The sequence below is a fragment of the Prinia subflava genome, chromosome 3 (assembly GCF_021018805.1).
Source record: "Prinia subflava isolate CZ2003 ecotype Zambia chromosome 3, Cam_Psub_1.2, whole genome shotgun sequence".
Taxonomy (NCBI): domain Eukaryota; kingdom Metazoa; phylum Chordata; class Aves; order Passeriformes; family Cisticolidae; genus Prinia; species Prinia subflava.
Window position 1 is genome coordinate 50,183,811 of NC_086249.1, and position 72,089 is coordinate 50,255,899.

Sequence of the window (72,089 nt, forward strand, 5' to 3'; positions counted from 1 at the left end):
CCAGGAAAAAACCCCAAAAATAATATTGTGGGAGAACAGACAGCAGTCACTCACAGAGAAAGAAATTCCTTTGTAATAGTTTATGCACAGTTCGTTATTACCAGTGTATTTTGCTAGAAGTATATGAACTAATGGCAGACTCTGACTGCAAAATCCATCAGACATTTTCTGTAAGTGCTTCAATATGACTCTGCAAGCAGCAGAAAATAGGAAAAGACCTTTGCATTTTGAAAACTTTGCTCAGAATAAGGTGTATTATTTTATATTCCCACTTGAAAGAGCCACAGGACCATCACAGTGACTTTTCCAAATTGTCTTCTTTCCCTTCAAAGTATTGCTCACTTAGATGTCTGAAGAAAGGTGAGACCTTTCTATTGATTTTTCAAGTGTTTTTTTGCTGGTGTGCATTCCTCAAGACCAATGTTAGCACCCTCTCACAGCTTTGCACCATTACCTTTATTTATTACATTTACCAGAAACATTTCCTCTTTGATTTCCAGTACCCAAAATCATGAATAGCTGCAACAGCTGGAAAAAGATCAACACTCTAGTGCTACCAACTAAAGCCTGCAAAAGGTGACATGAGATTATTCTCTAAGTCAATGCTAAGAAATATTTGATAGTATTTATTTTTAGATAACAAGAGATGAATACTCAAAATGTAGAGTGATTTTCATGCACTTTCATATTTTCAAAGGGCAAAACCACACCCCTGTGATGTCAACAAGGACTTTTGTTATTGACTCAGGTGAGGATAGGATACTTTTGCTGCATAAGGAGAGAGAGAGAAAAAAGGATGAGGATGTAGACTTTCAGTTACATTTTATTTGAACTCTCTGCTGTTGTAGAATCCACAAAACTTGTCTCCACATGCAAAAGATGGAGAATGATTCCTAACTAAACAGGAAATGACATCCAGTCTATGAGAGAAGATGAGTAGGATAGCAAATTTTAGCAAACTGAAAATCTTCTGCTTATGAAAAATCCCCTTGTTTGTCCAGTGTTCATGAAGAGAAGCCATGAGCTGTTGGTTGGGGTTTCATGTCAGAGTTCTGTAGCCTTATGCTACGTGAAACTCAGCTGTACTTGAGAGGGATAACAGATGAATTCACACTGCAAGTACTTGAGCAATTATGTTGAAGGAATCTGAGTATTTTAAACTCTCATTTTTTGCATCATAGACTATATTTGAGTATACTTAGAGTAAGTATTTTTTGCATCATAGACTATATTTGAGTATACTTAGAGTAAATATTTACCTTTCATCTTCTATTTGAAGGCAATTCAACAAAACCACTTTTTAAAAAGAATTATTTTGGAGGTAAATGCTAGCAACAGCATGGAAATTGTACTTTCAGGGTTCTATGGAGATGTACTTCTTGGCTGTACTACCCCTCCTATCAATATGGATATCCTGTTTCTGAGCTTTTTGTAGTGTTTTATTGTGACAGCTTAGAGTTAAATCCTTCCTTTATCTGTATTTTTGAAAAAAGGTATTGAAGAAAAACAATAGCTTCCTCTATATATCTGTTCCCTTTCCCTTCTAGTTGAGAATCTGCTACAGAATGTTTTAAAGACACAAAAGGAAGAGGAGAACTTTCACAAAAGTAAAAACTACAGATTTGTTTTTTTAAATTTCTGAAACAACAGAGAATGGAAGTATCGGATTTTACAAAAAATATGACTGTGTTTTTTGTTGTTTGTCTCGGAAGTTTTTTCTCTTTCCTTTGGCGGCACATCAGGTAAAATTTATTTTGCATATTCTATTTTGTATGTGAAAAATACATGCACAATCTGCAGTTGTCTCCATGCTTGTGGTGTGCTGCACTCAAGCTGCTCCTCTGAGACAAGGAAAGCCTGCCTTGTCTCCCTAACCTACTGTCAAAGAGGACATAATTATGCAGATTCCGTGGTACATTGATCTTTGTTTGGGGCACACACAGAAGTGATGCAGTGTGAGCTATGGAGCATGGAAATCCTTTTCCACTCACTTCCATACAGAAGATGAACAATGGAGAACCTTTTAATGGAGTGACTGAAGTGAAAAGCCATCAGGGTGAATACACAGCTCAGAAAACATGAAAAAGGAAACTGCAGGAGAGGCAGCAAAAAAAGAGACTCTGGCTGCTGACTCCCACGGCTTTGTCTTCACTCTCCCAACTTTGTCCACTATAATCTGGATTTCACCTTTGTTCTTGTCATTGAATATGCCCTTTGGAGTGACCCAATAACAGTGACCCTTCTGGAGTTCGCCAGCACAGCAGATGCCAGCTTGTGCTGCATAATAAAAGGGGATGTTCTCTTTGTTGCATTCCAAAGACACTGCCCAACCTGGTTCAAATAAAATGAGAACCAAGCATAGTCGGCACCAATGCCTCTATCCAAATGAAATGGTATACTCACTGTTTGTTTAAGTGTAATTTTCCATAATGTATCCTGTAGTCTGATTTTTCTGGCTATCTGTACACACGAGTTCAGGGATCTTTGTAGACATTGAAGGTAAATCAATTGTGAATTGTTCCAAAAAACTGCTAGAGGGAGGAGACCCAACTCATGCCAGAGAATGTTCTAAAATTTAGTACCATAGATGATAATGATCAGCACCCAAACATGTTACCAGATAGGAACAAAATGGCTGAAATAGACATTGTCACTGATTCCTCTTCTAACGGTTATGATTTGTGATGAGAAGTTGCTTCCCTGGAATAATATTTTCTTACATACTGGTATCATTTTTAAGTATGACATTTATGATTTTTTACAGCCTAGATAGAATAGGGTGAGGAACCACATCAGCAAGATCTAAGAATAGAGGAATAGCTTTTGGCTGAATTATCATTTGCCCATGAAACACTTTATATCTTCAAAATTTTTGCAGCAGGAATTATCTTACCCACCTTCTGACATCTGTAATGTGAATATGTACGTGTGAGCTACTATTTGGAAATTTATTCAGTGACAAATGAGAGAACTACACACACTCCTCAGGTGTGCTCCAACTGGCCGGTTTTAGCTGTCTGCTCCAGGCTGAGCCCTAGAAGTGCCTGCTTTTTTTTCACTATCAGATAGACTGTTTCAGACACAGCGGCTACCTAAGATGCAATTTACTGATTGAAGAGACAGATACAGCTAAAGCACAGTCTGATTAACACTCTCTGCCTTCATGTTTGAACAAAAGATTTACTGAGAAGTAAGAAACTAGTGGAAGTGAAGAAATTTCCCTTTGGTCAGTTGAATTCTATGCTCAGTAAGTCTTACAGACTTGAAATGTATAATGCCTCCTAAACACAAAGAAATAAAGAACTCTAAAAAAAAATCAAATGGTTTTTGTATTCTGACTGAGTAAATTCCTATGCACAGTGGTTTCACAGAGTTTAGGCTGTGGGAATACCATGCTGATTTAGCTGTGATTGCACTTTCCACACTCACTGGAGCAGAATGAACCAGGTTGTGTCCTTATTTAGTCAAAATTGTATTTGTTCATATAGTCTAGTCATGTTGTCCTTGTTTTCAAAAAGGTTTCAGCTCCGTCTGGAAATGTTTCTCCCATTATTTTGCAACTCTTTTTAGAAATGTCTAGGGAATATTTCCAGGTCTTGGAGATCTGTTATGTGTCAGATGTTCTAATTCCTTGATCACCTGTTCTGGCTGAATGGTACCTCCTTCGATATTTTTTCTTTCTCTCCTGGGAAATTTATGTCTGTTTCTGACATCCATCCCAAAACCTTATGTGTGAACACAGAGGCAAAGAATTCATTTGATTGTGCTTTAGTTATGTCTGTCTCTTCAGTCAGTGAATTACCCAGGCTGGCTCTTAGAATTCTTCCAACAATCTCTTGTTCAATATGTTCTTGAAGAAAAAAAAAACACCTTTGTCATTTATCTTAACCTCTTCTGCAGTTTTCCTTTCATTTCACATCTTTGCTATTCTTAGCAGATTGCTGTGTTTCTACTGCGTTATGTCCTCTCTTCAGTTATGCTCATTCTTTTAATACCTTTCATCAGCCTCTGTGGTCTTTAAATAACTTTCCTACGGATTCCTTCAATTTTGTTGTTGTTGGGTTTCTTTTTCAGACACTAGATAATTTTGTCAGAGCACACAGTTTGAATACTCTGTGCAGTTCTGGATCCCACAATTTAAGAGGGATGTGAAGGTCATGGAATGTGTCCAGGGGACAGCAACAAGGCAAGTGAAAGGACTGAAATGAATGTTCTGTGACAAGCAGCTGAAAATTTTGGGCTTGTCCAGTTTGGGGAAAAGGAGGCTGAGGGTAACCTCCTTGCTGCCTACAGCTTTCTGAGGAGGGGAAGTGGAGAGGAGGAGCTGATCCTTTCTCCCTGGTATCCCATGATAAAATACATGGGAATGGTTTAAAGCTGCACTAAGAGAGTTTCAGATGGAACATTAGGAAGCATTTCTTTACCAAAATGATAGTCAGATGCTGCAATACAGTTCCTGGAGAGGTGGTCAATGCCCCAAGCCAATCAAGTGTTTAAGAGGCATTTGGACAATGCCTTTAATAAAACATTTTAATTTTTTGGTCAGCACTGAATTGGTCGGTCAGTTGGACTAGACAATTTTTGTATGTTCCTTCTGACGGATGAGTCCTGTTCAGTTCTATTCTATAATTTATTCATCAGCATTTTCCAAATCTGTATTTTTCTTTTATTGTTGTTGTTTTATTTTGTTTGATTACATGAAACACACTAGGAATCTTAAAATGTTCATGGAGGAATGTGTGTATCTGATAAGTACACTGAGGCTATTTCTCTCTTCACTGCTGAGTTGCAGTGATCCTGGACAAAAATCCCATGGGCCAGACGTAAAACAGTCTATACATCCATAAGTGGCAAAGCGGTAAAAGTGAGAGATTGGGCTGGCAGACCTTTGTCACATAAAAAGGTAGTTCATGGCAGTCATTGCACCTCATTCCCTCAGAGCCGAAGGATTAAGTGCTATAATAATCAGCCAAGAAACATACATAGCATGTTTTATAAAACTGCCTCACTTTTCTCAAGGATGCTCTGGAGGTATTTAGGGTGAGTCACTAAAATCCTGTTGACTACTACCACTGGTATCCAACTATACAAGGAATTTTTCTAATAACTTAAGTAAGTATTTTGAAGCTGTGCTCATGTGAAAGTAAAAAGTGGTTCTGAGTATGAAATAGTGGCTCCACACATGATTTATCACTTCTGCTCTTACACAGGATAGGCAGAGATGGCAAAGAACCTTCTAGAGCTTTATTCTGAGGAAGTGAAGAACTTGGAATGTAACAGAAGATACAGTTTTAAAACCAAGCACAGTCCACACAACAGAACGAGAGAATGAGGGATTGTAAATACGACTTCACCAAAAATCTATAGCAATATCTTTGAACCTAGAGTTTTCGTTTCAAGGAAAAAGTTTTAGTCAGGAGTTTTTGAACTTTTAATTTTTCAGAGAGAAGACAACATTTTCCATGGGGAAAGAAACAAAATAACATAATCTTCCAACTAATTTTGGTTGTAAGAAATGTTATGTTTTTGTAAAGTGCTTTTAGACCATCAGATAAAGGTCACTGGGGAAGTGGAAAATGTCATTAAGAAATTCAGTGACTTGATTTTCCACAGGTTTAGGCCTCATTTGCCAGCTAAATACTACACTACTTTGTCTACAGTGAACTCTGTACAAGACTCAAAATTAAATTAGATTGCATATTCTAGTTCTCTGTTGGTATTAAGGTCACACCAAACTACATCTATAAATTACCCAGGCACAGTCAGTTCTTAATGCAGCCCCTAAGGACACTCCAGTGCAGTGGCGTGAAGAGAGGATTTCTCTGGCTTAGCATTAGGCATAATCATTCCAGGCCACGCTTTCCCCCAAGCAGACTTACAATACACCCAGAACTGAGGACAATCCACCTGACGCAATCCTCGCCAACTCCTGACTTGCAACAGCTGCTACGACCCTTGTCAAACCCAGCCTGCTCTGTGGTGGTGGGTTTTTGTTAAGTTGCTTTGAGTTCTGTATCACAGTGGTTCCTCCCTGTTTCCCCCAACTCGATGCATTGAGTGCTGTCCAGGTATGTCCCCTTTTTGTCCCTTTGTGTACCTCTCCTACCCCTGCCCTGTCCCTAGAAGCTTCGGTCAGCTGTCCATCTTTCCCCTGATCCTGCCCTATGTTATGGAAAAACCTCTGTCCATCTGTCCTGGGACCAATCACCTGCTTGTTCCACAGCCCCTCCCCCCCACCCCCCCCCCATTGGGTTAAAAGCAGGTGTGGGCTTTGTTCTTGGCTCATTTTTGTACCCCCGTCTCAGGGAATAAAGGTCTCTGAGAAATTGTACAAAAAGGAGTCTTCTCTATTCCTTGCTCCGAAGTCTGGGCACCGTAACACCTGTTGCTGTAGAGGAACAGCCTTGTTCTGCACCATTACCTGAACCTGCTGGCAGATTTGGGAATGTCTCTGGGCACAGCCGGGATCAGAGCTAGCTGGGATTTTACTGGCTGTGTCACTGCCCCATACTCTCTCTGTGATTGTGTTCAGGCTGTTTCTACCCACCTGACACTCTGAAAGCTGCTCTGAAAGAAGCCCTTTTACACTGGCTCTTTTCTGTATTGGAGATAAATCCATCTGCTGAATATGGGGAGTATAGATCTCTAGTACCCACTAAGAAGTGAATGAGTTGAAAACATCTATTGCTGCATAATTTCTGGAAGTCCGGTGAGTACCGTCAATCTCCAATAAATCCAGAGGGATTTGGTTATAGGGAACGTCCTCTGAGGGCTACCAGCTGAGTGAGACCTTCCAGAGAGAATCAACTCAGACTAGGCTGGAGGGCACTCTGGCATCGACAAGTTAAAACATGAGGTTATTTTGCTCTTGAAGTTGCCCTGAGAAGCTCTGAATGGCATAGTAAATGGATCCAGAAAGGTTGGATTTAGGAGTCAGGCACATAAACACTCCTTAAGAGCTTTTCTGAGAAACTCAGTGCCGATAATATATGAAGTAGAGTAGGAATCCAAAACCCAAGCTAGTGCTGTAAAAGCTGAGGTATTCCACAAACAACTGATGTATTCTTTATGAATAGTTCTTGATGCTGCAAGTCACATGTTCTTGCTTAATGCTCTGAACTAAAATACGCTATCACTTTCACAGTGAAAAAAGCTTCCATTAGGAAATGCAAATTCATTAAACTGTTCCAGTTCAGGCTGGATTTTCTGGTGAAAGAGAAACTCACCTTGACATTTCAAGTAATCAGAGGACCTGATTATTTATCTACAATGTGAGAAATAAAAGTTAAAGACATTTTTTCTGCATTTTTTTTCCATAGGCCAGTGAACACCATAGCAGATTTTTACTAGCTGTGGGGGTAAGTATCCTCTCTTCATTTATACTAGCTTGTTCCTTTCTGTATGGATAATTAAATAATCATTGGAATGGAACTAGAGTTTGGGCAATACAGATATTTCAGAAATTTCACAGAAAAATTATATATAGCTTTAATAAATAGTTCTAAGTATATTAAATTGGCCAACTCTTGCAGTTCAAATGTTAACATTGGCCAGGATTAAGTCTCTTTTTTGTTGGTCCTAGAAAATGCTGGAGTAGATTGCAATCAGTTATTATCTTTGTCTCACCTCTGGGATTTTTCTGATTATTCGATTTGTCCTACAGTACAGGAAGTATTTGTACTTTTATTATTTTTTACTTAATTCATCACTAGGATAATGAATAGTAAATTTCTATCACCAGTTTTCTCCCCTCATTATCTTCAAAATATTTCATTGTAGACAGATTAGATTTAACCCCGCTTCATCTCTCTTAAGGTCCTCTGTATCTATCTTTTTAGCAATACCTGGGGAAAATGCCAAGCACTCTTAACTACTGTGTTTGCTTGGAAATTGCTTCACTGGCACTTGTCTGGGAACGGAGAAGAGACATAACCTAATTGATCCATAAAGGTGAAAAGAAGAGCTGTGTAATGCCAAATTTATTTTTATGGTAAAAGGAATTGGAAATGCAATACACATTAAAAGCAGGAGGAAGATGTTTTTGCAAAGCTAAGGCTTATATTTAAAGTCTAGAAAATGAGAAAAAAAATCCAAATTATAGGTGGCAGACACTTTATTGATGTCATTGAATCATATAGAATGATTTGGGTTGTAAGGGACCCTAAAGATCATTTAGTTCCAACACCTCTGCCATGAGCAATGATATGACCACTGGATTGGACTGCTCAAAGCCCCATCCAGGCTGGCCTTCATAAGGCCTTTTCCCTTAGATAAAGTCTTCAACTTACCCCAAGTGATTGGAAGAGTTAGAATATCTGGAGTTTAGTAAGTGGAAGAGGTTAATTCTATTCTACTATAAGTAACTAATATGCAACTCATCTTACAAAGTCCAGAGAAACTGTCCTTATCCTTATTCCTCTGGTCTTGTGACTGCATTTAAATAACAGTGCCTATTGCAATCAGGAGGCAGAATTTACCTGCAAAAGCCAAGTTTACTATTCCTGCTGATGACTGTCATAGCACAGACCATGCAGTGGCTCTCCAGGATCCATACCCACCAGCTAACACAAGCCAGAATTAGGTAGGACAGGGAGCACAATTCTACCTAAAGCAAATTAAAGCTTGTAACAAGGAAAGGAATCCTTTTTATGAGGAATCAATGGTGTATTAGCACCTCAAAAGAGACAAAAGAAATGGCATAACTAACAAGATGGAGTGAAAAATTCGTGAAATAACCTCTGCACCTGTAAAATCTTTACACTCAATTCACTATTTTAACTGTTATTGACAGTATAGTGCAATTTGCAATAACAAAGAAAATCCCTCCCTTTTTCCGTATATTTGTCTTTTCTTTTATTCCTCTTTTGTTTATTTTTTTTTTCTTCCACTAGCTTATGGGTAACTGTATTATCTGCTGGTGACAAAATGTTGGCAGCAGAGGGGCTGCAGGGGTGGCCTCTGTGAAGACGGAGCGGGGCTCTCTGGTGCCAGACACAGGCAAGGCCAGCCAAGACCAGCAGAGCAACCGCAGGGCACGGCCAAGCCCCTCTGCCAGGAGGGTGCCACTGGGGGAAACACACTGGAGAAAGGGCAGCCCATGTCAACCCACCACAACAGGACAGTGTACAGCCTGCAATAATGTACTTTTTTCTTCTTTTTGCATTTCCAATGCTAAATGTGTATCACTGGAAAACTTGAAGAGTTGAGGTGACAAGATTATACTGGAATCTTCAATGCTGCTGGAATGTGAATCTACATCTTAGGATGTCACCAAATATAATACTGCTTTTGGAATTTGACTTAGCTCATGAGATTTATGCCTGTTCCCACATTCTCATTTTATAATTGTGCTAATCTCTGGGTTTGTTTTTTGTTTGTTTTAAATAAAGGGTACTAAAATGGTTGTAGTTATACTCCAGTGCCATGAAAAGTGGTGTTGATATTACTGAAAGAATGGCAAACAGCATTCAGAAAACAGGAACAAGCTGCTGGAAGTGGGGAAATCTCAAGTCCCCCTTTATGACAGCAGCAAATTACTGTGGTACAGGACACAGATCTGTGTGGACGCCTCAAGCTCGCTGGTCTAATTATTGCAGGTTGACTAACAGCTTTATGTGTAGTTTAAGTTTAAAATGAACATAAAATCTCTCCTCAGTCTGCCAACCTGGAAGTTAATCTTGTGTGTGAAATAGGTGTATTCCTGCTTAAAAGCAGTTGCAGCCTTCTTTTTAAATTTTTACACTAATACACAATTTGAAATATCAGGATGTTCTTTAGACTAGAAAAGAAATTCCTAACAAGATCCAAAGCCTGAAGGTAATGCTACACAAAATAATTCAAAAAAAAATTAAATACAAATCTTTTTGACAATTCCAACAGGGGTTTTTCATTTCTAAAATGCCTCTTTCAGGGAGTGTATAATAGAAAAACTTCAGTAATAGAAACCTCTGTTCTCACCAGAGAAGTTAGAGTAACCCTTGTTTTTTGTCTGTCTGTGGTTGTTGGGTTTTTGTTTATTTGTTTATTTGTTTTTGTTTTAGTTTGTGGGGTTTTTTCCTTGTTTTGAGGGGTTTATTTGTTTGTTTGTTTGTGGGGTTTTTTTAGTATTTTTTGGTTGGTTGTTAGGTTTTTGTATCATTTTGTTTTGTTTGTTTTTCCTGGAGGGAAAACATTTCTTTACCCATTTAAAAAAACTCAGCCTTTTATAGGAAGAAAGGCTCGTATAGTAAAACAAAAGCAAATTTATAAAATATTAATAGAAATTAATAATAGTAAAAGGCATCACCTGTGATCTATCTTGCCAATTAAATGGTGAGAAGAAGGTACTCCACTGCTGATCCTCCCTACTGGTGAAATCTTTCTCTCTTGAGTATCCAGGTCATGAGTATATTGTTCAACTTTTGTGTGAGCTCATTTATTCTCTCTATGAGAGCACCACCCAGAGGTTTGGCTCCCTCTCCTAGGAAAGGAAGTGTCTGTGGACTTATGAAGAGATCTGACATTTTGTGTAAATGTTGTTGATGTAGGGCCTGGTCTAGGCTCCTGGGTTTAGTTGTTTTCTCTCAAGTATTTATTGTCATAACTACCTTCATGCTGCATTAATTCTTATCAGGTAACCAGCTTATATTTTTCAGCACTATTTCTCATAACTGCTGCACTGCAAGACACAGTGCTTTAACTCCTGTGTTTATCTGAAAGAAGTTTCCAGAGTACACCTGAGAGAGGAATCACGATATATGGGGACAGAACTGAGTCTATCATTAAGCCTTTATGCCTTTATTCCTGAATGGAGATATATCTTATCTTTGCTTTTCCTCATCTGTGGATGCTGTATTGACATGGGTCACCATATTCTGAGAAAGAACACCACTCCCATATTTCAGGATGAATGTTTCAACCAAAATATCCCAAACTAGAAAGCACTGTACAACACTGAGGTAGATATGGGCTAGGAGAGCTTAGTTTCCCTCACTTGTCAAAGGATGCCAACAGACTTTCCTTAGGAACACCTCTGTCTTCCTGGAGTTCTCAGAGAGTTTTGAACTGTCCTTATCCTTGTAGAGAATTCTCCCAAGAGGATTTTGAAGAGGCTGCTTTTGAAGAGGCTCACACAGAATAAACTCAAAGGTGAGATCTCCAACTCTTTCAGTTCTGGATCAAAAAACTGAATTCCTTTCTGCAAAAGAATAGACAAATGCAATTTTTGTTATGGGTAAACTAACAAATATATTAAATTCTGTGAGTTGCATAAGGATGAGAAGCTAAATATTCTTCTGAACAAAATTCTCCTGGTTTACAACAGTCTATAAATTAATCTGGAGAAAAGGAGGCTGACAGGAGACCTTATCTCTACAACTTCCTGAAAGGAGGTTGAAGTGAGGTAAGTGTTTCTGCTTCTCACAAGTAAGAAGTGATGGGACAAGAAAAAACATACTCAGCTTGTGCCAGAGGTGGTTTAGATTAGATATTAGGAAAAATTTCTTCACTGAAAGGGTTGTCAAGCATTGCAACAGGCTTCCCAGGGAAGTAGTCGAATCACTAACCCTGCATTTATTAAAAAGATGTGTAGACATGGTGCCAAGGGCTTGAAAGTCTTGTTAGTGGCTGGACTTGATGATCTTAAAGGTCTTTTTCAACCAAAATGTTTCTGTGACTATGTAGTTCTAAATCACACTTTCTACACATTCTCTCCACTTTATATAGTAATTTTTTAAAAGTTTCCAGTATTATACAAAGTATTGTTTCAGTGGCAAACTACAGATGTGAATTTTCTTGTCTTGCACACCTGTACAGGAAGACGTGTACCTCTAATGGGTTTTTAGCTATCATCCCTTTCTAGATCCTGCAGCCTGTGCTCTATGGACAAGTCTGTGGAGTCACAGCTCTGTTGGATGCAATCACAATGCATATGGCAGATTTCAGAGCCACCTCAGAGCCTTTGCTTCCACACAAAACAAAGACAGAAAGAAGTAGGAATACTTTATGACCAGCAATCACACAACTAACAAAAGGGAAAGGAAAGCCCTTTAGAGTAGCAGCTAAATTAAATATAATGCCCATGATGTGATTAATAATGGCATTAATCACAATGACAATTTCACCAGATGAAATTATTCTCTTATTTATCCATATTCTCTTATTTATCCTTATTTATCTCTTATCACCACTGAAGTGGTGAGGACAAAGTTTTGTCCCATACTCTTATGGAGTATATTCTGCTGTATCATGTTGTGTATAACAAATTCCCAGAACATGGTATCATACTGTGTTATGAATGAGTGGGAAGAGATACAAATGAGCTGGTGTACAGTGGCTATGGAAAAGTTATTTTCTTTGAATTAAAATTGTCAACAATTTATTGTTCCTTGTCCACTCACATACAATTAAATTAGATGAAAAAGCATGACTTTATATAAAATATAATATTTTAATAGAGGTTTTAGTAGTCATGAATGCAGTGATTATCACTAATTATTAAATAAAAAGATTCTGCAAATATCAATCTATACATAGTAACTGTTAATTTACTTTATTTTTTGTCTTTAATTTTTGTCTTTACTTTTATTTTTCATGAGATACACTTGACATTTTCTTTACAGTTTTTTGAGTCTTTTTGTTCAAAGAAGGGGCGCAGTTCAATGCTTGAGCTCCAAGGGACAGGCCTTGAGGCTAGAGTTTGCAGAGACAGTGTGAAGCAGGTGCAGTGATGAAAACACATCAGGCCCTCTCTACAGGTATCACACAGCTGGGTTGGGCGTGCATCAAGAAATTCTACATCATTCTCACCTCAATTGTTTCAGTCCTCTGTCTGTAGCTTAGTATTTCTCTGCAATGGGTTTGGCAGATATCTTTTCTGCTTGGTTTAGAGCTTTTTTAGCCATGATCACCCTCTGACAAATCTCTAGCAAAACCATTGGGGATTTTTTCTGAAGCAGAGCTCTGTACTGTGTTATGAAATCCTTTGTACTCACCTTATTTGAATAGTCTGTGAGTCCATATGATAACCCTTTCCTTAGGATGGAAGAACTAACGTGTGGTACGTCCCTCTGCTTTCATACTTTTGCTTTCATACTGTGCACAACCCATAGCTCCAGGGCCTGACCCAGGAGCTTGCTCATGCCTTGGGCAGAACTGTTCTGTGAACCCAGTGACTAGCGTGCAGAACTACTCTGACGTGTCTCCCCAGGGTACCAGTGAGGAGAGATTATTTCCTCCAAAGCAGCAAAGATAGACTCCTGCTCTGATTTGAACTCAGGGGAATCTCATTTTAAACTGCAAGAGAATCATTACTTTATTTACCTTGAATTACTTAGTTATATACTTGGAGTTGCCATAGTACTTACCCAGAGTCTGAAGGCTCAGATAAAATCACTGAGAGTAATGAAAATGCTGGTTTGATGTTTTGTTGGTTTTTTGTTGTTTGTTTCCTTAATAACATAATAAATTATCTTTAAATAAACACTCAGAGAAAAAGCTTTCTAAAGCATATTTTTCCAGAGAACTGTACAGCGAGAAGGCCTCTTTTAAGCCTTTTTTCCTCCATGCATTCAGGTATTTTATTTATCAGAAGCTCTGGCATAACACAGACAAAATAATAGGAGAAAAAAAAAGTATTTTTATTCCTTTTTATTCTGGAACTGGAAAGAAAAAAACAAAAGACACTAAGAATGAAAGGGATAGTGAGATTAGATGGTGCAGATTCAGGATATGGGGAGCAAGGAAAGAGAAGGAAGTAGAGCAGATAGTAGTGAGAGATTAAATAATGAACAGAATCAGACAGTATGGCTCACTGGTTCTATAAGGATAAAATGCATATACCTCAGTTGCATATGAGCTTGGTTAACCTCTTTATCCCCATAAGAAACTTGTTGTCCTAAGGCTCTAATTGATCACAGATAAGGAAAGTATCCATTAGACAAACGCTTTCTGAAAATATGGTCCACATGTTGGAAAAAGTTGAAGACTCTTGCTAGCGATAAAATAATGCACTTGGAAACTACACTACAGTGACTAAAAAGGAAATAGCTGTAAATAAAAAGCACAGTTGGCTGTGCTGGAGATGGGGATGCCCACAAGATGAGTTTGTCACAAGGATGGGCAAGTTGTATTTTTTGTCTATCAGTTTTCTCATCCTTTCCCAGTCAATAGATCTACAGGCTTAATTTATCTGTCAGTAGTCATGACCTTTTAGTACTTAGCTGGTTCATCATGAATACCCATATTTCAATGGTAAAGAATTTGTTGCAGTTATACAGTTAGGATGTCTTTTTGTAAGGATCTTTCCTTGGAGGGATGAGAAGGAAGTGTGTATATGTGCAAGATGTCTGCAAGGTTAAGCTTAAACCCAAATATATTGACTAAAATATAAAAATTTTCCAAACTGCTTAAAAACCAAATTAGATTGAAGAAAACAGTAGGGTTTACAATGCTTGAATTCTTATTAGAAGTGCAGAATGTCTGTGACCTGCAGCTCTTATATGAAGGAAAACAGAAATCAGTATCAGATGGGGGATAATTGGTGAGTCTCTCTTGGAGTAAGGATCCCTTTGACATCAGAAATAGGCTCCTGGTAACTCCTCCTAATCCATGACATTGAGAAAGAGTTCACAATGGTGCCATGGACTCTCAAGTCTACCATCAAAAACAAAGGTTAAATAACCTAACTGAATTTAACTCCTCATTCCACACAATGATATTTTTGGTTTTTAATTTTTTTTTCTAAGACCTATTATTTGTATCTTTGTCAGAATCATCTATTCTTTATTTTTAAAATGTTTACGGATGTGACTAGATGACTGATTTCCTTTTTTTGCTAATAACTACTTACATACGTAAGTAGTGCTGATGGGATGAAATTCTTTCCCAGGAATTTTTAAACAGAGAATGCAAATAAAATTCTAGGCAAAAACAGATTTAAATGAGAAGAGGAGGTGAGGATTAAGAAAAGTATTTTCAGTTCTGTATCTTTGTAGCTCTTTGGGAAGCACTCATGAAAATTTGTCTTTTGAAGGTAAGTATAAACAAGAAATTTCCAACAGGTTACATTTTTCTACTATTATATTGTGAGTTCACATTTGTAAAATAAGTATTTGCAAGTTCTAGCAGTGATCCTCTACCTAAGAGTAGAGCATTGTGACTTTGAATGCAGTATTGACTCTGTCAGACTGTTTCTCAACCTACAAAAAGCTAAGATATTGAGAAAAAAATTGCAGAAGTTAGTGGTGATTATGACAATCTGTAGAGATAAACATGTACCCTAATCCTCAAAATTGATTTCTAGTTGTCTGACAGTTGGTAACCAGGTAAGAGAAAACCCATTTAACAGGCATGAAGGGTCACGGAGTGTCTGCAGAAACTTCTGTTCTTGGTTTCCCCTGTATTTAACTTTTAGCCATCCGGTTGCAATGAGGCTCAAAAGAGTAAAGACTAAAAAAAAATGGTAGGAAATGAAGCTGGTTTTGTCCCTATCAGTTTGCAGGGCACTGATGCGCATATATGAAACAGAAAATCTGGGGTAATTTGAGGGGCAGAACTGAGAATAATAGCTTCAGACATTTCTAAAATCTAGAATGATTTGTTGTTGTGCAAATGCTTGAACATTTAACTCAAAAAATTTTTCAAGCCTCTCTGAACACACAAAAGAGTTGTCTCCTGCTCTGGTACATTTGACTCAACATGCATTCTCAATTTTGCTGCAGTTGTTATATAAACAGCTTCCATTTTGTTTTGATGTCTCTGTGGCTTTGCACATTTATTTTAGCTTAGGTTTTTCTGGCAAGCTATTAAAAAGTAAACTAACATACAAGCATTACAATCAAATCTAAAGAAAAGCTTTGTTTCTGTCAGGGTATGGGATTCACTTTTCTGACACTACCACCAGTTGAAATGCAGGGATCTCAACTCATCATTTGCTTCTATTTTTATTGCATCTTCAGCTTAGCTTCATCTGGTCTTCAGCTTTTGCTACTGCATCTATATGTGATAAACTGGAGATGGCAATACAATAGGGCAGTAGAGCCAAGACAAAATGGATTTATGTCAGTGGCTCAAAACTCTGCTTCAGTTTAAAACATCTTCAAATGAAGTACTTCAATCTGCCAAGCATTTTATTTTTTTCAGATAAAATATTTGTATTCTTTTATTATAACAATCAAAGTTTTCAGCTCCATATTTAATCTAGCACATTTCTAGTGTTACATCTGAATTATAAGAGGCTGGTTACTGCAGATGCAACACTCTCCTGCTTTAGGGACCCAATTTGGCATTACTGTCAGCTGCAACTCTGCACTCTGTGGTCTGTGGGACACTGGAGGCTGTTTAGGAATTACCTGCATTGTACTCAGTTGCATATGCCAGATATTGATACAAAAGTAGTACGGTAGTACAAAGTTTTCCCTCTAATGCAGATGTGTGAATCTCAAACAGAAATACACTGTTTTCCCTGTTGCATTATGCCATCAACAGTTGGACAGCATTGTTTGTTAAGCATCAAGGTAAAGTGTCTGTGAATTTTAGTCCTTCCAATGCCTTTGGAGGAGCCCTTTGGACACTGCATGTGAATTATTTGTTGTTGGTTTTTGTTTCCCTTGTTCTTTTGAGGTTGTCTGTGTCCAGCCACTAAAAACTTATCCCTTCCTTATCCCTCTCAGTGCTCAGAAAATGGCACATTCCTCTGTAGGGATGTTGCTATGGTTTTCGGACGGCACAGAAATAACAACATGACTCTCCATGATGGTAAAGATGAGAGCAAACTTTATTCTTCTAAATTCTACTTTTATAGAGTAGTTCGGTACAAAGAACATGATTGGTTATTCAGCGTCTACACCCTTTAGTAAACATTTCTTTCCAGTAAACACGTTGGAAAAACACCACCTGCAGATGGTTTCTCACTTCCCAAGGTTTGTTTGAATTCCTCCTTTAGATTTCTCAGGCTAACATGAGAAAGTTGCTCACTTGCCTTTCACACAGACACTAGCAGAGCCTGAAGCCTAAATTCAGACCAATGTCAGGCCCACATCTCCCCCTTTTAGTTTTTGCTGAGGGTGGCGTCTGTGTCTGTGTCCTCTCCTGCAGGGCCCTTGCAAGAGAAAAAAAGACAAACATGACACCAGAAGTCCCATTAGTAATCAACCAATTACTAAACAGAACTTTCATTGGGCACCAACTTAAATGGTCAGGAAAGTTCTGTGGCATTTGGTGTTGACCCTTCATAACCATGTCCATGCACCAGCGTCAAGCTTAGCTATCTACTAATTCTAATACAGAAAAAAACAAAACATCATTAGCCTGCTCAAAAATGGCAGTCTAATTTGTCAAGATCTATCACTCTAGGAATCATCCTTTCAGATAACAAGGGCTTTTTCTGCCTTTTAGCAAAGGACAGTGGTCCTTGCATTACACCTGCAACCGCAAACTGATTTAATTTTCCAATTATTTGGACAACCTGAGTTGACCCTTTTTTTTTTTTTTTTTTTTTTTTTTTTTTTTTTTTTTTTTTAAATGCAAAAATGCATGCGATGTTTGAAAGGGCAAAGACCCATTGCAGGATGTGCAGTATTGGACCATCGTTCACTCAATTGGCCCATGATATCTGTAGGATGTCACCTAGAAAGAAAAAAAGAATAATAAAATTAATAAAAATATCAATAAAAGATATCTGACTCCAAAAAAAATCTACATGATCCCAAAGACCAGAAAGGCAAAAACCACAAAGTGAAATAACAGCCCTTAATAACTACAAAACATACACCGAAGGCACGTGAAATATTACCTAAAATACAACTACATCTATGTAGGAAACTTAAATGAAACAACATCTACTATAAAATTAAAACACATGAAAAGAAAAAGTCCATTGAGACAAGATGTTGATCCTTAGCATCACTGGATGTCTTCTTGAAGTCTGGAGCAGGGAGTGACTCGAGGATGATCGATGAAAACAGGACCATGCTGCTGACACAGGACTTCTGTTGTCTCCATAACTTCCAACCACATGGTCATCTTTGCAGTCTATGTGACAGCCACTAAGGCTATGCAATGTCCCTTTTCACTCCTCAAAGGTGATGGGTAACACGACTGCTGAACCTGCTAATGATAAAACACAGGCACATCTTCCCCTTAAATTAACAAACTTGTCAGACTCCACTGCCCTAAACTGATAACTTGTCAGACTCCATTGTCTAAATTCAACATCCAGGTTTCATATTTACTCTTTCTTCAGGTTCATAACATAAATGTTACATTGTTACTTGTTATCTTTTTGATAATAATTTTGATCAGCCCAGGAACTGCAAAAGCTGAAGTGCTTCTTTACCAGTGAGATCCTGTTCATCCTTCCCGGGCAGGAATTCCAGGTTCACCTCAAAGATCAATTCAGCTATTATATTTAAAGGTCAAATTGTTGAGTCAAATAACTCATATGTAATTTTTTGCTAAAACATCTGGGCAAACAGGCAATTCCCATCCAGAGAGAGCCAAGGCATGGCCAGTGCCCAGCTCTAACTGCAGAGGAATCCCTTACACCAATTTTAAAAACAAACTTCTTAAAAATCTTATAATAAGAAACTAATATGGTAATTGACACCTCCTAAATTTGTCAGGGTAGAGATGCTCTGAGCTCAGCAGGCTCTTGAGATGGTCTGTGACCAGGATTGGAACTGCATCCCAAACCGTCAGGACAGAGGAGGCATTCTTACAAACTCAGATAACCTTGTCTGGAAATCTGAAAATATTTAGAAAATCATGAATGCAAAACTAGCATAGACAGCTAGGAAACAAGGAAAAATTCTTGGCTGACACGTGTCTTACAGGCAATTATAGACAAATAGCAAAGTACATGAGAAGAAGAAGCAGAAGCAGCAGCAGTAGCAGCAGCCGGCTGTAGAACTGTGATAACTTTATCATATCTGTGAATTCACATCAAATATCTTAAAAACTGAGATAACACTTAAAACATAACTGATGGTTATACTGTAGAATTATTAATAATACTTGTGTTATCTGCGAAAGGCAACAGAGGTTGCTTATTTGTTTTTTGTATTTCTTGTCATTTTTCTTCTATTATGAACAGGCATTTAAGGCTCCAATTCTGTTCACAGAGACGCCTTGAGAAGAAATGTTTTGAGGGAGGGGGGGAGGGAAAAACCCAAACAAAATTCAACTGTCTCTCTAAAGGGAAAAGCTTCTGCTCACCTCAAAGGCGACGAAGCTATTTGGCCCTCCCTCAGTGGGGCTTTGGGGGCTCAAGGGCCCCAGGGCCGCCCCGCGGAGCTGGGGGAAATCCAGACAAACGTGGCCCCCATTTTTCTGTAAAGGAAAAAGCTTCTGCTCACCTCAAAGGCGACGAAGCTATTTGGCCCTCCCTCAGTGGGGCTTTGGGGGCTCAATGGCCCCAGGGCCGCTCCGCAGAGCTGGGGGAAATCCAACAAACGTGGCCCCCATTTCTATGTAAAAAAAAAAAAAAAAAATTCAAGCGAAGCAACTCCCACAGCATTATCCGCTGTCTAGAGGAACGGCAAGTTCCTCGTGCCCTATTCGCAGTCAGCCGCTCGGCCCGCAGGGAAGGAGTGGGGGAGCGAACCCCGCCGCTCATGGCGGGGGGAAGGGGGAAAAGGAGCGAGGAGACCGCTCCTCCGTTCCTATGACGACTTGCTGTGCAAATTCACGCGGGAAGGAAATGGAGGGGAAACGGAGAGGGGACAACGGAGCGGTGCTCGGCGGAGCTCAGCCCGCCGCCGCCCTGCCGCCGCCTGTCTCAAGCGGAGAGCCGGTGGCCCCCCTCACCGCCCTGGGGGGAAGGGGGGGGGGGAACCGAGTACGGAAAAACGAGAGAGGTTGCAGCCACTGCCGCGTCAGGCGCAGCGCCCTAGGGCAGGACGGGAGGAAACCCGAGGGAGAGAGGGAGAAAACAGGGAGGGCGAGAGAGAGAAATCGTGTGCCGCCGGCGCCGCCGGCCCGGAGTGCCTGCCGCCCGCCAGAAAGCTGGAAAGGGAGGCGGGGGACGGCACCTCCCTCCAGGGCACGGGTCTCCCTTCTCCCATCGCGCCCGCGAAACCATGGGTGTGGGGAGAGAACTGCCCATAGGGAAAACAGAAAAGGTGTGTGTGTGTGGGGGGAGAATGGTCTGATACCGTTCCACTGCAGGGAGAAGGAGGGACTAGGAACGGCAAGAGACAGAGAGAGAGAGAAGGCAGAGAGATCGCATCCGTGCTGCCATGCCTCTGTCTCACCGCACCCCCCACCCCTGCACAAGGGAAAGAACAAAGTTAAAACACAGAGACACAAAGAAAGACAAGCCCTAAACTCACACAGGCAATCATAAAAACAAGCACAGGTAACGTTAAAAGCATAAAACACTCATAAAGTGAACTTTTCGCCCTGAACACACAGAAGGATACAGAGGGATCAAAGGTTTTCGATCCCGGTCCCGTCCGCAGGCCAGATGCTGGGCCACGCCGAGGAGGAAAGGATCGTTGTGTCACACTCTGGGTCGGAATCTGACCAGCTGTATCTTGGACGGGCTAGCATCTTTTAAAGTCACGGTGCAGACTAGTCGCAGTGGATGATAGCGCAGGAACCACTGCCAGCCATCCGTGGTATGAAGAAAGGAGAAGGAAAAGCCAAGGAAGCGCCGTCTCTGCCGGCCGGGAGAGGCTTACAGACGCTCGCTTTGATCTCGGCCAGACAGAACCGAAAGAGGTCGGGGGAGTGCTGGGCAAGCTGTCGGCAGCGAAGAATTCCAGCTGCTCTTGTCAGAAAAGGCACAAGCTGTCCTCTCTCAGGAGAGGGGTTCCCCAGGTTTTCTGGAACCTCTGCCCGGCTGTCTTTTCTAGAAATTAAAGTCCAGCTGTGCTGGGTGCCGTCCGACCTGCTGTCTTTTGGCAGGATTGATCTTTTTCCATGGTCAGCAGGACCAGCATTCTTTAGAAAAAACGTGGAGATATTTCGCTTACCTCTCTGAGGAGGCAGGTAGAATTTTCAAGCTTTGCTGCATGAATCAGTCCCGGCTGCGCTGAACTTCTTCGAAACGTCAGGTCACCAGATGTTGCTATGGTTTTCGGACGGCACAGAAATAACAACATGACTCTCCATGATGGTAAAGATGAGAGCAAACTTTATTCTTCTAAATTCTACTTTTATAGAGTAGTTCGGTACAAAGAACATGATTGGTTATTCAGCGTCTACACCCTTTAGTAAACATTTCTTTCCAGTAAACACGTTGGAAAAACACCACCTGCGGATGGTTTCTCACTTCCCAAGGTTTGTTTGAATTCCTCCTTTAGATTTCTCAGGCTAACATGAGAAAGTTGCTCACTTGCCTTTCACACAGACACTAGCAGAGCCTGAAGCCTAAATTCAGACCAATGTCAGGCCCACATAGGGATCCCATATAAAGGTGTAAAAACAGGAGGCAGAATCGTTGCTATTAGCAGTTTGTTTTTTTAAAGTCATAGTAGCAATAATCAGTTCAAACAGTAAGTTTTGTTTTGTTATTTCTGCTCAGTTTACATTTAGTTTTTCATTTTAACTATGATTTATACATTTACTCATTGCAAAATCTGTATCAGTTGACAACTGATTTCTAACATACTTATCATCACAAAATTTAATGAATTGTACAGAAGAGTTGATCTAGTATTGTGATGGTAACTATATATAGCCTCTACTTCTTCCTATGATGACTTCTTTGTAGGGTCATTTATTAATGTGTATGATAGCAGATATGCACTTAGACTTCCACATTATATTCAGAAATAGAAAAATAAAGAAAAAAACAACAAAGTTTTATTGAAAAGACATATAAGTGGAAAAAATAGCTACAGAAGAAATTGATCTGATTTCCACTAAAAAAATCCAAAAACCACTATAGCTGATTTTTTACACTTTTAATACAAAAATAACTTTAATGAATCAGAAGAAATCTATTTGTGAACAGCAGTAAAGGAAAAAAAATGATAACACATGCTTCTGAATTCTGGTTCCTATTTTACACCAGTGCAAATTCATTATTCCTAAACAATTATTCCTAGCTACTGAGCAGAAATTTAGAACTGTTATTTCATAACTATTTAAGTAAAAATACAGATGAACAAATTTTCCTAATTAAGAGTCAGAATTCAGCTTATGTGTTTGCAGTTAATTTGAACTATGAAATTGTTAGGTATCTAGTTAAAATAGTCATCTATCTTCACCACAGTTAAGGGTAAGAGAGAGGTGCCTCTTTAATCTTAGATGTCTTTCATAATGGGAATTGCTCTCTGCAGAAGCTGAGAGAAACTGATTATGCATACACAGTTGTATAAATGTATATATACAGATATAAATACATGTATGTATTTAGAAAAAGAGAGATATTTTTATAGATGTTCACATGAATTCATGGAGTAGAGTATACAGTGATGTATACATCCTGACATGTTTTCCAATCTGACAGTACCACCTTAAAAGCCAGGAATACTGGGTGACTTGATGCAATAGGGTATAAAGGGAAGTCTGCTTTGATATTTCTCATTGGTGTGATGCCTAGAATTGTATGGACCAGACTCTCCCTCTGGGTGTCCTAGTTCTACTGATTGTTTCCCTTCGACTGTCTTTCCTCCTCTTGTACATCTACCTGTCCCCGTTCTCCAGGTGCCTTTTTCTTTTATTTTGAACTTTCTAAAGCACGAGAAGACAAAACACATTGCTACTCAGCTGGATATTGCTCACTGCATCATGCACTCCCTTCTGCTTTTGAATCCTATGCTGATTGTGGCTGAGATAATTTTCTTCACAGTAGCCAGCGTGGGACTATGTTTTGAATTTGTGCTGGAAACAGTGCTGATAACATAGGGATGATTTTGTTACTGCTGTGCTTACACAGAGTCAAGGCCTTTTCTGCATCTTATCCCACCTCAGCGATGAGTAGATTGGGGGTGTGCAAGAAGTTGGAAGGGGACTTAGTTGGGACAGCTGACGCCCTGCTGACCAAAGGGATTTGTATTCCAGACCATAGGGCATTGTGCTCAGCATATAAAGCAGGGAGAGGAAGAAGAAGAAGAAGAAGAAGAAGAAGAAACAGAGGGCCTTCCAAAGTGATGGCATTTGTTTTTCCAAGTCACTTTTACACATGATGAAGCCCTGCTTTCCTGGGGATGGTTGAACACCTGCCTGCCCATGAGAATACATCACACTGAACATGATTTTTCTTCCTTGCAAGAGTATGAGGATTGGGACTTTCTCCTCTGGTGGGCATTATATTCATATGCTCTTACTGAGATGACATTCAATTTAGTACTACAATGATATGATCTTACGTTGCCATTGCCCTCTGTAATTTGTCTGCTTAAATTCCTATTTTCATCATCTTGTGATGTTTCACATTGTTACATTTTTATCACATTGAGTGTATAAACCCTTGAACATTTACCTTCTTGTGCAGGTTAATGGACAGACAAGGATTCCATCACTTTATGTAAAATTAGAATGTTTATATTTCAGTGTAAGAAAGGAAATATTTTACTAGCTGTTAAAACACTGTTAGAACAACTTTGCATGTATGCTTGCAAATATTTGTGTCTCTGACCAAAGCACTTGCTAGTATGTGAATAAAATTAGCTCAATGATTTAGCAAAATAAGATTTCAGGAATTTATATAGTTTCAGTAAAACCATAGGTATCCTTTTATCTTCTTAAAAATAAAAAGGCATGTAGCTCGTATAGAACTCAAAGCAAGAAGTAAATGCCCTTTGAATTTAGAATATGAAAACTATCATTCAAAATACACTGAGACTAAAATTGTTAACCCCTGAGGGAAGTGATTGAATGGATGGAGGCTTGGCACAGCAATTGGATACATGAAGCATGAAAACATGACATGGTATTAATTAGAGGGACAACACCAACTAGTTCAAAACATAAAAATGGTGTTGAATTGCTGATTTGTTATCTTGCGTCTATTACTTTTAATTAGCATTTCCTAATGTTCACAATTTTGTGTTGCTTTGTTTCTCTTAATTATATAGAAATGGATGTGAGACATGCTTAAAAGCATTTGCTTTACAGAATAAAAAACTGCCTGTGCTCTAGCTCTGACATTCATGCCCCAAGGAAGGCATTATTTGTTGACACGGGTTGTAAACTACTATATTTTTGTTGCAGACTATTTGATGTGCAATGTATTTTTCTTGGAGGTGGTGAGCCAGATAGCATACAACACCCACATTTTCACATACAGAAAAACTGTACAAACTGGTGGAAAAACACCAAGCACAGATGCACATAAACTAGAAATCTTTTTTTCACATATTTTTATGTATGTATCTAATCTTCCCATGTATGGTGGAAAATATCAGTGCCTTTTAAATAAATATCTGTAGCAAGTTATATACATAATAGTGGGAAAAATGAAAACAATCATTTGCAGTAGAAATAGTTTTCATAAAACGTGACCTTACCTCTGGTACATCTGCTTAAAGGGAGCACAAAAGAGATATTTGAAAAATATAAAAATGATGAAAAATTATTGTAATTAATGATAAAAAATAATGATAAAAATAAACACAACAAATTATAAAATCTATTATAAAAGCACCCTTATGTAGCCCACAAATGGATAGAGTGGGCACATTGATAAAAGAAATGGGGCAGAAAAAAGCGATAAGCATTTAGGTCAGCAGTGACTGTTCTAAAATCATTTATTAGAAAAAGAAAAAAAAATATGGGGTAAATAAATCTATAGCATGTGTCAATTATGAAAAACATTGAATTGCCTTCTCAGCTGAAGTACACCAATGAAGTCATAAGAAACAATTAGTAAATGCACACAGCTACCCATTTAGATAAGGATTAAAGTAGAGCACTCAGCAGGTATCAGTCAGTGAAAAAAATGTGTAAGATGCATCTTTGTTTCACAAAAGCAGACAAAATTCTGACTAATTCACAAGATAATAAAAAATCAAAATACCTTTTGTGTTGAAAGATGGAAATACCTAAATTTTATTAAAGTTTCCTTTCACATGAAGGCAGATGAATCCATTAAATCCACAAATTAAATCCACAAAATTTTCTTGTGTTGTTAAAAGTTATTGTTCAGACACTTTAGGTGGCTGTTATTCTCCTAAATACATTGGATATTTAAATATTTATTTTATGAAGTGAAGAACGTCCTCTTTGCTACGTGCTGTTGCATTCAGAGACAACAGAAGGCCCTCAAAGGAGAAGTTGTACATTTATTTGTTCTTCAAATACAACCCAACTTACAACATATTTATTATATGTGATATCCATGTGATTCCATGTGAGGATTTGTTTAACATTGATACTAAAAATTTGATTGAACTTCTGGAGATGACTAGAAAGAAAGCAGATACAGAGTTAGTACGTTAAATTCTGCTATTCTTTGGAGTAACAGAGGATATCTAGCAATTTACATTGAGGAGAAGAACTGAAATGTGAACTTTTACCAATCAGGAATAAGCCACATTGACAAGCTTGCACTGGGAACTTGCAGAGTGCTTTTTCACATTCTGTCTGTCTTTAGTTGTGATGGTCTTTCTACAGAAAGTAAGACTTTATCCAACATTTCATTAAAATGCCAATGCCTTCTCTTGGAGGAGTGAGCTAAGATCCTGGAAAGCATCAGTCTGCAAGGTTGCTGCAAATTCTGAGTCACAGTTGTTTGATTTATAAGATCAATTCCTAAACTTTCCCACTTACTGCAAACCCATGAAATTCATCTGCAATTTGTATGACAGGTCATGCCAGAAATAGCCAATAACCTCACCAGGTTTTGCACCATGAAAAGAAAAAATTCTCTTGTATTTTTAGAAGTTATTGTTCAGACACTTCAGATGACTTTCTTCAGACACTTTTTCTCTGAGCAGTGCTTCTGGCCACTAGCATCCTTCCCTTAAGGTGAGAAATCGGTGATTGCAAAAGTTTTACTTGTTCCACTTCTATCTTTTCCTCTCCTTGCTAGACCATACTGACTTGCAGGATTTGTTAACTTAGCTTTCAACCATTTGCTGGATGACCTGCAAGAATATTTGGAAAAATGGCAATTAAGTTATAAACTGTGGGTTTTGTACCTGTGTGTCATGCTTGTATTTTATTACAGGATGGAACAAGTAGTATGCTAGAATTTCCTGAATATTTGGAAATAGCTTCAGGGGTTTCAGTCCTGTGTCGAGACTTCAGTTTTATCATTGTTGATTTTCTGGAAAATTTTTTATTTATATTTGAGCAAACCTTACTTTTCCACTAATAAACTTTCCTTTTCTTCTAATAACAGCAGCAACAACAACAACAATACAAGATCTAATTTAATGAAAGAAAGCATGTGATATTTATTTCTCAAAGTGTTTAAATAAGACTCAAGCTTATGAGCTCAAACTATAGGTCTGTATTGATTTGCTGAAATAGTTTGTATGTGTCAGTCAGAAAATTAATTGTTCTTTTTGGGCCTCAGTTCCCTCATTTGTAAAGTAGGAATAATTAAACTATTTACTTCATAGAAACTTTATTTAAGGTTTAATGTGAATTTTAATGGCCCTTAGGTGCATAGGATGGTAAATGTTATGTAATTTGCAAAACCCTATTGTTTCCATTTTTCTTCTCTGTCAGGGAGTTCCTCTGCTTTCAAAATCTTACAAATGTGAATTATTCTTAATAGTAACCAGGCCTTTACATCGAATGCAGTCTGAGGAAATATACTGCAACAGTTGTTTCCAAGTGCTATAATTTATATTGTCACTGGACAGATTTAGATCTAGAAATCTGGACTAAACAAAACTGTTTTCTTTATAACAGAATAAAAATAGTGAATACTGTATTTTATTTGTGCAGGTGTCAGAAACTGGATGAAAAAATTAGCCTTCTGTGGCATACCCATATACTTATAGAAATGGAAAAAATTATGGTATTCAGCTCAAGATAAAAGTATCATCTAGATATGTCATTGACGTACTTTTTACCAAATCGTTTTATGTAAAATTTTCTGAAGGCCAAAGCCATTAAGTTTGCAATCTTTATTATCTTGTTCAGCACTGGTGTAGATCTCTTTTGAAATTATTAGCAATGTTTATAATGCACTACTGAACATTTTCCCTCTTTTCTCATGAATGAATCACCTTGCAAATTCTATGTATTTGTTCAATGAAAGACACATTAAATGTGCATATGGGTGCAGTCAATTGTCTCTGTAACATTAGAAAAATCTAGTAATCCCAACAAATCATTTTCATGTATTGCAGGTGCTGCCTATTAGAAGAAAAGATGTGCTTTGATGTTCCTTAATTAAAGATTAAATTTCTTTAGTTATTATTCTGAAAATAGCTGAATTATAAATTCTACTACTGAGTGTTCTGTGAAGTCAAAACATATGGATGGCCACTACTCAGTGGTACCAATATTTGTACATGTAGATATGTGATACATGAGTGCCAAGTGCTGAGTTGTAAGTCAAACCTCACAGCTTACAAGGCTCAAAGCTTCCTCCTCACCACAGAACATCTTCTTTAAGTAATCCTTCTCTTTCTGTTTAATCTTCTTTCTTTCCCTTGTTAAGTCTGTCTTGCTTTCTGCATTATGAGCTATTCAATAGACTGAAATGACCTCAGTGAGAATAAGCTTAAATTGGATAAACACTTCCAGAGACAGCAACACACTCAATTTTGTGTCTGTCTTCTGAAGAATTAAATTGGTATTATTACATCACCTTGTTCATGGCTAATACAGGGACTTAAAATTTCAGTGCCAAATATAAGCAAGTGGAATACCTTCATAGCAAATATGCAAATGTATTATTATTACAAAACAGTATTATATTGTTAGAAATTCATACTGGCAGAAGAAAACTAGCAATAAATGGCTTATAATAATTGATGGTTAGAATGAAACCCATTTTTACATTTCAGGCTTTTTAAAACCTAAGTCTTGGAACACCAATGTAGTTTCCATATTGGTTTTTAAGACACAGACTCAGAAAAACTCATACTGGAAGGGATCTATAAAGAACAATGATTTCAACTCCCTGTTCCTGGCAGGACTACTTAAAACTAAACCATATGACTAAGAGCATCATCCAGCCACTGCATGAATTCTGCCAGGCTTAGGACCATGACCACTTCCCTTGGGACCCTGTTCCAGTGACTGACCACTCTCACATTGAAGAACCTTTTCCTAATGTCCAAGCTGAACTTCCACTGGTAGAGCTTCCTTCCATCTCCTCAAATCCCATCACTGGTCACCAGAGGGGAGATCAGTATCTCCCCCTCTACAGTCCACCTTGAGGAAGTTTTTGACTCTGATGAGGTCACCCTTTCTCTTCTTTAAGCTGAATAGACCTCTTGTCCAGAAAAATTCCATGAGAGACAGTATCAACAGATATACTAAAATAAAACAACACTTCAACTGGCTTCTCTTGGTCAACTAGATGGGTCACCTTGTCACAAAAGGAAATTAAGTCTATTAAGCAGGATGTTCTCCTCATGAACTTTGCTATAACTAAAGATTGTGTCATTTTTCAAGTGTTTTTTAGTACATGTCAGTAACTGCATAATTTTACCACTGAAGGGAGACTGACAGGCCTGTAATTACCACGGTTTTCCTTCTTACCCTTCCTGAAGATTGTCATAACATTTGCCAACTTCCTTTCCATGGGGACATGCAGACTCTGAAGACCATTGAAAAATAACAGAGACAGGCCCTGCAATAACATCACCAAGCTCTTTCAGTACCCTAGGATGACTTCCTAGAGGCCACGTGTTCATCCAAGTGAAGCAGAAGGTATGAAAAAAGTTCAGATTCATCTGGGAGTTTGTCCTACCTCTATTCACAGTCTTCCAAAACAAGGTTCCTGGTGGCCCAGTGCCATCATCAGTGTTAAAGACAGAGACTTATTTGTGATGCAACAGATCTCATCAAGTAACAGATTTATCTCTAAACCTCTTTGTGCTGTTAATATATTTAAAAATTCTTGAAGGAATTCTTGAAAGAATTCTTGAAGCAGGATTACATTCCATTGTTGCTTCACAAAATAGTAGCTGCAACTATATATATTAATTAGTCTGAATCCAATGTAGGGATTTATTTTCAAGAGAGATTTTGGTGTAAAAAATGTCTTTTCATGTTCTTGCTCAGCAGCAGGTCTAGCAGCAACTAAAACGTTTCTGCCAGTTCAGCTGGGGCTAAAACAGGAGTCATGGTCAGGGTAGGTGGAATCCCTAAGGGAGTCTGGGCATGGAGAGTAAGACTTACAAGTGAGCCCAAGACCCTGGCTCTGTCTGTTACCAAACTGATGGAAATTCTCAGGAATAATTTTGACCACTTGACAATGTTCCCTTTTATTTCACCAGGCTGGGGAATTTGAGCTAGCAAGGATTGTGGGTTGTTTGCATGTTTAGAAATCAACACTGTTGTATGGATAATAGCACAAAAACTAGGATTGTCCCCTCCAGCCACCAGTGCTGAAAAACAGGCACAGAACAGTTTAGCTTACCTGTATGGCTAGAGCAGAGATGTGTTAGAACACGTGAAATGGTGGTGGCTGTGCTCTGCACAGGCAATGGTGCTTATTCAGGTGTTGAAAGCAGTTCAGTTGAAACATTGTGGAGCCAGCTAATACTGAGCAAGGATTTATCAGACTGAGGATCTTTATCACTCCCCTTCCCACTAAAACTATCCAGTGCAGAGCAAATACTTCTGATTTTGTGGGAGTTTAGGTGTTCCACAACAGTGCTCCTTTCTCCACAGCTGGACTGGATTGACCCTGCAGTCAAGCCTGCCATTTAGACGTACTTCTAGGTTGATAGTGTGGAGGAGATTCATCTTATGAGTATGTCTGGATCCAGAGCAGGCACCTTCAACTCCACGTGTAGTTACTAGAAGGAAATAGAAAGTCTTGGATGAAAATTCATCTCATAGTAAAGTAACTGGAAAAAATAAATTGGGGGCATAGTGTCCATTAAATTCTCTTTTTTTCTTCTTGATATATAAAAAAGACCTAGATGTGATGAGTTTACTAGATGAACAATGCATCTATCTAAACATTGGTTAGATGGCTTTCACAGCTTTTTATTCTGTTGACTTATCCTAAGTCATTATTTTAAAAAGTAATTCATATTTCCTGATGAGTTTCAAATCAGGTCTGCAGTGCTGTAATAAATATAATTATTATGATAATTATTTGCAATCTCCACTAAAGTTAAAATGCTGTATGATAATGCAGAGAAAGAGGAGGTCACCAGCTGTTTATGCTTCTGAAAACAGGAAGAATTCACTCACTTCCATGCAAAAGAATCTTCCGAAGTGTTATGAAAATGGAGCTGAAATATATTCTGGGTTGTTTCTCTGCACCAGGAGACCATTATCATGATAATTTAACACCTGTATCACTCATTTTTAGTAGTGCAACCTGTAATCATAGTCTGAAGTGATCCCTGAAGCAGTTATAATTTAGATTACAGTTTAAAATAAAACAGTATTAGTTCTGAGCTGTTGGATCACAGAATGTGGAACACCTCACCAAGCGATGATTGCGGAAAGCAGGATTTGCCGTGAAGGAGGGCAATATCATAATTCTACATTCTTGAGATATAGTCAGACTTGACAAAGCTTGTTTCTTGAGTAGGACGGCCCATTTTTGGCAGGGTGTTACCATACAGAATGCTTTCATGAGGCATCTTTCTGCTAGTTTTGTTTAAAATAGGCCCAGTAGACACCGCTGATTTACCTCCAGGCTGTGATTTTGAAGGGCAGTCAGTACAACTCAGGAAATGGAGGAGTGCTGCAAAAAGAAAGTTATATCAATGCGACATCGCAGGTATTACACGTGGGGAAAAATAATGCAGCCAAGCAGAGCTGTCAACACTCCTCTGTGTACCTTCCACCTCTGCTGTCTCACCAATGCTGACAAAGTCTGGGGGACAGCAGGAGCGGCTTAGAAACCCACAAAGCTTTCTGTCGCAAGAGATAAAGAGGAAGAAGGTACCTGAGATATTCTCTCTGCTTATTCTTTTGGAGCTGTTTTGGGAAGGAAAATTAAATCACATCTCCCAAAATGATTATTTTGTTTCTGTACTGGCAGTTTTATCAGCAATGTAGGTTTTGGTGCTGCTAGAATGTGATCTGTGCTCCTATTTTAAACAAAACACTCTTTGCTTCCTGGATTTTTACTTTTCCTTTCCTTCTTACTGAAATTGCTGTCTAAGCAAATTTTGCAGGTCCTTAAAGCCCTGGGACTTGCTAGAGGGACTGGCAACTGAGCTATGAGCTAGGCTTAGGTAAAAAAAGTCTTGACCATTGTACTTATCCCTTGTGATATGCTCCAGGCCAACCATCATGCAGCATCTCTACCTCAAGATGGTGGTACAAGAGGAGAAATAAACAGACTTTGTTGTTTTTAGACCATAGCTGACAAGAAGCACTCAAATTACTAATAGTTTGAACTAAAACCTTTGAAGTCCTACAGTTTTTGGATCTGGCAACTTATTGGCCAAACTGCCACAGATTTTTATGCTCAGCTGGGGTTTTTTTGTATCATTTCAAAGGAGAACAACAAAAAGTCAAAATTATTTCATAAAGATTTTGCTATTTGTACATGATAAGATATTAGTGTCTTGCCCATTTAGGGAAAGCACTCATTTTGTAATTTCTACTGACAAGCAGCTCAAGCCTATCTCTTCTTAAATGAGGAAAGAGTTGTTTTGTGTATCATATTATCAGCAAAGTAATGGCAAGTAGCCAAATTTTATTTATTTTACAGACTTTTTCAAATCAATACCAGAATAAATATTTTGGAGCTTGAAATGACTACAGCAAAGCTTGACATGGTAATAATAGCTCGCACTTGTGCTGGTTGTTCCCTAGCCGGGCCCTAAGCCATATTATTTGCATTTTGTCTTTGCTCACAACTATCCTTCTCATGTTCTTGTCAAAGCTATTCCACTTGCTGTTGCAAAGAAAGTAGGCTATCTGTATTCCCAACATTCTGGGACTGAACAAAGGAGCAAACATTTCTGCACAAAGCTTCTTTGAGTTATTTAATTTACTTTCTAACAAAAGGAAAGATGACATTGAGCACTCAACAAAGAACAAAAATTATTTCTTAAAACATGAAATACAAGTGATAATTCAATCATTAGGAGAAATTTTAACACATTCAGTAAAATTTCATTATGCCTTCTTCACTACAGATTGTGAACTAATGACTGTTGTAGTGGGGTACAAGAGTTTCGTTTGATTTTGGTATTGATTTTAGTTTGCAGGCTGACAAAAAATCTACTTAAAAATGTAGATGCTAACCTCTCTTATTCCTTCCATTTTATTAATAATAATTAGAGAAATCCCTTGTCTCAGGAACAAATTACAAGTTTTCAGTGGGAATAAAAAACCAGAATAAAGCAGCTACTCCCTCTCTACCAAACACTTTTATCCTCCCTTTATTTATATGCATATTTTAATAATCCCTAACTTCCTTTAAATAAAGATGATATCATATTGAAAGAGAGCAAATTAAAACCACGAGTAGCAACTAACACAAGACATGAGGGTCTGGCTTTTGATATCCTTCAAATGCAAATTTTTATGAATGTATTCACATTTGGTGTCTTTTAATGCAAAAAATAATGTAGCTGCAGCTTCTAGTCAGCCCGAAGTCTGAGGATGGGCAGCTTGTTGTTACAAGAGAAATAAAGCATAATGGCATATTCCAAGAGATAAGATTGGATATGACCTCCACTTTTGTAGTTACATGCAAATGGGTAACAGAGTCATAAGGTAAAAAGTTGAAACATTTTACTAACATTTTTGTGTTGATCACATAAAGGTGCTAAGCAATCTTTGGAGAGTCTCTCTCACCACATCACTTAACAGAATTAATAGGAAGCAATATCAATGTCTGCATTAAAAAAAATTACCTCTCAACATAATTTCAACTTCAGTGATCAGAAGTTACACAGATTACATTTCACGCACATAGACTGAATTATCTGAAAAATTTCTCTCCTGACAGATACTACTGCATGAAATAGGTGACTCATGACCTTCACTGGTGTTAATTCGAGTCTGTCCTTTCATAGAAACATGAAGGAAGAAAACCTGATGAGTGGGAAATTGTATTATGTTATATTTCAACATCTACAATCTAATTTGAGATACATGATATGGTTTCAAAACCCTTTTATACACATAAATTCTTGTTTGGTGAAGAGAGTTTGTCAATAAAAATAAAACAGGTCCCACCTGTTGCAGACTGAATTAACAGAGGATTGTCCTTGCTAGCATTTCTTTTTTATTAGGTAGAATTAGAGATAGACTTCCTTGCAATAGATAATTCCCTGTAACATTTAGATGTACATCGATGTGTCTTTCTATTGAGTTTCGGAAAAGACAAGTCAAAGTGATCAATCCTTATTCCTGCAACAGATGTGTCTTCTATGTACCTCTGATTGTGCACCATAACACACTTCCACTCAAAATTTCTAAGAAATGCTTCTGATCTTTCAGTCCAAAATAATTCTGTCTCACTTTTTTTGAGATCTGACTACTAGAGACCAGCAAAACCAATATTCTGATAGGTGTCTTGAGCTTTGCCACAGTTGTGCTAACTGTTCACCTTGCACAACATTTATCTAACTAATGGATAGTGTGAGTCAGTGGCAAACACAGTTAATACGTTTGCAGTGGGTGATGGAGACCATGAGAATTTTCTTTATCAGGAGGATTTAGAGGCTGAGGTGCAGGTGAGGTGTAGCTGACTGCATGAGCCAAAAACAAGGGAAGGTATCAGTTTGTGAATGTGTTGGTCAGTTTGTGAATGAGAACTGGGTATAGAGGCAAATAAAAAGCAGGAGGAGGTGGCATTTTTAAGCTTCATCATCCTCTGTGTTTTGGGATTTCAGAGCCTCTGTACCTTGAGAAATATACCCCTCTTTTTGCTCTCCCATGCAAACTGATAATCAGGAAGTTTTTTGAATCCTCCTTGTCCCACCTAGAATGACTTATTGGCATTTTGATGGTAATATGATTTTAGTTTTTGCAGCTGTGAGTCCCATGGGTGAAGCACTTCATGACCTGAAATATATATATAATAATTTTAAACTACACTATTGTAAAATTATATGTAGAAATAATATAAATATTTCAATTGTTTTAAATATAAGGACCAGGGCAGTGATATCAAATGGCAGTAGCATGTTACTGTAAACCCAGCAGTTTCTCCAGTGACATAATAAACTACATATTTTAAATAAGAGTACTCTTCATGCTTATGGTTATCCAGAAAGCATAGATAAGTGTTTTAAATAATCTCCCTACTGAAAATCAATAATTTGTTCAGTTATTATGAGCACAGTATGTGACATAAAAATAGAATAACATTTGCATTAAATTTTCTACAAGGACTCTTTAGGGAGTCACAAACAGCACAGAACTGTTTTCTCTTTACATCTTTGGTGAACAACATGAAAGCTGTAAGTATTTCAAAACCAAGACCATTTGCCAGTTACATATGTTTTATATTTATTTTTATTATGACGGTGTAGGAAACAGTGGTGTGCTAGGCAGTAAGTGCAGGATGTGGAAATAAGGAGGTAGAAACTCTGTAACTGGGATGATTAAACTGTAATTGCTATTTTCTTTTTCAATCTTTAGGATAATATTTTGATCCTATTTAATGTTCTGCAAAAGGTGCTACATAGGATTACTGTCATTCTTTAAAAAGTCCGTTTAGGGCCTATATTTAAGGATATAGAGAAGAGGCCATCCCTCGAAAAACTTTTTATTTTGGTTTTTGGATTGTACTTGACCCTTTCAAATGCTGGATGATATTTTGAATAAAATCATAAATTATATGTAGCTGGATTTTGCTCAGAAAGAACTAATTTAAAAGATTTGATTAATTTTGGATCAGAATTTTTGTTATCAAAACAGATGTTGATAGCAAAACAAATTATTTCTTTTATCAGATTACAGAGGTAGCTTCGATTATTTTTGACAACTTCTGAAGGAGCATGTTTTTTTAAAAGGACCATATTACAAAAGCGCTTTTGTTCCTTCACTGCACCCTTTCTACACTCCACTGCTAAAAAGAGATTAACTTATTCTACAATCCTGGCTATAGGGAGCTCTCAACTTCCAATTGAAAAAACATATCACTGTATTCCCAAGGCACTGTCTTGTAGTTAACAAACAGAGGCTTTCAGCAGTGGTTTCCACGCAGAAACCTTTTGCTGTATCAAAGGAAGTTGTTTCAATTTGGGGAATAAATTTATTCCCAGATTAACTTGAGTAACATGAATGCAGAAGTGAATTTTGCAAAATATCTTGTACACACTTAGCTGCTTCATAGCCTTTCCCCATTATCTAATGTATAATTAATTAAATTTTAAAAGTTAGTGAATTGTTGTTTTTTAAAATGTATTTTCACCCTGATTATCCACTGTCTCAGACTTTGGTTACTCATGCACAGACTGATCACAAATTTTGACCAACCAAGCGATGAAATTATTTTTCACCCACTTTGCAGATATGTAAATGAATTTAGAGTGCAAGAAAAGCTAGATCTTACTGTGAAATATCCTTTCCATTGAGAAGGAAAACAAACAAACAAAAATACAAGCTGTCTATGCAAAAAAACTCTAAATGGTACCATCCTGCACAAAATAAAAATATTTAAAAAAGAAAATAAAGCAAAGAAAGGATGAATAAGAACTTTACCTCAGTATTTAATACAAAAAATTTTATGAGTAGAATAAAAATGACTATTAGTGTTTATTTTTTTTCCATTCTCTGAAAGGAAAGGCTCACTTTGACAAAATCACTGGTTTTTCTTCCAATATGGACAGACATTTTTATGTGTTGTTTCTGTATACTTGAGGAACTTCATGTAACAGCCTGAGTTTTCAATCTCACTGCAGAATTTGTCCTTTCCAGCAGCCTTCTCTACGAGTTGTTATAAAGAATAACTTCTCTAATGGCTCTTGCTCTGGCTATGAGGAAGAATCATATAACCTTTTTATATTTGTTCACTTTTTCCTACTTCAATACAGATTTCAGAAAGCTTCAGAAGTGACTAGTGCTTTGGGTACCTAATTTCTTTTTAGGAGTTCCATATGAGGCATTTGTGGAGGCAGAAACCACTGAGTCTTAATACTTGTAAAAACTGATTATATTGAAGGAGGTTTTATTGGAAAGTTATGCTAAGTTAACACTTTGCTGATTAGCAACTCCTTCATGAAAACTGCCCAATCCTCCACCTTCTCATGAAGAGGGAAAAAGGAGAGGCTTAACAAGGTCTCATCTGGAATCAGCTGGGTATTTTACTAGCCAGTCTGCCCAGAACTGAAGAAAATCATATGCAACCCCCAGACATGAAGAATATATTAGGGATTGAATAAGAAGCCTTAGCTCTATAGTTCCTGGCTTTTGTTGGATTATTTTTACACATCTTTTATGTTTAGGGAGGATTATGGCACACATGGTCAATAAGATCACACAGTCTTTTTAGACCCCTATAATACTTCAAGGTGTAATATGATTAGTTAAATATGGAGAAAGAAACCAATCTGTCTTATGGTTCATGGAGTTTTAAATAAAAACTTGTTGCGCACTTAAATGTATTTTTTTAGCATTTTCTAAAAAAAAAAAGTGTAATGGAAAACCTCATACTCAAAGATCAGGTCTACCACAGTAGCAATTATTCTCAATTTCTCCATGGTGATCACAGGAGACACTTTAGAGCTATTATGATTTTGGTTGAAGTGCATGGGACAGTGCTATTTAATTTCCATGAGAACTTAATATAACTGTTATGATTCCTCCATCAAATGCATTATCATACATTCTACGGTTGTCATGGTGTATTGCACCAATAAATACTACCAAGGAAATTCTTCATGCACAGTTCATTGACATAATAGGCTATAATGGGGTTTTTTAAGTGCTGCTATGGTCTACTGTATCAATGCCTGCTGAGGGAGACTTTAAAGCACTCATCCAAGCACACAGGGTAACTATACATAATAAAAATCTTTATGAAGTTTTTGGAAATAAGCAATTATTCTGCACTGCACTGTTCATTTTATTTGTAAGTGTCAAATTCATTACCATACACAAGGGACAGATGTGGTATTCAAATCTTCCCTTAAAGATTGAATTAACTTAACTTTCACAGGCTTCAAGAACCTTCAAGAAAGTTGAGGGGTTTTATGTCGTCTTTCATTTTTCCTAATGTCAAAGTGCAAAAACACAAAGGAAAAACTTTACAGTCACTCAATGATCTCATGCTTCTTTATCTTGATCTCAATATCTTCCTTATATTTTGTAACAAAAGTTACCTTTGCCTTATTTTCCTATCTGAAAGCTACTTTGAAACACTTGTCTAAATATTCTTTCTATGAAATTGGAAATCTCTCCTCCAAAAACAAAATGGAGGAACATCCATAAATTAGGGACCTAAAATCAGTGTGAAGAATGACTCACTGAAGAATTTAGACTAGCTTCCTAGCAAATATCTGCCACAGGAAATATATTTCAGTCCTTGAAGAAAATGAAGAAAATACAGACACATATTTTAAGAATTTCAGCTATCTAGATGAAAAAGGATTATATATAGGAAAGCAGAAAGGACTTTTCATACTAAGTAGGATGTAGTACTGAATGACTACCAGTTTCTTACACGAGTACCAAGATACTCAACAAGAAGTTCAAGAAATCATGCAGCTATGTTGATATATTAACTTTTCTTGAGGTCTGTGAGGAAAGTTTAACTACACTCTTGATATGTACTATAGTACATTCTAGAAAATCAGAAAACTGTTTTTTGTCCCTCATTTTTTTGAATGTTGGGGTGGTTTGACTTTGGCTGGTATCCAGATGCCATCAAATCATTCTATCACTCCCCCTCCATCAACATGACAGAGGAAGAAAACATGGTGAAGAGCTCATGGATTTAGATGACCTCTCAGTATTTACTGTCACAGCAAAACCAGGAGAAACTCAGGGAAATTAATTTAATTTGTTTCCAATTAACCAAAGGGGGATAATAAGAAACAATAATGAGTCTAAAAACATTTTCACCCCATATCTCTCTTCTTTCACAGGCTCATCTTCAGTCATGACTCTTCTACTTTCTCACTCTGGACAATGCAGAATGGGGAATGGGGTTTGTGGTCAGTCAATGTCTTTGTTTCTGCTTCTCCTTCTTCCACATGCTCTTCCCCTGTTTCAGGTTGGATTCCCTCCTACAAGATACAGTCTTCATGAACTTCTTTTCCTCCTGTGTTAAGGTCCCCAATCAAGTGGATGAAGGGAAAGCAGTGGATGTAGTTTTACTGGATTTTAGTAAGGCTTTTAAAATTGTCCCTCACAGCATTCTTCCACACAAGTTGTCCAGCTGTGGGATAAGCAGGTTCACGATGTGCTGGGTGAAGAACTGGCTGAAGGGCAGAGCTCAAAGGGTTGTGGAGACTGGGGCTTCATCTGTTTGGAGACTGATCAGCAGTGGTGTTCCTCAGGGTTCAGTTCTAGGGACTGTCCAATTCAATATATTTACCAACAGTCTGGATTCAGAAGCTGAGTGCACCACTGGAATTTTTGCTGATGACACCAAATGGGAGCTGCTCTTGGTACTCCAGAGGGTAGCATCTTGCAGAGGGTTCTAGATAGATTGGAGTAGTGGCCTATAAATAATGGGATTAAATTTAAAAAGATGAAGTGCCAGATTCTGCATCCAGTTTGTAGTAATGCTGGGCACAAGTTCAAGGGAGAGGAGTGGCTTGAAAGCAGCCTACAGAAAAGGTTCTGGGGGTGCTGGTCAGCAGTACACCCAATATGAGTCAGCCCTGTCTGCCAATAGGGAAAACCAGACACAGCATAACCAGAGTGTCAAAGTTGATTTTCTTGCTGTGCTCAGCACTGGTGAAGCCTCAGCATAAATACTGTGTACAACTCTAGGACTCACAATTAAAAAGGATGTGAAGATCCCTGAAAAAGCTTCAGTCTCTTAGTGAAGTCCTCTTTAGGGAAACATGAATTTCCACTGTTCCAGCGTTCAGTCCAATTAGAAACCAAGACAAAGCTGTATGGGTGTTTTAAAGCAAGTAAATATACCATATATTGGTGCAACTATACCCATAGAAAAAATCCATAATGTAGACAAGCCTTTTGACAATATTTTTTTCTTAAATGTTTGCCCATAATGACAGCATTCTAAACAGGATCCGTGGCTCAATAACCAGACCAGCAGGGAGTAGTGACAGTTGTGTACTTAAGTCAATATTCCAGCTTCTGTGCAAGATTATCTTTACACAAAATGAAAATTATTGTCATTATCTTAGATCCAGCATCAGTATATATATGCACAGCAGACCCCAACTAATTCAGAGTTTAGAAAAAAAGTTTTAGCAAGTCAAACTAAATATTTTATCTCTAATAGAAACACAGTTTGGGGAACACCTTTTGCTGTCAAATGAACATAAATAGAAATGACAATAATTTTTAAATATGCAAACAAAATAAATAGGATAATTATATGCTATAAATAACTTATAATTTCAGCTTATACATAGTATATTGCTTGCAATGATGTGATTATATTTTAATAGCATATTTTAGTCTAATTTATATATAAATCTCTGCATATATAAGATAAAATTTCATTGGCAATCTCAGCTGATAGCATAAGCAGTATTTTTGTTAAAGAGGTGTATAAAACATTAGTCACCAATGAAATTAACACTCTGAATATCAATAATAACTACTAAGTGAAAAATTCTCTGTATTTACCCGTAATAATCTTTCCCCATAAACAAAGAACTCTTCAGTAAATTCAACCAAAGAATCGAACAAAAAGACTGAGCAGAAGACTAACCACATAGATCCTGTACACAGCACACTGAGGTGAAGCTGATTGTTCAGAGTTTATCAGGCAAGCTCTGGAAAGTGAAATGCAAAGGCAATATTGAGAAATAATATATTATTTCCTGTAGTTGAGAAGTAGGATTTTTTTTCTGAGGCTGAGCTCTATGCTTATATGTCTTTCTACTACAGCTTCCAAATTAGTTAAATGCTTTTTTGGATATGTTGACAGATTAGAGTACTAACAGTAGCATAAATGATCCAGAGAACTTCCTGCTTTTTGTCTTGTTCTGCCTCAAAATTATTTCAGTCTCTTTTTAATCCTTTTACATATGTCCATTATATTTCAAACTTGCATGAGTCAGAAGTAAACTGATCTGCAGTAGTAGGTGACATGGAGACAATGCAGAAGTTTACACATCACTACTATTTGCATGTATATATTATTTGTGCTGAGGAAACAGGCAGCTGTTCATATTGAATTTTTCACCCTCCTCATGTAGGCTGAGGAGGAGCAGCTGCAATGTCTCAGTCTCTTGAAATGAGAACCATTATGAACCTTATCTCCTCTCTGAAAATTCAAGGCTGTCAGGAGCAGCAGTAACAAATGATCTGAAGCTGAACACACTACTCAATGATACATGTGTGCCAACACACCTTCAAACAAGAGATTTCTTACCTAAGCAAGTGTTTTATCAGTAAATCAAATTTAGTTTGCTTTCACTCAGACCATGCTCTAATACCTACATCACGGATGCATTGAAGCTCTAGAATCTAACTGGAATGAAAACCTAAACATAGACCCTGAAAAAGCTCCAGAAGGCTGAAAACATACGTAATGCCCAATCTTCTATGACTTGCCTCAAAGTTGCATACAGATGCTCATTGGAAGAGACAGTTGTTATTTACTTGACAGCATTTTCTGTTCTTTGCCCAGCAATATTCATTAGCCTGAGTAAGATTTCATTAAGAGAGGTTTTCATGTGAAACAAAAGGTGAAACAAGAGAAGTTGAGTCATGAGCAATCATTATTTAGAGTTGAAAATTATTTGGAGAAGTAATTTGTGGTCTTTCTTTCAAAATCAAGTAACATACAATTTTTGTGAATCTATAGTTCAGGTTCTAAACTAGGATAGCATGCCAGAAAGAATCTGGAAAAGATGAATTTTATAACCCTGATCTTTGACTGTTTGAATGGGCTGTGAAAGACACACAGAAGACACATATCCTTATCTGGTTTAACTTCTCCTCTCTGTTTCTCTCTCCAGCATTTAAACACACAGCCAGTGGCAAGTCTGTCTTGGATACATGTTGCTCTCTGCCTCAGAAAATAGGTCCCTTTGGTAGACTGCTTAAAAGTCCTAATTTTATTTCAGCATGGAATTAAACTTACACTTGGAGACTTTAAACTTAAAAAAAAAAAAAAAAAATTGTTGTTAAGATTTCTGTTCCTGTCTCTAAATGTCAAAAATTTGATAGAAATATCCTGCACCATATGTGTAAGTTGTCATTAACAGAATCATTGGTTATGAAACAGAGTTCTCTGAGATTGCTCTGGAGGTAAGTAATAGATGGCTGGGAAATAACCACCTGAGATGCTAGTTCCCATTTCTTTATCAAGACTTATCACACAGGAAAATATGATATGAAGGAACAGAATCTTATTTGGTATCAAGTTCGATATTTCTTTATGCTCAAATTAGACTCTGAAACAATAACTGACAGAGATGAGCCAGTTCAATCATCTCATCAAGCTCTAAGGAAGAAATGTGTCATATGAGCTCCTTTTATTGAGTTAGGACCCTAATTTTCATTTATTTTCCTGCTTCCATAGGAAGACAGGTGAGCAATACTCAGAGGAAGTTCCCATCACAACACTGTCTTCTATTGTCTAAAAATCTCTGAAAAAAATATCTGGGAATCTTAGCTTCTGAGAAAGAAGTGCCTGATATTCCTGTTTAATTATGTTTACATGAAATTACTCTTATACCAGTCTAAATACCATTTTAGAGCAATAGGTTCTAAAGAACTAAAAACATGTCCCATTTAGTTATTTGCATGTTTGGATATACATAAGTACCCTCATCCAGGAACACACTTTTTCTACTGCTTCCATAGTGTTTTGTTTTGTTTTGTTTTTACATGCTTAAAAATAAATTATGCAGTGATAGGTATATTATAGTTATAGAAAAATGCAGATATCCCCTCCTTGTTTCCTCTTACTCGCACTTAGTTTTTACATGACAACAAAACTGAACTCATTGGTGTTGGCATTTTTAATAACTATCTCTAAAAGCAAAGATGGGATTAATCTAAGTGTGAATCTTTCAAATCCAAGTTTATGCAAAGAGGCCACCAATAATTAATACTATTGGGTGCAGTAACACCAAACTCATGCAACTTCATTTCTAGGAAATCATCAACAGACACTGTAAAGATAATATATTATCCATTTGTAATGTACAAAGAGATTGATAAAAGTGAAATCTATGGCATTTAACACATGTAACTAAGTCTGACTAAATTTATAAGACTGAAGTTGCTCAGCTGTGCTAGAAATATTGATTGGTAACATTACAATTGTCTGTGGTTTTTGGGTCTATCAAGGTAACAAGTTTAAAATATCATGACACAAAGATTTGTATAGAAGTTTGTTTGGTTTTGTTTGGTTTTGTTTGGTTTTGTTTGGTTTGGTTTGGTTTGGTTTTGGTTGGTTTTGTTTTTTGTTTTTGTTTTTGGTTTCGTTTTTTTTGTCAAAAGAGGGTCAAAAGCACAGGAAGCATGTTTATTTGTACTAAAAACATTACATAGCCCTTGATCTTTCCTAAAAACAATACACATAATGCTGGATCCACTTCTAACCCAAATGCTTCATTTAGCATCTGCATATAGCTCTCATTTCCACTAATTTTAAAACGTTGTTATAATTATTATTTTTAAAATTTTTTACAATTTTATTGTCTCTGTAAATATTTAGTCAATCAAATAACACAGCAAGTGGTACCTATTATCAAAGAACATCTTCATGACAATGAAAATGTTACTTGTAAACCTACAGATAATCGAAACAGTACAATGGCACATCTAATTAAAGGATGACTTAAGTATAAAACAATGTTTATTCAGTAACTTTAGAATAGAAGTAGAAATATCTGGATATTATAGATATTATAAAAACTAATATTGATTTAACTACTGCAAAACCTCTTGTAAGCTGAAAAAGGGTGGTAGCCCATATTTAGAGATGGAGAAAATGCTGCACCATTATTTTGCATCTCCATCTTGATGTGTCAAAGCTGAAAAACCTGTACTTTGATCTTAGAGTTGAGGAGCTCTAATAATGAAACACAGAGTAGTATTTTTAACCACTCAAAACACACCTTTTTTCCAGTCTGGATTGAAAGCGTGATTCTTCACCCTTTTTTCCATTTTGAATATTAGATCTTGGCTTTTGTAGTAAAATATGCTTTTTTTATATTATATTTGATATTTTATAGTTTCTACAATACTGTATGGAAGGAAAATTCAGCCTAAAGTTCTTTATTTAGTCTTTTGTCAGTCTCTCACTAGCAACCTGTATTTTATGTCTTCCCTTCCATTGCGATTAAAAGTTTACATTTGTATTTAGAATGCTTCTAGCTACAGTCATTGTCATCACAATCCCTTTCATAATTTCCTTCTATGCCTTTTGACATTACATCAATATTTGTGTTTGAGCATTATTTCTTATGGGATACACAGTGAAGATACATAGGTGCTGTTTCTCAGTATATTTTATAGTAAATATTTTGCTTCTTTCAGTGCCATTGTAGCATAGTACACTGTGCTGGACACAATGATTGGAAATAACTCAAAAAAAAAAGAATTCTCCTTTTGACAGGTCTCTTTTATTAATAGATCTATCACATTTGTGGTATAACTCATCTAGTCTAATTGGCCAACCAATCAGACCAGTCCTCCCTTTTGACACCAAAACCAAATAATTTTTCTAGCAGTAGTTTCTTCTTCAAAGCTAAGACTTCGTACTGTAAAATAAGAGTTCTGATGAACTGAGGTACTGCATTGAAGATAAAATTGTCCTCTGCAATCATATGTTAAATGAGCACAACTCAAACATGCCTCCTTTTTCAGAGTTTTCTGGTGTAGCCTGCTGTACTGAAATGGTTAATACATATAAATGTTTTCTTCTTTTAGTGAAGAAATTTTAAAATATGAGCAAAACTTGAAAAAATATATTTATAGAGCAACCATAAGTTAAGAAAAGGATTTACAGAGACTGTAAACCCAAAACAGAACCCAAAACACCGGTGTGTTATCAGCACCTTTCCAGCTACCAGAGCAGAGCACAGCACTGAGAGGGCTGCTGGGGGGAGATGAACTCTTCTCAGCCAGACCCAGCACAACCGGATACAGGTGGCAAAAAAAACTCTTGTTGGACTTCCCTCTCAGCATGACACTGAACTTGGAGGATGAACGAACTGTAGCTACCCTGTGCTGCCCAATGCAAGCACAACTCACTGATGAGCACTCAGCTCCGGCACAGATCTGCTGTCAGAGCTTGTTGAAGCATTCTCACAATCCACTGTATGGTAATTTTCACATAACAATAGAAAACAGATGTTTTGAATAGATAATGAAATTTCAATGCTGAAGTAAACAAGTGCAACATTTTCAACTTCATTTAAGTGAGATGCTGTGAATGGTTTTATATCATCTAATATGTACATCTAAAAGTTAGAAAACAAAAATCCTTATTTGCTGACAATATTACTTGAAAGTATTCCTTGTGTCTGTAGATCCATGTTGTGGAAATGCATTTTATGGAAATGGTTTGCTCTGGTTCACCCCTGGAAAATGTATGGCTTATCCCAAGTCTGTATCCTCCCTGCAGTATCCTGTATCTGTACGCTCATTGACTGGAGAATGTTACCGCGCCCCTTTGAACCTCTGTGATAAGAATGCTAAGGCAGAAGGCTCTGCCTTCTTTGCCCCTCTACCCCTGGAGGCGTCCGGATGCTCCCCTTCCCTCTTCCCCTTTCCCCCTCTCCGCTTCCCTTCCCCTCTCCCTCAGTGAATAAACCCTCACCTCATCAGCACCCCACCGGCGTCTGAGTCTCTTTGCCTGCCAGCACGGGAACACCCACGACCCCAAGGACCTGGGGGTCTCCCGGGGGACCCTCCCCGGGAGCCCCCCAAAATTTTAAACAACAATACCATGTTAGGTTTTTTGTTTTGTTTTGTTTTGTTTTTTTCTGCCTCAATCTGCACTCTTTAACCCTATAGTTTAAGGAAACCTCAAAGCAGTTGTCTGGAAAACCCGTCTAAGTCAACAAATTGCCAAATACATACTTCAGAAATCACAGAGTAAGTGTGTAATTTTCAGGTCATTGTTTTAGTTCCCACTTAATAGTCAAAGGAAGGAAATAGACATCCCTGTAAGGTGATTTATCTCATCTTGAGCTGGCTATTTTTCCTCAGTGGTATAAAGGGATCTAGCTTTAACTAAGACAAGTAACTTTTAGACGACTGAATCTGGATGAGATGAACTACATAATGAATGGATGTAGCTTTAAGAATTGAAAATTAATCTGAGCTTTACTATAGAAACAGTTGGTATACTGCTTACTCATCCTTAATTCATTCTGAAAATTGACTTCTAAGATCTATTAAAAATCCCACAATAATTGAAACATTTGAGTGTTGGAAAACCATATTTGCATGGGTCATAAATTACTGTAAGTTTCTAAGCCTTCTGCGGCTGTCAGTGTTCTTAGTTTCTTTTTGAATGTGGAGGGTTTTTTCTGCCGTTATCTGATACAAGTGTATGGGCTGTGCATGGATCAGAGGCTATCTGCTCTCTAACTTTCTTTTATTACTCTTAACCTAAGAGCTGAACCCTCCAGTTCAGCTGCTTTTATGATACTCTATTTCTTACAAGGCCAGCATCCTTTAAAGAAAGGAGGAGACAGTTCTGTTTTCTTGGAAATTTTCATGTGAACACTAGCTACAAGACAAGTAAATGCACATTCACCATGAGCACAGTTCATGGAGTGATGAGGACACAGCCTCAGAGGGAATGATTGTTTCACAACAAGGAGCTCATGCATTTAAAATCGCTCAGCACCTGGGCTTGAAATGAGTCCATGCTCCTGTTGCTTAATGCTGTCACACAGTAGTTTTGGCACCAAGACTGACAGCTTGAAGGGTTAGTCACAAAATCATACAGCATGTTAAATTCTGGTAATGTATTTTTTTTCCTTTCCCTGGCAAGATTAAAAGAAAAGAATTGGCTGTATCTTTATAGATGTGTATCTGGCTAAAGGGCAAAGCCTGGCTATCAGTTTTATCACTATTAACCTATACTTTTGGGATTTGCACTTTACTTAGTCAACATTAAACTTTGAATCTCATTTTTCCCTTAAGGAAAATCATTTCTTTCCCACTTAAGTGATGAATGCATGTGCACATGATTTTCAGACATTGTCTTGATTAAGTTTTGACTGCTTTGGTGGTATTGAGAATCTAAAATTTTTACAAATATGAAAGCTGATAGCTGTCTGCAAAGACAGATGATCTCTTATGAGTGCACATAGAAGATCAGATTGAGTGTCTCAGTACTGCTGAGACAAGTACCTCTTTGCTGTAAATGATTTGTGGTGGATACATAGGGAAAGTATAATTAAATGGGCCCTCATAAACTGTTCTACCCTTAACTTGAGGCCTTCTTTGACTGTTTGATACTGCAGAAGAACAGGGAAAATTTTAGGGTGGTAGGGTGAATCAGATGGCTTGATTGTTAACAAAAAGAGAGTCCTGGCACGAAGTCTGATCATGAGTTCTTTCTTGGAACTGCCCTAGTACTACAATTCCCATGTTCTTCCATTTCTCTGTAGGCAGCTGCCATTGATTCCCATCAGAAACAGGATACTGGAAAAAGCAGACAATTAGTCTGACTAGAAAGGAACACTTAAAAATATATAGAAAAAAGTAGCATCACAGAAAACTGTGAGCTGAGTGGTACTTAAGGCATTTTAGTTCAACATCAAACAAGCTTTAGCTATGAGGTCAGACCAGGTTACTCAAGTCTTTATCCAGCTGCATCTTGAAAACCTCCAAGGTTAAAACCTGCAGTCTCTTTCAGAAACTGTCTCACCCCTTTTATTGTATTTATATTGTCTTCATAGTAAAAAGTTTTCTCCGTAGAACCAGTGTGTCATATTCAACTTACGTCTCTTACTCAGTTGATGTCCATTGTCTTTTTTTCACCCACACTACACCACCGTGAAGAACCTAGCTCCACCTTCTTGCTGAAAAAGCTGAACTTGTCCTTGACAGTGGTAAGGGAAGATACAGCAACAAGCTGTCCTCAGTATTCTACGTATGTTCTAAGTAATACATAGGAGGGAAAAATCACTTCTTGCTCGTGAACTACTGGCCATTTTCCAAGCAAACTGTTGGCCCACACTGAGCACATGGTCCGCTGAGGTTCCCATGTCCTTTTCACAAGAGCTACTCCCCAGCTGGTCATTCCCTGACGTGCAGTACATTCTTCCCTCTAGGGGTAGGAGTTTGCAATTGTCCTTGTTGATTTTCATAAGGTTGGTCCGTTCCTGCAGCCTGTGCCTAGTTCCCCTCTACAGAAGCACAACCCCTGAGCATGTCACAATTTGGTGGCAACTGCAAATTCTGTGAGAACTCACTCTTTCATCTCCTGCAGGTCACAGACAAAGATGTTGACAGGATAGATTGGAGCAGACACTCACTCAGAACTCTTCTTTTTACCAGACTTCTGGTGGAATATAACAACCCCAATGAGAAGAGGCTGCACCATAGACCAAAGATGCCAATACTACGGGTTTGACATAACTTGATTGTCAAATATTTGAGAAACCTTCAAAAGGGAAAATAGGGTGAGACTATGTTTGTTCTACGGCATCATACTGTAATGCGTATAAAACACTCGCAGCTTCTTTTGCTGCAAGTAAGAAACAAAGAGTCATCAAATTAGGGCATCATTCACAACTTCTGTATTGCCTTTATTCTTTCCTATCCATAAACAAATTTGGGATATTTATTTCACTTAGAGATATAGATAGCATGCTTTTTTCCCTTCTTGGGGGGTGTTCTGAAAACAACGAAACCAAGAAAAAAAAATTAACAATATCAATATTTCTCTTTACTTAAAGAGCACTTTCTATTCATCTGGAATGTCTTATATACAAGAAGCTGGACTTTATTTGGCCAAGCATAGAGCTGTATGTAGCATTGAAGTGCTGGATTTGAGTATTTAATGTGATTTTTTAAAAATCTGGATTGTTACATTAGTGAAATAAATACAAAAAGTTATACATTCATGAAAGACAAAATATATATGCTTAAAATCACAAAAAGAAAAGCTACTGTTGAACTATTTATTGCTATTATTTATTATTTATTTATTATGAGCTTCTTGCAGGCCAGAAAAGTGTCTCAGCATTTTTCAATATTTTGTATTAAATTCTTAAAATATTTTCATTCAAGAAACTACAGCTTTAAAAAATACTGTACTTTGTGAAATTACAAATTGTTCTAACAGTCGATAACCTGAACATGTTGCAATATTCTTATCTCAAACTATGATTAGAACAAAAGCAAAATAATATTATTGTGATAGAAGTCCTTGATATCCCACTTTGTTGTTATGTAGGAGTGGGGAGTCCTGTTTTTTGGAGGGCCTATACAGGATGAACAGTGCCTTGCCAGATTCTTGATAGTCATCTAGGCTTTGGTCTCTCAGTTTTGAGGTCAGAGCATTAACACATTTGCATTATAAAAAGAAAGAAAACTTGTTTAGAATCCCAATATATATTTCATCTGGTTTGAAGCCTTAATCCTGGATTCTGAGTGCTGTGTGGTTTTAAGAGTATTAGTACAGATTTGTACAAAATGGCTTTATACTGCATGTGTAAGCACTTTCCACCAACAACAGAAAGTTAAATAAAAAAAGAAATAAACCTAGATCAGGGTTAACAGGGTCTAACTGCTGAAGGCCCGGGTAGACCAGATGGCTGTGTGAAACAACTATATTGTTTTCCTGCTATTGCTCTCGATACAGCTTTTCAGTCAAAGATCTTTTATGTCTATAAAGAATATAGATATAAATATTTATATAGATAATAATATTCTTTAATATAATGAATACATAAAGAAGCCATGTCACAGTCTAAATTTAAAAGCATTTTTAGAGGTGGAGTGGTTTTTTGTGGGTTTTTTTTTGGTTGTGTTTTTTGTTTTGCGGTGTTTTGGTTTTTTCGGGGGGGTTTATTTTTTGGGGGGAGAGGGTGCAATGGGTTGGCAGGTTTGTTTGATGTTTGTTTGCTTTGCTTTTTAGCATTCTGTAATGGTTGATTCACTTGTGGACATCAGATAATCTTTTACTTTTGACCTCAGAGCCTGTTTCTGCAATATGCCTGTTTCAGGGAATATGGGAATGGTTAGAACGGCAACTGGCCAAAATTCAGATACTCTATTTTGTGTAGTAAAACCTAAATAATTGTATTTCTACATTTGGTTTTGAACCAAATCATGCAGAAACCAATTTTTTAACATTTTGCATGAACAGAAATGCTGAAGAGCAAAAGGCCTTTTCCCTTTCTTCCGTCTGTCCCCATCAAGTAAATTAAATGAGCTTGGACTTGCACCTGCTAAGCAAATATTAAACTCTTGAGGGGATTAAAAGGCTGGGGAATGAGTTGGCTCAGGAGTCAGGACATCTTAGAATCTTTGGCCAAAGCCAATCTGCCCAGTGGGGCTTCCTATGGTCACATGCCATTGATCCCCAGCAGCTGCTACACTGGAATTAACATTCTTGTCAGGTCGACTGGTGCTGTTAGCCATGTGAAATTGTCACAATCATCCAGTTCAACATCCCCATGCCAAGAAACCTGGAAAGCCCAAAAGCCCAGACTTGAGTATAAAACTCTTAACACTGTTAAGCTCTGGCCACAGAGCCAGATGATGACCCCTGTTTAGAGGTGGAGCTCAGCAACTGGGATCAGGGTCTGAAAACCTTTCCACAGCAAACTGTCCTGGCACCATGGATAATTAGAGTTCATACACAGGAGGTATGTAAAATACTATTTAGAGGCTTGAATTTTCAGTCACTAACAGCATATGAGAGTTCTGTCAGATTTTCATCAGTCTTGTATTTGATCTCACTGATATTCCTTGATTTCAAGACCTTTAGAGAGAAATATTTATGTGCAATGAAGAGGTGTTTTCAGGCAAAACTTAATTTTACTGGAAAAATTTCACAATAGAATACATTTGTTTTTTATTCAAGTTATATATTTTATAACAAAAGGGTGACATCCAATGACCTCCAGTTTTCATATTTCTCCTCATTTCATAGGGTATTTGATGCTCCCAAATTGAAGTTGTTCTCAAAACAAGCCGTTTGGGGTTTCTATATCTTAGAAAATACTGAGCAGAAGCTAATTGTAGTCCCTCAGGATGTTGGGATTATGACCCATTCCAAGACCTCATTGCTCAATATGGTTAAAAATTAAAATAAAACGACAACAAAAAATATCACCTGTTAGGAAATGTTGAAACTGTAATGAGTTAAAATGACAACATAATTACATCACTATTTTAACCTGTTGTTGACATCTTAAGTACTCTGTATTTTTTTTGTGTTTCAATCCAAGGAGAACTTTAGAAGACTCTAAAAATTTCAGAAAGAAACAAAATTTATGTAACATATGGGAGGGGGAACCTTTTTAATTTGCAAAATATAGGGGAGAGAGGTGCAATAAGCATATATATAATCCTGGGTCTTATGGAAAAGATAAAAAAGTTCTAAAGGCTCATTTCCCCACCAGTATAAGAACAAAGAGGTAAAAAAACCCAGGCTGGTTGAAACTAGATCCAAAATAAACACTGGAGTCAGAACTTGCATCTAGAGCATGCTGTGAGTGCTCCAAGTTGATGTGGCAACTAGTGAAACTTAGTTTTGAAAGCAGAATCTGTGGAAGGTTTTGAGAGTGGAGAGCAGGGTGACTGCCCAGGTGCTGTAGCTGTGGGGATTGAAAGTGGATCCAACCATCCAGCCATGAGCAGGGCAGCTGGGGGCACGGGAGCAGCACCAGACATCAGGCTCTGCCACGGGGATTGGCACAGGCCAAGGCTGGGCCAGGACTAGGAACCCAGGGCCAGGGGTGTTGGGAACCAGAGACCAGTCCTATTGGGGCATTGCTGGAGCAGGGCATCTGGAAGATAGGAAATAAAAGTTCTGCAGACATTTTAAGGTGTGGATCCCTGAGACACACACTCTGGATCTCCAATCTCAAAGGTGCTTGCACCCAGTGCTCAACATCTTTAGCATATCCACTGTTCAGTCATTAGGCCTTTTTTTGCTTAAGACAGTGAAAAATCTACAACTTGAGCTGGATCAGGTGAAACAATGCCCATGAGGATATACCAGACTATTAAATATAGGTCTCCTGCATGCCTTAATTTCTGAACTGTAATCTAAAAGTGATAAGAACCCAAACCCATTGTGTTTCTTGAACAAATGCTGACAAGGTCAAATCCCTCCTGAAAAGAGATTAAGAGTGTGATTTGGGATTATTTTTACTACTGTTTTTCATGTAAGAAACACATTTGAAAAAGCAGATCTTTCTCTGTTCTGTATGCCACCTCGGGGGAAAAAAAAGTATTATACACATTAATTTATTTTCATTGTGAAAAAGACAATGGTATCTTGAATGAACTAAAGATTTAAAAATAAACCTCTTTACTTACTTTTAGGAACAGACACCAAAATTTTACGTAAACTACATGAAAGCCATAGTGCCATGATAATCCATGCACCATGAAATAAGATTTATCTTTGTGAAATCCTCTAGTATGCTGACCTAAACATTCATAATGCAGGAATAATTTTTATTTTGGGTCTAGTCTCTATTTAGCTTAGGAAGCAAGACAGAACTTCATAGACCTGTAATCTCTCAGTAAGAGCACATGCAGGTTGCACAAGTTTTCCTCCTTAGTAACAAGGGTTGCTATTGGAAAAACAATGTAATTTTCAGATGTAAAATCTGATTACATTAAATTCTTTCATAGTTCCCTTAAGAACAAACTTAAAACCACTGTGAGTCTGTGTGTTACAGTTTCTGACCTTTTGTATGGTTTTTATCTGTGGACTGCATCATCTATAGGGTTTTTATTTACAGCCACCCATTTTCCCACATCTTTAGTTTTTAAAAACATGTCTTTCATTAATACTTTAAATAAAAGTTCTCAGATAATCTGTCTCAGGAGTTTACTTTTATTTTATGAATGGTGAACAAGATCAACACATAGGTCATAAACAATGGTGTTTTTCCTTTTGAAGAAATATGGGATTTTAATTACATTGTAGAGAAGAAACTTATATTTCCTGTCATCTGCTCCAGATATTTAATTCTATTGTTCTTCTGAAAGGTCGTATCTAGAATGTCACATCTGCAAGGACACCCGTGACCTCTATTGGCATACAAGTTTCTGCAAGATGGAAGCAGGAAGACAGAAAAATGCTTCCCTGAGTATCAAAAATAGATTATTAAAACTTACCCCAACAGCTGAGTTCCCCAAGGCATCAGTTATGTACACATATGCACAAAAGATTTAGCATTTAAAAATATCAGGAAGCATTTCCAAATCAGTCTCAAGTGACTTTTACAGCTTCTTTCCTTTGTTCATGGCTGGTTTGTTGGATTTTATGGCTTGGAGTTGGGAGGGTTGCCTTTAATATTTAATATTTTTACTTTTTATAATTCATCAGAAAGAAAAGAAACATTATTTCTCTGAATGCCAGTAGCCCTGGGAACTTTCTTTGACGAAAGAAACTTTATTTTATGCATATCTTATCTTTACATCCCCCTTGTTTGTGAATACTAATGTTAATGGCATTCCTTAACTGTGGAGCTTATTGAGGAAAAAAAACCAGCAGGGGGATATCTTTAGGGGATACTGGTATTTAACTACTTCCTTTTTCTTAAATAAGTTTCAAAACAAATACTGAACAAAATAAGGAAACTTTTCACCAAATTAAAAAAAAAAAATAGTTAAAATGGGAGCCTGGAAGCAACGTTGCCTTTTCTTTTATGTTCACTAGTCTTTGAAAGATGTACTTTAAATTCCTCAACCCAAACTTTTCTCTATGAGTCTTGCTGCTGGTCAGACTGTATCTTTTCTCAAGTACCATAAGCATTCAGTTCCCTGCAATGCAATTAAAACCCCATCTTTCTTCAAACTGATTAAATCTTGCAACATCTGTGAGCGAAGAAAAGAAGGTATAAACATTCCCTTTTTCTTTACACAGATGGGAAGCACAAACCAACTGAATTCAAAATACTCAAGTGGTTGCTAAATATTAAGTCCTGTCCAAATAAAAACATGGTTTCTGTTTTGCTGCTCTGAGTTTTAAGAGATTAGATTAAGATTACTTGTTAAATTACTGTTAAAAGACAGAAAAATCCCTGGTTTTTGGTCTTCTAAGACCAAAGTGGAACATTCTACATAATTTAAAAAGATACAAGGTGAGAGAGATGAGCTGCAATGAAAGTGGCCAGATATTTTCTGGGCAAGAGAAAAGGAGTTTCCCATTATATATGAAAAAGGTTCTCATAATCATCTGACCTGCATATTAGGAAGGTCAAATTTACGTTTCAAGCAAAATTAAAGTTATGAAAGAACGTATGGAAACCAATTTAAAAACATTTTTCCCCTTTGTGCTAGTATGAACTACAGACTCTATTAATTAAATCAATTTAAGCAGCAGTTAGTTCCAGCAGTCACCACAAGATACTCAGATATTTTATATCAAATAATAATTTAAAAAATAATTTTAAAAATATACTTTTGTTGTTGTGCTTGTCTTTAAAATGATGGAAATATCAGTTAAAACTCACTTGTGTTTTGCCACATAGCCATGAAAGTTTTACATCATGCTTTCCAAGTTCCAGAGAAATGAGGCTTTGCTTTCCTAGGCGAAGAGTCTTGTTACATCCTGTTTAAACTCCAAACTTGCCTGAGAAAACAGAGTTTTAAAAATCTTGGTGTTTTTTTTTTGTTCATTTCTAAATTATTATGTATGTTTATTCCTTTTTTTTTACCCATGTTAAGAAAGTAGTATTGAAAGATGGAAAAAAACCCTCATTATCTCTTGCAGATTGAAATCTATTTCGAACTAAATAAGTAATTACTGTGACAGGACATTACATTTTTCAGACTGTGAGATTCTTTAAGCTTTTTTTGCTAAGAAAAAAGAAACAACTTGTCTCCATGGAACATACAAAAATAATGTCCCATAAATGTGGGGGGTTTTTTTACCCTTAATTACCTTTGCTTGTTGATTGATATACATCTCATACTATTCTTTGGATTAAGAAAATTTGTTGAGTTGTTGTAATGCCTATAGACCTTGCTAATGAAGTCCTTGGTGCTTTTTTGAGATCCATGCTCCTGATGTCATTGAAGTATTTAGGAGACAATTGTTGTTGTTTACAAAAGTTGTAAGTGCATACATTTTAGTAAATTTTCTTTCTTGTTAAAGAACAGAAAATTGCTGTGGTGACACACATCCATGTCTACAGAATAACTAAAATTATATGATTTGCTGTAAGGCTTTGTGAATAATCTTTCTACCTTTATTTCAGGTAGAAGCAGCTGGAGCAATAACTTCATCACACTAGATCCTTACAGAAGCAAAGTTTTCTTTGATCTAGCTGTCTTAATTTCAGGGTACAAATAAAAGTTGCCCACTAAACTACATTTTTTTTTAGTCTGTCCTTGATGCAAACTATATGTCACTTTTCTTGGAAATTACATGCATTTTTATTTTCTTCACATATTTCTGTCCAGAGACTAAAAATCTATTTGTTTTCTCGTGTATATGGTTATTCATTGTGACAATAAAATGAAACACATACAGCTGATTAAAATAACGATATTTTAGTTTTAGTTTAGATAAAACAGAAGAGATCCACTATCTGTATCTCTGTCACAGAAAAAATGTCTTCTGAGAAGTGCATGTATCTCACTTGAAAATTTGCTAAGATTGTGTTGCAAGATATTTTTCCATGTTAGTGATGGTTTCCTTTGCCAGGAGGGATGTAGAGCAAAAGAGGAGTTGGTATGTGTGTAAATGAAATTTGCTTACACTCACAAAAAATAACATGTTCCTCTAAAGTGATCAGGATTTTTTTTTTCTTTAGAAGTGTCAATATTAAAGGGAGGAACTGCTACAAGGATAGTTTGTTTCCATTCAGGATTATGAGACCCACTTTTCTTCCTATTTAGTTTGATAAAACAGACTCCTGATCAATGTTTCAATGCTAAATACATTTTGCATGAGACATTAGTCTACTTTTAATATCTTTTGTTAGCATAAAAAGAGTGAGATCAGACAACAGTCAGAGTTATGTACTAGCCATATCTGGTCTCTTGATTTTACTGCAGAGATGTTATTTAAACTTCCTTTTGAGGAGGAAAAAAACACCTCCTTCTAAAATAAAACCTGGAAGTGATTCTGGGAATAGCTTGTTTGACTGATAGCTTCCTAAAGATTGAAGGTTTAAGACAACCATAGGCTTGTTGCCATGTGCTCTACACAACACTTTGTGCATGTGCTCTTGATCCACAAATCCTTGAGTATACCATGATGCCAGGACATGCAACACACTCCAGGCTATAAGAATTCAGCTCTGACAGGCTGCAATAAAGCCTTCACACCACCAGTTACATTTTCAACAGGAAAAAATCCTTAAGCCCATGAAAACAGGAAATATGTCTTTTGTTCAAAGCATTACCATGTAGGAATGAAAGCCAAGTCTGTGTCAAGTTCTGCTTTTTGTGGATGCAGCTGGTTTGCTCTAGACCAGCCTTGAATAACATGGGTGTGAATCACCCTCTAAAAGTGATCTGGAGAGAAAAGGTAATTGCATGGCATAAATATGTTAACCAGCCAAAGTAGGCAGCCAGAGCACAGGTATCAACACAGTAGTAGGGAAATTTGCCTGGGGACCAAATCACAATCCATTCCTGTGTCTATGATAATGATGTAAAAATACTTATTGGTAAGTTTTTGCAGATGACAGTCTTTGGGGGATAATAAAAGACAAAAAGGAGAGGCGACTTCTGTGAGTTTGTCATAATCTGGGTGTATGACCAGAGTGGAGATCATTCATCAATCCTGCCTATAGTCTGGTGTGGTTAATCTCTGTTGTGGCTTAACCCCAGCTGGCAACCAAGCATAACTTGCTCGCTCACCCCTGGTAGGACATGGGAGATAACTGGGAGGGCAAAAGTGAGAGAGTTCATGGATGTCCAGCCTTGCTGGGGGAGTGGAGTGAGAGGCAGAGAAGGCCTTGTCTCTGTGTAAGCACTGATCCACAACTAAGAAAACATTTCTGCATTATAAACACTGTTTTCAGCACAAACCCAAAACAGCCTCATTCCAGCTACTGTTAGAGAATTAACTCTGTCCCAGCCACCACCAGCACAGCCTCCCCCTCTGAGATTAATTAGTCTCCTGCTCTGAACCGTTCTCTGGAGGGTACTATCGTACCAGCTTCCTCTACTGACTCTAAGGGACTCTAGGGAAATTAGCCTATGTAGACAAAAATTAGCCCTTGGAAATGCATTCCCCTTCCCTGGTCTGACAAATATCTACATATCTAGGCTGTGAATAATGCATATGCTTCTAGAGTGTCTTGCAAAATACCACTTGGGAAAAAAAAAGAAAAAAAAAGAAAAAAAAAAAAAGAAAAAAAAAGAAAAAAAAAAAAAGAAAAAAGACTGTTGACTGCCACTGTACACAAAATATGCCTGTTTTGGAATAAATGAGAAGGTACTCTACAGATACTCTTCAATCTAAGGCATAACTGTGAAACTCTGTACAACAGGAAATCAGCAGGCTGAATAAGAGCCAAGGAAAACCGTATCTCCCCCATCAAAAAAAAAAAGGAGAGAAAAAAAATCTGTTTTTCTGTTTGTGAGGTCCTAAATATGAAGATAAAAATAGTGTTGCCTGTCAGTTAAGCAAAGTATGTAAATCAATACATTTTCACAACCAGTGTGATTTTTTTCACTATAAAACCTCTTTTTAAAGACCCTGTCTCTTTAACAGAATGAACAAGCATTGCTTTTCCAGAAAAAGCAAGAGCCATCCTATTTTGAATCTGTAGCTAGTAGATGCAGCATCTCAAGATTATTACACTGAACAAACAAGAGAGTTTTGTGTTTTAGGTGGAGCATCCCAAAGCCATTTCAGAATTTACTTTTTACCTAACAGATCTAAGACTTTTAAAATGTGAATGTTTTTGACACAAGTCAATGGAGATTCTGAGACACTTTCCTACCAAAGACTGATTCTTTGCATTTGGAGTGTGAAGGATGTTCTCTCATTAATTTTAAAACGTCTGACAATAGATTTTTATTAGGAATAGGGAATTAAGGAGCAAAAATCACTAAACACTACACAGACTGACATCAATGTCAAAATATGAGGAAGTGAAGTCCTTTTTACTTACTGATATATTTGTATGAATTGTAGCTTTCCTAAACTAAATGGGTAGGCCCCGGAAAAAAAAAAATCCTTTAGTGCATGGACAAACATAACATGCCACTTGGAAATGAAGTCATTTTTCTTTAAGCTCATTCCTCCAAGGTATGTCTCTTGAAATCATATCTGTTTTTCAGAAATGGACACCACTAATTTATCTTCTTCACATATGCAGAGATTTCCCAAGATAAATAAGAAAAGGACAACATCCAGACAAACACACACAAGTCCTCTTTTTTTTTTTTTAAATTTTATTACTTATAAAAAGAATTATGTAAATATCCTTATTTTAAGATAAATTTTCCAAGTATATTTGAAATATTCAGTAAGACAGGGACATACTTTGTCCTTCCCTAATATAAATGACATATATGAATTTATTTAGTAGGAGGAGTACGTTTGTCCTCTACATCATAATACAATCCAGACGTATGGATTATGCCTTAGTGATCTCCAAGCGTCTGTTTCTTCACAAACTGTCCTCTCCAAATTACACATGAATTTCTGAAAAGTTTTAAAAAAGAACAGATTCCATCTACTTATCATTCTGAACATAAGTAATAATGTAGTTTTATATTATTTAACCATAATACCCAAAATAGAAGAGCATGTCTGCAGATGGATAACAATAATTATAAAAGCAGAGAAAGACTGCTAGAGTAATAAGTATGTATTGGTTTTATGATCATCTTGTCTAGATTCTAAATTACATAAATATGAGTTCTTTGATGCACAGTAAGCCTAAAAGATAATATGAATTTAAATACCTAAGCTTGGGGTTTTGACTTTTGAAATGTTGATCCTAGGTACTTGAATAAAACTTTCTGATATGATGTTATAAGGTATTGACTAAAAGCCTCAAATATTATTGTCTAGTATTTTTCAAACATGTTAATAATTGTCTTTTCTCCCCATAGATTTTCTCCCATTTAATCAGGGTACATAATTTAGACATTCAATATTACAGATTTGATACCTATGTTAAATTGGTCTAATTATGCAGCCCTTGATTTCACCAACATACAAAATGCAGAGCAAGTAAACAGGACCAGATTCTCTCTGCTAATCTTTACCCTACAACTGGAGGTTTCACTAAACAATGTATTCAGAAGAGCTGACAGATAATACCTTTTATGAAATCCTCATGGCTTTTTCCTATATTTTTTATTTTGTCTTTACTATCCCGACATAGGAAAGCTCTTGTTATTCTTGAAAATCAGGTATCTTTTTAGGCATCTAACATAAGACTTCACTGTATTACAGGTCAAATTATAATATTTAAGTAGCTTATGTTGCAATCAAATTAGAAGTAGAACAAGAAAAATGTAGCCTGTGTAATGATGTTTTTTTAATGTTAGAGGAGACGATATCAGGAGCTGGGCACTTACTTTACAATATGAAAATACAAGTAAATGCAAATTCAACTCACTTTTCTGTAGGCTGTGGTGATTCATTCCTGTCCATCTGAATGTCCAGTCCTGTAAAAAGTTATTCTCTTTAAATCATAGAATCATAGAATCACAGAATATGCTGAGTTGGAAGGGACCGAGAAAAATCACAGAGTCCAGTTCCTGGAATCTGTGCAGGACATCCCAAGAGTCCCACCTTGTGCCTGAGAGCATTGTCCAAACTCTTGAGCTCTCTAAGGCTGAAGCTGTGACCACTTCCTGGGGAGCCTGTTCAGTGCCCAGCCATCCTCTGGGTGAAAAACCTTTTCCTGATATCCAGCCTAAACCTCCCTGGACTCGGCTTCAGGCCATTTGGTAAGGATCAGGGACATTCATCAGCTCACATGTTCCTCTAAATCATCTCTGTCCCATTTTATTGTTCCTTTGCTACCTTCTGTGACAGTCAAACAAAGGAAAATTTAATTCTGAAGAAGGAAACCAAAATCTATGAATCAGAAAACAAAATGGCTACCAATAGTAATTTTCAGTCTACAGAACACACTCATATAATTTGCTATCAATGTAGGGCCAAGGCTTAATGTACCATTAAAAAAATAATTCACATCCAACAAAAATCACCTCTGTACAACTGTGCCTTCGATTTCATAAAACAAGCCAGAGACACAGCATGAGGTTAAACATATCTAAATATCAGTAAATTACACACATAATTAAACACAGATTTGACTTAAATTACTCCTATTTTTTAAGATGAACAATACCCAAGAGAAAGTAATATTCATAAATAGGAAAACAGGAAAAAATAAACTCCATAATCAAAAGAGCAGGTTTTCTAAGTTCAAGATCTTCCCCTTCAGGTAAAAAAACATGTAGGGAATTTTGAGCTAGGTTGTACCATTTAGGCTTTTTGTGTCATTGTCTATTTAAAGAGCCTCATGCTCATAACACAATCTAAGTGAACCATATAAGGAACAGTCTTGAACATACAGCAGTGCTTGATCTCTATAACCATCCTATATTTCAAATGGTTACTGGATCCTCTCGATTTACTAAAACATTTTAAGATTACTATGAAAAGCTGAGGAAAAAAGGAATATATCAGCCTTTAGGAGCTGATTGAGTTAAGGTTAGGTTTTAGTTTGTGCAAAAATGGAAAAAGGACTGAATTGAAGATACAAAGCATTTTTGGAGAATATTGAGCCACAATTAGCCAAATTTCCCTTACTCTCTATGCACACAATCATAGTGTATTTGTACTTTGCAATGTGCCTTACTGTCATTGTTTTTATGCTGTCATACGCAGCTGCTTTGAAATAGAAGCTCCTATATTGCATAGAGAAAGAGATTAACTTCTTTCAAGTCTCAGATTTCAAGACTTTTACTACTTAGATCTCTACACTGATGTAATCTGAATTTTCTTGCCTTTCTATTTTTCTGTATACACTTTCTGTATATAGCAGTCTGTTTTGGCTGTCTTTTCAAGATTGTGAAGCTATATTATCCCCTTAAGAAGCCTGGTTATGACAGCATAATTAAAACTAAAGACTTCATTGCAAATGCAATGAGTTTGATTTTAATTGGGACTACTTACAGGGTAGAACCACTTCCTAAGTTCTGTGGAGTGCTACACCATACGTTGCTGAAGTTGATGAAGCTATGCAGGGAGTAATGGACAACTTTTGAATCAAGATAATGAAAATTTTGATTGCCATTAAGGAGACCTGGTGTCGGACTGATATTCTTACTCTGTCAAAGTACTGGCAAAGGGAGGCTCCAAAAAGCTCAGCGGAAGACTTTGAAGTGCAGTATTATGCTATCCACATGTGTTAACTTATTTTTGAAATCCCTGATTTGGTTTTTATGCTGAAATAAGAATTATCTGCACCATCTGGCAGGACAAAGATGATGCTTGGACTGTAACTTCCAGAATTTGTCACTGCAGCAAACAATTTAAGAAAATGCATAAGAAGTACACACAGAGCAGTGGTGGCAGCTTTCCACTCTGTAATTACTTCATACTTTCTGCAAAAAGTCTTAACCGTCCAGAGGATGTTTCCTCTTCCATAAATATTGCTGGCACAGCAGAAAACAGCTGGGATTTTCTGTAAATATAAAACTCAGACAATTAACTCATGTACAACACACACGTCATCATATTCACTTGCCATTTTCATGGTGGCTTGTCCTTTCTACATTTTATTATTCATTTATGATAGCTATTATATGCCTTTCAGAGTCTATCTGGCTCTCCTGAGAAATATTTATGACTATTATAGGGCTCTTATGAGAAGACCCAACGACAGTTATTGCAGAAACTCTGTGAAATGCTACATTAGTGCAGAGATATGCTGGTAGTAAAATACCTGAACTTGTTTCAAAGTATCCCTTGATGGAAATTAGAAGACAGGCTTCTACTGGTGAGGTTTTTTATCTCCTCTAACCCCCTCACCTCAGACAACTGAGTAGTTCTGACTGGAAGTTTAGCATTCAGTGATTGCATCTGGTGCCTGAAAGCAAGAGGCTCTTGGAAAAGCTTTCAGTGACAAGAAACAGGAAAATACCCTGTTTTTACAGGTATTGACTGCAGCAATAACACAGAAAAAAATATGGAAATACTTTAGGTGAAAATAGAAGGCCTAAAGGTGCCTCTCAGGGACACTCAGGGACATCTCTGTTTACCCTTTATCCCTCTACTTCCTTTTATTTTTAAGAAGGAAGGGTGGTGTCTCAAAGTGAACCTGAATACTGCAGTTCTGCACCACCTTCTAGGGGAGAAAGAATCTGGAAGGAAGAGAAGAAAATTGGGAAAGAGGGAAAAGGGCATAGTTTTTGCTAGATTTTTTAAAAATTATTGTCTAATTTAATCCCTGTATCAATAAATTACTTTGAAGAAAACTTCTAAATCATGTTTTTTCTATCATATCCATTAAAGCTCTTTATTATTTTTTTAACTTTTCCCCCCTCTGTATAACAAAAAAGCAGTCATTTTAGTTCAGTTTAAAGCTAGGAGATTTTCTGGCATATTCTATACTGCCAAGGAAAAAAAATTGAAAAACATCTTGGCTGGAAAATGAAAAATGTTTATTTACTAGGACAGAAAAATTAAGAAAGAAAAAGAGAAGAACAAAGAACTGAGAAAAGCAAAAAAATGTAAAAGCAAAGGCTTGATAACACAATATAATACAAGCAGAAAGAATTCTAGTTTGGGTGCAAATATTAACTTCATCTTATATAGAACATAAATTCCAGTGATGAGTTCATGTCCTCTGAATGCAAGAAATATATTTTCTTATGCAAGCTCATTATCATAGCTATTTAATACATGTCTTTTAGGTTGCACAATATCCTTACCTTTTGAGAACTTAGGTTTTGCACAGTGTTTGAAAACTGATATTTATTTATGTTGGCTAGGCTTTTAGCATTTATGGAAGAAAGCTGTGCATTGTCTTGGAATGTAGTTTAATTCCATTTTGGAGTACCTCAGAATTTATCTGTGAAAATAGCTTTCTTTAGCTTCCCTCAAATAGCCAAAGACTAATCTTACCCCAGGAAAATTAGAATCCACAAGTATCTTCTTTAATCAAAGGAGCAGAGTAAATTCCACAAAGGAAATATTTCATAACAAGAGGGTCTGAATCATCACTGAAGGTGTCCCCCTGCACTGAGGATGCGCAAGAAGATGATCCTTAGTAGATAAAATCTGTCTTTCTGACCAACCTTTCAAAGTCGTTCTCATTAATGCCATATTTTCTTCTGCCCAGTTTCCTCTACTCCAAGTTACAGGTCATTGATTTGGTTCAAATTATTAGTAAAATTCCTTTGATACTAGGATGAACATCCCACCACAGGACCAGAATATTATATCCTCTTTGTTGTACTCTTGGAAGCAGTAAAAGAACAGGATAAACTTCCTGGAACAGGGATTAATTTTTGCTTCTGACTCTTAGGCAAAACTCATCAGATTACTATATTTAAGCAAAATCAAAGAACAAACCCAAATAAAACAAAATAACACCCCAAAATACAAAGCAAAATATGTAATATCTTAGTAAGTAACTTAATTGAAGTCAATATTATCTGTTTCATCTAGCTGTGGATCTGGTCCTGAGCATTTGTTAAGTATGAGATTAAATGTAAATAAATCATATTGCACTACTGGAGTGTATGGTAATTCTGTTATTTTGTTTTCTGAGTTCTCCATCTTTTGCTCTTCTGGTTTACTTAAATTAACAAACAGCATGAAGCTTTTTAAACCTGTCCTTGATGTTCATGGAGGAAGAGCAAATGCCAAACTTTAACCTACAATTAATTACAAATAGTGAGATACCTTATAGGAGGTAGCAGAAGATATAATCATTCACATTTAAATTAAGTGTTTCAAATAATGATTTAATTGAGAATTAATAAGCCAGTCATTGCAGGTTAATTAAATGCCACTTGATGATTAAAAACATATTATTTATTCAGATTAACAACTATTAGGCAGTAGTGTAGGCCCACGCCCTGCTGTGTACTTATTATTTTAAAAGTCTCTGCCAATGTATTTCTCATTTTCAGGCTTGTTTTGTTTTTTTTTTTTTTTTACTTTCTTGCTGTTTATAACACCTTGTGAAAAAGACAAAATTTTAGCACAAGATTGTTTTTCCCAACATTGAATATTTCTTGGGGTTTTTGATATGGATCTTTTAAAAAGTTCATCTACAGTAATTATAAGGAAAAAAAATTGTAATATGACAAGTGTTATACATATACAAGTTTATATAAAACAAGGTGAAAATTTACAAGGAGTGTATACAACACTCAGAAATTAAGGAAGTCAATTACCAAATATGTAAGCTTCCAAGTAAATCCTGTGCTTTAACTCGTGTGCCATACCAAGTCAATTTTCAGTAGAGCTGTGCAGCTATAGATGCTACCCACATTAGGATGCAGTGTGTGAATATTGTCTTTTGGTGGTCATGAGGGGGTGTTGGAAAATCCACATATTCTTTTATAAAACCTTTTTAACCATGCTTATGTTGTTTGTACTGATAGGTTATTTAGAATTCTGTGTAGATGAAAGATTGGCATAATAAAACAAACTTTTCATCCATATTAATGCACAGTACAAGCACCATCTTTTCTGATCATAAATCCAAACAACTGTAAATCAAAGTAACTATGCAACATACACAGCAGGGCTCTCCTACCTTAGTTTGGACAAGAAACTGCAGTCTGCCAGGTAGCCTGTTGCAATCATTTCCTTTTGGATATATTTCACAACTACCAGGACAAGAGGGAAGTAGCAGTGCCATGTATATGCATATGCTGATTCTTTGCCACTTTTGCTGATTCTCATCCTCCTCAATGAACTCCAGGTGCACAAAAAATGATTTTATATTACAGAACACAGACATGGAGTTTTCTACTGCCTGTTGACAACCTCTTGGTATTGTTGCAGCAACAGTTTTTGGTTGCACCTAGAGGTTTACTTCTGTTTCTCTCTTTGCACAATGTTCTCAAACGCATGGTGTGATTCTTGAATTGAACTGTGCAGATCTGAGAGTTGGAATTGATGATCCTTTCAACTCAGGATATTCTATGATTCTATAGCAAGTGACTTAGAGAAATACCAGGAAACCTCTCCCTTAGAGTCAGGCATCTCAACAGAAAATTTGTTTTATCCTGTTTTGACATGGAGCATGGTTGATTAGCCCAGCTTAAGAGAAAAAGCTAATGAAGACAGGAAAGAATCAAAAGATTAATTTACTCTGGTTCTTCATACAGAGACAGAAAAAAAGATTCTATGCACTAGTTTTCAACTATCACCTAAAGTCCCATGTCAAAAGCATAAAAAGGTTTCTTTTCACTGCTATGAGCTGCATTTCCCTTGTGTATAATCTGAGAAGGTAGAATTGGTGTCGCATGGACTGGAGAACATTTTGCACCAGGATGCACAATGCTTATGACTTCTGAGAGGCCAAAGTCCCTTTTCAATCGTCCCCTTTAAATTCATGGATGGCTTGCTGACAAGCATCTTCCTGGCACCACTAGGTTTATAAACAGTTGTATTGATAGGATAGTAGTTGAGTTTAAAGTTATCTTACAGAAAAAAATCTTCCTAACCTATCTTAGGTGTTAAGGGAAAGGCAAACTTACAAAGGCAAGGGTCTTGAGAAAAGAATCAATTACACTTGCTTCTGTTCCCTTGAACTCACTGACTTTTAAGCTGGAAGAGGAGACAGTTGAAAGGTTTGTTTTCTCTCCAGTTGGGTGTATAAGTGTTTTCTCCAGAGGTCAGGAAGGCCAGTCTTTCCTAAGCATAATAGGCAATGGAGAAAACTGTGAGCTACCATGCTGAACAAGACAGACAACCTTTTCCTGATGAAAAAGTCTTCAAGAATAGAGAGTGTAGTGTCACTTATTTTGCATTTCCTTCAGACTGCTCTATCAGACAGTTTCAGCAGCTTCTCACATCTCTGGAGTATTCATGAAAGTGATGTATGACTGTGAGACGATGCAAATGCTATGTGTCAATAGGTGTCAGGATCTTCATATCCTTTGACTTAAACAGCTAAAGATATTCCAATATGAAGCTATTTAAGCATTTAAGCTATGTCCGTTTTGAGACATTAATTACTTGATACTCTTATAGTGTCATTTGGTGTAGCTGTATGAGCCATATGGCTGTTGTGGATGAGATTCCCATGTTCTTCTTCAACTTTCTGAGACTGACTGTAAACTATAAATTGCAATGGGTTCTCAGCAGCTTGGTATACCTCAGCCATCCTCTGCAAACCTCAGCTTATCCTAAAACTAGCACAACAGACATTAAAATGAGGGAGCAATTATCACACAGATCAATTGTAAAATGCCTTGCCTCAGCTTTATTAAAATGTCAGTAGGTAAGTATGAGGATAGTGGTGGAAATAAAGGACTGAAGTATTCAAATAATTTAAATTGCATTATCATATACTTTTTTTCTATACATTTTTGGATGCATACAATTATTGATTGAAATCAATTTTGTTGGAAAGCTGTGATGTATGAAGACAAAAGTAGCTTTCATCTTAAAGAACATATTAAAATACACTAATGCAGCCATACCTTTCATTACTATTTAATCAAATTAAATAGTTGAATTTTGCACATATTATTCTCTTTATTTAGATTGCCTCACAATTTAAAATGTTATTTAGTAACAAAGATAATTACCAATGAGTCACTTAGACTATAATCATTCCTATTTTCTTGTTTCCAATTTTTCAAGCTTTTGTAATTTCAAAAGTGCTCCATGAAAATGTATTTAGAGGGTCTTTTGCCTTCCTGAGAAATACTCAGAAGAAAAGAAGGAAAGTGAAAATTGGAGAAAGCTCCATGAGATAGAAAACTGGAGAATTCTTGTCCCTGATGAGATGCTTGGCCATTTTTTGACTTTAATGATCTCAAGGTGTTTTGTGGCTGGATACCATAGGTAGTGGGGCGTCAGGTCTTGCTTCATATCAGCCAGCTTGCTCCTGTACCTTTTCTTGCCTTGGTATTTCAAGTCATATTGAAAAGGAAGACTTTCATCATACCTTGTCCTAGAACATCAGCACATCCTATGGAGAAGGTAAATCTGATAATATGGAAGAAACAAAGCTATGATAAAGTATTGCAATTTTTTTTTCCCCCTATTTGGTTTCTTATGAATAGAAAAGCCCTTTAAAATGCACTCTTCCTTCAGACATCCCACTCTCTCCAGTAAGACACATATCAGAGGTGACCCACTCACCTGTCATAGCAGGATTGTGGAGCAGTCAGAAAATGGAATCAGCGCTGCAGGACTGCATCTGTGTGAAATACCCTCCTTCTACACATTGCTAAGTGGGCTTGGAGGCTTCACTGTGCTCTGGCTACCCCCAAAATACTCCAGTTAGAGAACTGCAGGAGATGAGTATCTTGTCTCATCATAAGAACAATGACAGGAACAAAATATCCAAAAACACAGGGAGGTTAACGTAAAGTAAGTAAATGGGCTTTAGGGTATGCAGGGGAAATGAATGACAGGAAATCTCTAACCACAATTTATGGAGGGAATCAGGAACCTGCAAGCAGATCTGCTTTGCCTCCTTCAAAGATGAAAAAAGCAGCAGAATGTGGAAGTGTAGTTGAGGAGATCTGAGAAGCATTTACTTCAAGGTGGGAAAGATGCAGAGGAAAGATAATGGCTTTAGACTTCATGGAAATCCTGTATGCAGGAAGGAAAGGACTTCTCAGAGCATGTACAGTTCCCTTTTCATTTCACTGTAACCATCATCCTATCATGATTTTGGCAGAGGCTGCAGAAACTGAATCAGAAGCAAAGAAAATCCTGAGAGACAAAGTTATGAACGTTTTAGTCAAAGTCTTTGCACCCTATTTTTGTACAGCATTGGGGCCAGTTGAAACTCACCAACAGGCTGCAGTGCTGCTGTGACTGCACTTGGAAAAGAGACATAAACACGTGCTGTGCCCACACATGTGTGTTAAGAAACCAAGACAGAGAAGAAAGGATAAACTTCCTGCCCCTCAAACTAAATGACACTTATTAATATTATTGCAAATGTTATTATATTCATCAACAAAAATGCTATGAGAACTACAGCACAGTAAAAATATTCATTGGAAAAATAAGTTAAATTTTCTATTTTCAATCAAAAAGAATTTTATTTTTCAAGTGATTTAATCAAAATTTATTATGTACTCCAATATTTTATGAAAAGAAATATTTATTTGAAGACACTTTCTTCATGGAGAATTTCACCATTCAAGAAATTTCTATCATCCCCAGAAGAAATATTTCTCTTAATATTTTGCTTGACATTTTGTGTAATTAAATTTCATGTAGATTTCCATTTATTTTTTTATTTTATTTTGTATGTTATTTTACTATTGTTTTTAGAAACTGATTAATTGACACTTAGATTCTTCACTAAGAACTCTATAACTGCCTATTACTATTAAAACCCTAGTTCAATGTTTTTCAAACTAAGGACTTTAAAATATTCCTATTTTCCCATAACCATTAGGGTAGATTGATAAAGTGTCCAATAGACCTGTCTATCTGCAGTACAGCTTACAGGGAGGCTGCATAGTCAAGTGAAAATGTCCAAAGGAGGAGGCAATTCAAAAACTGATGTTCAAAAAGTTACTATATTCTTACAAAATAATCTGCTACCAGCAAAATACTTTGGCTCAGAGGAACAGATATTTTAAATATGTAAGCAAGAATACATTTTCTGTGGGAAGCAAATCCTGTGACCTGACTGACATCTTCCAGCGTAAATCTGTCCTCTCATTTTCCTACTGACACAGTTTTGTTCTCAAACTAAATTGAATCTCACATCTGCAGCCTTGGCTGATCTTCTGCTCCTTCAGACCTTTTTCTCCTGTCTCTAATTTTCTGTCTGCATATATTTTCTCTCAAATCTCTGCAGTTTCGTTTTCACTGTGACTCACCCTTTTCTGTCTGTAATTCTTCCCCTCCATCAGAGAAGTTCCTTAGATGCTGTCCTGGAGTGCAGAAGAATGTGGTGGTGACCCCCTCTCATCCTACCAACACTTAACCATACTCATATTTCTTGCAGTAATGTTTTCATTCACAGAAGAGCAGTTACAAAATCACAAACTTATTACAGTATATTTCAATGAACTCTCACAAAGAAAAAGGAACAGCTCTACAACAAATCTTATGCTTCATTATTTTTGAGATGAAACATTTTCATCTTTAAAGCCTTCTTCTTCAAAGATTTCCTTTAAGTTCTCTTCCAACTTACAAACTCAAAATAAATTAAGATTCTAAATTTTTAATTCTTTTGTTTTAAGCTAACAATAAGGCTTAACTTATTACTTTTTTCTGTACTTTAAAATAATCACAACTAATAGCTGTGATTTAAAAACAAAAGTTCAGTTCTTGTTTCCTTTGTCACAAGCGTAGAAAGACGAACACTCCTATGATGTATTATGAGGGAAAGAAGGGAGGACTTTTCTGGGAGTCTGTTTGCCTGTCCTTTTCTGTAGCTGAGAAAAGCATCATTTGCCAGTGCAGTTTCTGCTATATTCTCAGTAATCCCAGCTGCCAGACTGAAGCTGACCAAAAGGGTCTGTGCTGCTGTGCTATGAACTTCAACCGCTCTAGTGCTATGTCAGGGTCTGAGAGATTAAATAAAAAATAACCATCCCAGAGGTAAAGTTGTAAGATCCAGGAGTGTCCTAACTTGTATGGGCAAAGAGATAAGGGGGATAGAATAGAAAAGAATGTGTTGCATTAGCATAGATCAGCCACTGAAAGAAAGACATTTTCCTCCTTCTTGGACATCCATTGAGATCTTCATGTCAAAACTAAAGCAACATTTTAGAGATCCTTTTGATTTAAGGTCTTATTTATAACTTTTTGCATATATGTTCATGGCCAAGTTTGTTCTTTAGATTCACAATAACTGTTTGTCATGACAAAATCCTTTTGGTTTAGCCTCAACAGCTACAATCTTTCCCTGCTTTATATCCAGAATTGTATTTCAGACACTTTCATGTCTTGGTCTTTGTAAATGAAACGAAGGCCTTTCATGTCCTTTCATTTATCTGTCACATTTTTATATAAAATATTTTAAATTCTAGACTTTTTTTTCAATTATTTTTACATGTTTTTTTTTCAAACTGGCTTTCAAGCGGGTACCTTGAAATTTCTTTCCCATAATTACATGTTTTCTCTTCTTAAGATCTTCAAAACTTAATCTTCATTCCTGCAGTTCTCTTTTCTAGCTCTTCTTCATGATACTATTGACAGATTTGACAATGATCAAATAATTTTGAATAGTGCTCAAGTCTGATGATTGTCATGGTTTTCCTGTATTTCCTTTAAAATCATTACATTTTAGTCTTACCATTGGGTTTCAAGGTTTCAGGGAAACTATCCCTCTGTTCCAACTAAACATTACCCAGAAACAAAAACTGCACACAAGGGCTCCCAGTTTCTGAACTAAGAATGGTAACAAAACAGCTTCAAGTTGGAATGAATACATCTTGCAAGAGAAAGATTCTCCAAGATATCCAATATTTTTTTACTACTTTTTAATTAGCATTTTATAAAGCATATGACTTACATTGCATTGGGCTAAAGACATCTGTATGACACCTTTGGCCTAAAGTGTCATCAAGTTCTTAATTAAGTTCCTTTCTAAGCAAGGATGAAGTTTTCATTATGTCCAACATTTTAACACTGTAGTTCAGATAACTGACCATTTGTCCTATCCTAAACTTCTTTGATGAATGCATCCCACTTCTGTTGAGATCTCAAAAACTTTTATTCAAATTCTCCTTGGAGAAGAAGGGTACAAAATGTTGTAATGTCTCCATATAAATACATATATTGCTGGCACATCATAACACTAATAAATGCACTGTGTGTTTATAGCTCCTATCAGTGGCAGAGTCAGGAAATAACCCTGAGCAGTATAAATATCCAAATAGAGACTCCCTTTACTGACAAATGCCTGATAATATCATTAAGGAGCAGTAGACTGCAGAAATGTCTTGTTACAACACAGCTGTAATATCCTGCATCAACTTTTTCCTCTCCACTTTAGTATTTTAACATCTTATAAAAGTTTTCTGATATCACAAGAACTTTTAGACCATCTTCTAGCTAAAGAAACTACTAGGGACTTGATTTTTCTTGTAGGTTTGCCTCATGCGGGTCTGATCTATTTTACCTTGCTATGGTGATGGAGAGCTACCACATGGCTAAAATTCAGCTTCCAAGAGTTCTGTATTAGAAACAGTCTGGAAGCTTCAGATCCATATTCCCTATACACAAAAGTGTAGTTCAGAATGCTAGCTTTTAATCAGTACAGCCATTCAACATTTGTAGTCAGTTTATTTTCTATTTAGTATTTACTTAAAATTAAGATTATGTGTTCTATATCTATATGATGAAAAATATCTTTTGGCAAAATAGATACCAACAAACTTATTGATAAATGAGTCAGTTTATGTCTTCCATTTCAATATTGCCTGACCTGGAAAAGTATTCCTCAGCTAAGGAGGCCATGTTCACTTTGTGGTGCTTTTTTTCTTTTTTTTAAGGACTTGTAATTACTGAATGTTGGCCAATATACCCACTTAATCTTTTCAATGTGTTAACTGTTGCTTTATCTATCCTAACAGATGGAAGCTGATTTTGCACTACTTGAATTTTACAAATTGATGCTGCCAGGATCTGCTTTGCAAGAGCTATTGAACTTTCACTGGATAACATAACTTAGATTTTTGTTAATTTCATAGCATAATTAATATTCCCTGTAAGTGGAAAACTTGGACAAGTGTATGATGCTTAGAGGTAAAAAAGCAATTCAAGAATCATTATATCAATGTAGTACATTGATACAATATAAAATAGAAATATGCCAGGTACAAAAGCAGCTGTAAAACACTTCGAGCTGTTTCAGCAAGATGCATGCTGACCTCAGACTACAGCAAATAATCTCCCGTTACTTACATGACAATTTCTTTCAGTGCAAATGTTCCACTCTGTGACCCACTTTTCCTACTTTATTAATTCAAAAAATACAATGTAGTAGGTTAAAAAGAACCGGTGTGATGAATGTCACAGGTCCATTGCTTAGGTTGCCAGGGAAATTTTCCCTTTGGTGAGCACGTGTTCTGAAAGCATTTTATATTTCCACTCAATGATTGCAGTAATTTTCTTTGTTTCTATGTACTAGATACACTCCACCTAAACTCAGGCTTAATTAATCTACCTTTTCCTAACTTTTAATATCTTGAAACTCCCCTGTTCTACACAGGCATGCAACCTATCTAATTACTTTGACATGTTTGTGCATGGGTTTATTTGGTGTCTTCTTCCCCAGGGAGCTCCTTGAGCAATGCCCACGTATGCTCACAAGTGGGAATAGGAACCTGTCTCCTGTCTCCCAGTCAACTGAGAATCAAGATATGCAACAGTGTGGTGGTGCAAAATTATGATTGTTAAGTTATTAAGTTTATTGTAACGGTTTGTTCCTTGTACCCCATCTTTGCAGTTGGTTTGTTCCTAACTGCCCCCGGTTAACTGGTTATGGCACTGCCAGTGGCAGTTATGTGCTAATCTTCCTTTCCCACCTATGTAAACCACTCCTACCTATCCTTGATTGGTTTACCCCACTGATGTAACACCCCCAGAAATTTATCCTATTGGTTGTGGGCACCTCACCCCTCCCCTCACCACCTGGGTATAAAACCTGTTGTAACAGAAGCCTCTG